General features: G+C 52.8%; 4 protein-coding genes across 11 annotated transcripts; 3 read left to right on the plus strand and 1 right to left on the minus strand.

Moving 5' to 3' along the window:
* The first annotated feature begins 1,492 nt into the window (after positions 1-1,492).
* KANK3 (KN motif and ankyrin repeat domains 3) lies at positions 1,493-22,816 on the plus strand. Of its 7 annotated transcripts, none has more exons than XM_073017006.1 (13): positions 1,493-1,565; positions 5,162-5,298; positions 6,099-6,327; positions 7,403-7,464; positions 9,174-10,451; positions 10,532-10,631; positions 10,836-11,042; positions 11,144-11,228; positions 11,716-11,932; positions 19,806-19,951; positions 20,076-20,276; positions 20,360-20,458; positions 22,481-22,816. In XM_073017006.1, exons 4-13 carry the CDS (start codon positions 7,431-7,433, stop codon positions 22,562-22,564), a joined length of 2,451 nt encoding a protein of 816 aa, XP_072873107.1. In that variant the 5' UTR covers positions 1,493-1,565; positions 5,162-5,298; positions 6,099-6,327; positions 7,403-7,430; the 3' UTR covers positions 22,565-22,816. The 7 variants fall into 7 exon arrangements, with proteins under 7 accessions (XP_072873107.1, XP_037848333.2, XP_007993313.3 ...); XM_073017007.1 differs by having other exon boundaries at positions 1,533-1,565; positions 5,157-5,298; XM_073017005.1 differs by having other exon boundaries at positions 1,533-1,565; positions 5,181-5,298.
* Positions 22,817-23,005: 189 nt separating this feature from the next.
* RPS28 (ribosomal protein S28) lies at positions 23,006-23,926 on the minus strand. Its single transcript, XM_007995117.3, has 4 exons — positions 23,820-23,926; positions 23,686-23,733; positions 23,307-23,445; positions 23,006-23,132 (listed from the first exon to the last, which is right to left on the minus strand). The coding sequence occupies exons 1-3, from the start codon at positions 23,856-23,858 to the stop codon at positions 23,323-23,325; spliced, it is 210 nt and encodes a 69-aa protein (XP_007993308.1). The 5' UTR covers positions 23,859-23,926; the 3' UTR covers positions 23,006-23,132; positions 23,307-23,322.
* Positions 23,927-23,957: 31 nt separating this feature from the next.
* Positions 23,958-34,084, plus strand: NDUFA7 (NADH:ubiquinone oxidoreductase subunit A7). 2 transcript variants are annotated; one of them, XR_497503.3, is made up of 5 exons: positions 23,958-24,081; positions 24,483-24,532; positions 29,358-29,507; positions 33,048-33,195; positions 33,854-34,084. XR_497503.3 is itself a non-coding variant. In XM_007995118.3 (4 exons), the coding sequence occupies exons 1-4, from the start codon at positions 24,031-24,033 to the stop codon at positions 33,942-33,944; spliced, it is 342 nt and encodes a 113-aa protein (XP_007993309.2). In that variant the 5' UTR covers positions 23,958-24,030; the 3' UTR covers positions 33,945-34,084. The 2 variants fall into 2 exon arrangements, 1 of the variants encoding a protein (XP_007993309.2); XM_007995118.3 differs by lacking the exon at positions 33,048-33,195.
* A 1,857-nt stretch (positions 34,085-35,941) lies between these two features.
* On the plus strand, positions 35,942-43,870 carry CD320 (CD320 molecule). The gene is made up of 6 exons (XM_073015759.1): positions 35,942-36,062; positions 37,049-37,306; positions 40,589-40,714; positions 41,959-42,192; positions 43,068-43,220; positions 43,392-43,870. The coding sequence occupies exons 1-6, from the start codon at positions 35,942-35,944 to the stop codon at positions 43,532-43,534; spliced, it is 1,035 nt and encodes a 344-aa protein (XP_072871860.1). The 3' UTR covers positions 43,535-43,870.
* The last annotated feature ends 23,829 nt before the right edge of the window (positions 43,871-67,699 follow it).

Below are 67,699 nucleotides of genomic sequence, written 5' to 3' on the forward strand. Positions count from 1 at the left end.
CCAGGCTGGTCTTGAACTCCTGGGCTCAAATGGTCCTCCCACCTCAGCCTCAGGAAGTGCTAGGATTACAGGCATGAGCCACCCCACCCGGCCTTGGTGCGGATACTTTAGTGAGATAGCAAGCAGATAAACCAGTAAATAACCAGCCAGGCACAGTGGCTCACGCCTGTAATCCCAGCACTTTGGGAGGCTGAGGCAGGCAGGTCACCTGAGGTCAGGAGTTCGAGACCAGCTTGGGCAATATGGTGAAACCCTGTCTCTACTAAAAATACAAAAATTAGCTGGGCGTGGTGGTGTGCGCCTGTAATCCCAGCTACTCAGAAGACTGAGGCAGGAGAATTGCTTGAACCCTGAGAGGCAGAGGTTGCAGTGAGCCGAGATCGCGCCACTGCACTCCAGCCTGGGACAGAGGGAGACTCTTGTCTCAAAAAAATAAAATTAAATTAAAAAATAAACCAAATAAATAACGGAATGTTTTATGGTTTTTTGTTTTGTTGTTTTGTTTTGTTTTGAGAACTAGGTCTTGCTATGTTGCCCAGGCTGGTCTCAATTCCTGGCTCAAGCTATCCTCCCATCTATGCCTCCCTAAATACTGGGATTACAGGCGTGAGTCACTGTGCCTGGCAATAACAGAGTCTGCTTTTGTTTTTCAGATAGTAAAAGTAGCTATTAGGTTAATAAAATAGAGTGATGAGAAAAATACGAAGTGGGGAGGGGCTGTGTCAGGCATTTAGCGGGTAGCAACACAAAAGCTGAACCTCAGAAAGTAGTGAAGGCCGGGCGCGGTGGCTCACACCTGTAATCTCAACACTTTGGGAAGTTGAGGCAGGCGGATCACTTGAGGTCAGGAGTTCCAGGCCAGCATAGCCAACATGGTGAAACCCCATCTCTGCTAAAAATACAAAAATTAGCTGGGCGTGGTGGTATATGTCTGTAATCCCAGCTACTTGGGAGGCTGAGGCAGGAGAATAGCTTGAACCCGGGAGGCAGAGGTTGCAGTGAGTGCCACTGCACTCCAGCCTGGGACTCCGTCTCAAAAAACAAAAACAAAACAAAACAAAAAACAGTAGGGGAGCCTCAAAAAGTACCTACGTGTACAGGTGCAAGGAAAAGCACTTCAGGTAGGTGGAACCGCATGTGCAGAGGCCCTGCGATGGGGAAGATCCGGGTCCTGGTACTTCACCCAGGCACTACAAAATAAATGCCAGTTACAGAAATCCCACTGGGTTACTCTTCTACTCATAGTTCTCCCATGGCTCCCTCGTGCTTGTGGATCAAATCCAAGCTCCTTGGCCCGGCGCTGGGCAGGGACTTGACCTCTGCTGGGGCAGAAATGCCACCAGCCCGCGCTCGGCGACCGTCACTCCAGGTCCCGCCCCCAGTCACGCCCTACATTCAAGGCCCCGCCTGCCTGTCCCACCCCACCGTCCCATTGGATGGCGTGGAGGGCCTCAGGTGCTGGTTGGCTGGCATAGCCGTCAGTTAGGGCGAGGGCCTTGATAATCAGTCCCCGGACTTCTAGGGGGCGGGCTCGGGTGCGGGCGCGGCTGGGGCTGCGGCTTCAGGTAAATCGCCAGCTTGCGGGGACACGGATGGGGGATCCCTGGGGGGTTGGATTTGGGAACGCACCGGGACCCGGCGCTGCGCTGCGTTTCCAGCCCCACTGCGGACTCTGCCCGCTGCGACGGGGCGGGCGCCGTGTCCTCGGGCCGGGACCCCTCCCACATTGGGAGACCCAGGTGGGTAGCGAGCAGAGTGGGGAGGCGTGGGCTCGCCCCCCTCTCGCCCTTCGGGAGCTCACTGCGGGGCTTGCTCGCTTCCTAATGCCACAACCGGCTCTGGGACCCTTTGCCGGGACGGCTTGGGGACCCCAGCCAGCCCCTCGCGCTGGGCTGGGTATGGGAGCGTGACACGGAAACGGTGTTTTGGGGAGGGACGCACGGCCCCCGGACCCGCAGACAATGGGTAGCGGATGGGACCGCCCGGCGGCGCTTCCTGTAGGAAACTGCTCTGTCTCTGTGCGGCTAGGAAGACCTGGGGGTGGACGGGTGATGATGACTTTAGCACCCCCCTTCCTGCCGTCACCACCCCCCCCCCACCTCAAGAGTTTGAGAGTCCCAGCAAATATCAGGGGCTGCCAGTACTCAGGGCCTCCTGGAAGGCGCCCTCTCCCCAGGACTGGGATCCTCACTGGCCTGCTGTGGCCCCCACCACTCCGGTTTGGTGATCACAGCTCTGCGTCCCAAAATAGTCCCTGGGGCGGGAGAAGGGGCGTATGGCGTCGGCTCTGACGGCCTAATGAGGGGGTCTCAGGCAGAGAATCCGGATCTAGCCGTGACAGCCAGGGCAGGGAGCGGAGGAGAGGGAAGGCAGCTCCACGCCCCACTCCAGTCCACCCCCAATCAGGGACACCCACAGAGTCTGACACAGGTGTAGGCTGGGAGGGACAAGCTCCCTAAGGCTCCCTGCTCTTGCTGGTAAGGGGAAGGGGCTGTTTCTAGAAAGCATTCAAGTCCAGCCTTGGTGGTTCATGACTGTTATCCCAGCACTTGGGGAGGTCGAGTAGGGCTCATCTCTCGAGGTCAGGAGTTTGAGACCAGACTGACCAACATGATGAAACCCCGTCTCTACTAAAAATTCAAAAATTAGCCGGGTGTGGTGGCAGGTGCCTGTAATCCCAGCTACTCGGGAGGCTAAGGCAGGAGAGTCGCTTGAACCCTGGGCTCAGAGGTTGCAGTGAGCTGAGATCCCACCACTGCACTCCAGCCTGGGTGACAGAGACTCCGTCTCAAAAATAAAAATAAAAAAAAAGAAAGCATTCAAGTGTAGTGGCCAAAGCAGGGACTCTGGAAGACCTGCCTGGGTTTAAATCCTGCCTCTCCCTATTTGTGACAGGACACAGGCAGAACACTAAGCTGTTCTGTGTCTCCGTTTATCCATCTCTACAACAGGGGAAGGGACAATGGTCATAGGAAATCCAACCTCAGTGGATTTAGCTAGGATTTTAAAAAAATAAGTCAAGGTCAGGTGCAGTAGCTCACGCCTGTAATCCTAGCACTCTGGGAGGCTGAACTGGGGAGATTGCCTGAGCCCAGGAGCTGGAGGCCAGCCTGGGCAACATAGCAAGACACCTGTATCTACAAAAAATAAAATTAGGCCGAGCATGGCTCACGCCTGGTTTGAGACCAGCCTGGCCAACATGGTGAAACCCTGTCTCTACTAAAAATACAAAAATTAGCCAGGCATGGTGGTGCACACCTGTAGTCCCAGCTACTTGGGAGGCTGAGGCAGGAGAATCACCTGAACCTGGGAGGTGGAGGTTGCAGTGAGCCAAGATCGCACCACTGCACTCCAGCCTGGGCAACAGAGCATGACTCCATCTAAAACAAACAAACAAAAAATTTAAAATATTAGCCAGAATTAGCCAGGTGTAGATGTCCATTCCTGTAGTCTCAGCTATTTGGGAGGCTGAGGCAGGCAGGAGGATCACTTGAGCTCAGGGGTTCAAGGGCACGGTGAGCTATGATGGAGCCACTGACTCCAGCCTGGGTGACACAGCGAGTGAGACCTTGCCTCTTAAAAAAAAAAAGTAAATATCCATAAATTCCTTAGACAAGAGGCTGGCCCATAGTAAATGTCAAAAGTGTTGTTATTATTTGACATTCTGGAGGAATCCATTCCTTTCTTAGCCTCTGGATCCAACTGCTTCAGCTAGTTTAAGTCTTAGGAATGACCCACAGCTGTCTTCTGAGATCCCAGGGCCTGGGATTTGGGTGTGACCAGGTCACCGGAGGAGGACGCTGACCCCATTGCGTCATACAGCCAGCTGTGTGAGAAGCAGACCCAGACCCCCCAACCCTTGATCTGGACTCTTTCCACAACCCAGTTCTTCCCTGGCAATTTCCTGAAAACAAGTGATGAACGGCATTGGCTGTCCTCTGCGATGACCCGCTGGCCTGTTGACCCACCCCTTGCAGCCGGTGTGAAGGGACAGGAAACAGCTGCTTGGGGACTGGAAAGGGCCCCCTGCCTGGCCTTGGAGTGGGAAGGGAGAGGTCAGGGACCTCGGCCAGACAGAAGTGGGAGGTGGGGTGAGGGTTTCCCCAGCAGCGGAGTAGGGTAATGAGTCAGGAGGGCTGGTGGGTGCTCAATGCTTGGTAGTATCAGGCACACAGGTGGTCACCAGGGATTTGAGAAGCCAGAAGAGGTGGCTGGGAGTGTTGCCATGCGGTTAGCCCAGATGGGCAGTGGCCCAGGGACAGGATGAACTGGGTCTGGCAGACACCTGTCAGTGGAGGACTGGACAGGTAAGGGGCAGTGAGAAACTGTGGCAGGGACCTGCTGGCAAGGGATCTGCAGAAGATAGGCAGAGCCCAGTCTGAGGGTGCTTCCCACAGGCAACTGATTTAATTGTTCTGTGCCTCAGTTTCTCCATCTGCAAAATATGAATAATAATACTACTTTGCAGTATGCAAAGTGTTGTATGGGGGCCATATATATATATGTGTATATATATGTATACACACTTTTTTTTTTTTTTTGAGACGGAGTCTCGCTGTGTTGCCCAGGCTGGAGTGCAGTGGCGCGATCTCGGCTCACTGCAAGTTCCACCTCCCGGGTTCACACCATTCTCCCGCCTCAGCCTCCGAGTAGCTGGGACTACAGGCGCCCGCCACCACGCCCAGCTAGTTTTTTGAATTTTTAGTAGAGACGGGGTTTCACCATGTTAGTCAGGATGGTCTCGATCTCCTGACCTCGTGAGCCACCCGCCTCAGCCTCCCAAAGTGCTGGGATTACAGGCTTGAGCCACTGTGCCCGGCCCTTTTTTTTTTTTTTTTTTTTTTTGAGACAGAGTCTGGCTCTGTCCCCTAGGCTGGAGAGCAATTGCACAATCTCAGCTCACTGCAACCTCTGCCTCCCGGGTTCAAGCGATTCTCCTGCCTCAGCCTCCTGAGTAGCTGGGATTACAGGCATGCACCATTGTGTCCAGCTATGGGGATTACATGTAATCAGGCAGGACACACCATAGGCACTTTCCCCTCCCTGAAGGTTGTCCATATGGGCTTTACAAAGCCCATCTTTCCCATTCTGTGCTCCCGTGCTTTATTTTTCTTTCTTTTTTTTTTTTTCTTTTCTTTTTTTTTTTTTTTTTTGAGACAAGGTCTTGCTCTGTCACCCAGGCTGGAATGCAGTGGCATGATCATAGCTCACTGCAGCCTGCATCTCCTGGACTCAAGAGATACTCCTGCCTCAGCTTCTTGAGTAGCTGGGACTACAGGTGCATGCCAACACATCCAGGTAATTTGTGTGTTTTTGTAGAGATGGGGTTTTGCCATTTCTTTTATTTATTTATTTATTTATTTATTTATTTATTTATTTATTTTGAGACAGAGCTTCGCTCTGTTGCCCAGGCTGGAGTGCAATGACTCGATCTCGGCTCACCACAACCTCTGCCTCTCAGGTTCAAGCGATTCTTCTGCCTCAGCCTCCCGGGTAGCTGGGATTACAGGCATGCACCACCACGCCCAGCTAATTTTGTATTTTTAGTAGAGATGAGGCTTCTCTATGTTGGCCAGGCTGCTCTTGAACTCCTGACCTCAGGTGATCCACCCACCTCAGCCTCCCAAAATGCTGGGATTACAGGCATGAGCCACTGTGCCGGTGGTTTCGCTATTAAAAAAAAAAAAAAAAAAAAAAAAAAAAAGTAGATGATGAAACCCTGTATCTACTAAAAATAAAAAAAAAAATTAGCCGGGTGTAGTAGCAGCGGCTGTAATCCCAGCTACTTGAGAGGCTAAGGCAGAAGAATCGCTTGAACCTGGGAGGTGGAGGTTGTGGTGAGCCAAGATCGAGCCATTGCACTCCAGCCTGGGCAACAAGAGGGAAATTCTGTCTCGAAAAAAAAAAAAAGGGGTAGGGTCTCACTATGTTGTCCAGGTGGGTCTTGACTCCTAGGCTCAAGCGATCCTTCTGCTTTGGCTTCCCAGAGTGCTGAGATTTCACCCTGTGCATTTTGAACCAAAGTTCTGGATTCAATGTTTGTCCTTGTTAAATACCACATTATTATATGTGGCCCAATCTTCCTCACTCTCTTACAGCCTCCATCATGTCATCTAAACAGTCACGTTCCCAGACAGCCTCATGAATAATCACAGCTCTGACAACCCAGGTGTCTGTGTTTGCATTACAAACTTACGAGCCAAGGATCAAACCTGTGACACTCCACTCGTGACATTCCAGGAAGACAAGTATCCGTGGATTTGGATCTTTGGTGCATCCAGCCCGCAATTCCCCATCATTCCTGCAAGAGTTTCACAACTGACCTTGGTAAAACTTTGGATGCACAGTTACATCTTTTTTTTTTTTTTTTTTGAGACGGAATCTTGCTCTGTTGCCAGGCTGGAGTGTAGTGGCGTGATCTCAGCTCACTGCAACCTCCGCCTCCTGGGTTCAAGCGATTCTCCTGCCTCGGCCTCCTGAGTAGCTGGGACTTCAGATGCACGCCACCACACCTGGCTAACTTCTGTATCTTTAGTAGAGACGGGGTTTCACCATGTTGACCAGGCTGGTCTTGAACTCCTGACTTCGGGTGATCTGCCCCTCTCGGCCTCCCAAAGCGCTGGGATTATAGGCATAAGCCAGGGTGCCTGGTTCCAGATGAGTTTTTAATGATCCTGTGAAGGGCTTCCAACTCTGGTCTTCCTTTCCTAAAGGCTCATACTCCACTACATAGAGCATCCATTTCTAATTTTCCCCAGAGATTATCAGAAAATTCAGCAGGTCTGGAACCCCTCCCCGACTGCCAGCTACCCTTGTTTTCTTGGTCATCTTCTTCTTTTTGCTTGATGTCTTTCCTGCTTCCTCCTGCCCAGCAGGCTGATGTCTGACACCTGGGGATCATTCATTCCATCCAAAGTTTCAAGGTCAGCTAGGCACAGTGGCTCATGCCTGTAATCCCAGTACTTTGGGAGGCTGAGGCAGGCGGATAGCTTGAGGTCAGGAGTTCGAGACCAGCCTGGCCAACATGGTGAAACCTCATCTTTACTAAAAATACAAAAATTAGCCAGGCGTGGTGGTGGGCACCTGTAATCTTAACCACTCAGGAGGCTGAGGCAGGAGAATCACTTGAACCCGGGAGGTGGAGGCTGCAATGAGCCGAGACTGCAGCATTGCACTCCAGCCTGGGTGACAGAGCGAGACTCTGTCTCAAAAAAAAATAAAAATAAAAAAAGTTTCAAGGTCTCTTGAGGGAAGAGGAAAGAGAAGGCATGTGTGGAGGGAGGTTGGTGGGTGGAGGAGAGCTCTTGGGTCCTGTTTACTTAGACTCAAAGGCAGGCCCCAGAGGCCCCAGAGGCTCCAGTCAGAGGGACAGCACCCAGCCCCACCCTCACCCCTTTTGCAGGGTGCCTCTGACAGCTGCTGCAGGAAACATGGCCAAGTTTGCCCTGAATCAGAACCTGCCTGGTGAGTGTGCAAAAAGAGATATGTGTGTGCACGCATGCACAGAGAAATGCTTGATGCCTGTGTGTGTGGACACAGCCCTCCAGTGGCCAGAGGGTCCTCTCCAATGTCATGAGCCTGCTTTAAACCACCTATGGTATCAATCACGGCCGGGTGCGGTGGCTCATGCATGTAATCCCAGCACTTTGGGAGGCCTTGGTGGGGGGATCACTTGAGATCAGGAGTTCGAGACCAGCCTGAGCAACATGGTGAAACCCTGTCTCTACTAAAAATACAAAAATCAGTCAGGCATGGTGGCACGTGCCTGAGTCTCAGCTACTTAGGAGGCTGAGGCAGGAGAATTCCTTGAACCTGAGAGGCAGAGGCTGCAATGAGCTGAGATGGCACTACAGCACTCCAGTCTAGGCAACAGAGCAAGACTCTGTCTCAAACAAAGAAAAAATCAAAACAAAAAAACTCCCACCTATGGCACTAATCACAAGTGGACTACAACCCCCCTGCCCAGGTAGCCCTCAAACCAGGAAAGTGTGGCCCCTGTGCCTCCATTCCTCTTCCCTCTGCCTTCCTTTACTCTGTTCGGGACACCCTGGTCTCCACCTGGCTGACTCCAGCTGACCCTCCTCCCTCCTACCCCAGGGTATTTCCATAGGCTGTTTTCTTCTAGAAACCTTTTCCCAGCTGCTTCCTCCTCATCCTGCAGGGCTTCCCCCAGGCCAACCTTTTTTTTTTTTTTTTTTTTTTTTGGAGACAGGGTCTCACTCTGTCACCCAGTTTGGAGTGCAGTGGTACGATCTCGGCTCACTGCAACCTCTGCCTCCCCGGCTCAAGTGATCCTCCCACCTCAGCCTCCTGAGTAGCTGAGACTGCAGACGCTCACCATTATGCACAGCTATTTCTTTTTCTTTTTTTTTTTTTTTGGAGATGAGGTCTCACTTTGTTGCCCAGGTTTGTCTCGAACTCCTAAGCTCTAGCAATCCACCCGCCTCGGCCTCCCAAAATGTTAAAATGTTGAGATTACAGGCGTGAGCCACCACGTCGGGCCAGGGCTCGTTTTTTTGTTTTTTGTTTTCCTTTTGAGAGGGTCTCCTCTGTCGCCCAGGCTGGAGTGCAGTGGTGCGATCTCCGCTCACCGCAAACTCCGCCTACCAGAATCAAGTGATACTCCTGCTTCAGCTTCCGGAGTAGCTGGGATTATAGGCGCGCTACCGCCCCGCTAATTTTCTTATTTTTATCCCAGACTGGGTTTCACCATGTTGGCCAGGCTGGTCTGAAACCCCTGACCTCAGGTGATCCGCCTGTGTCGGCCTCCCAAAATGCTGTGACTACAGGCGCGAACCACCACGCCGGGCCAGGGCTCCCCTCCACAGGAAAGTCCCCTACACAGGAAAGCTTCCCTGGCAACCAGAGGCTAAGTAGCGCCTCCTCCGTTTATTCCATTATTATTATCATTGCCTTAGGTATCGTTTAGAAGGATGCTTATCTGCTTTCTACAGGTGGACAGGGATGTTTGTCTAGCTCACTGCTGTGTCCCCAGGGCCTAGAAACGTGCTTAGCACACAGTAGGCGCTCATTAAACGTGCGATTGAGTGAAAACTTGGGTACAGATAGGTGTGAAGCGTGGGCATGGGTGGGGGACACGCTCGGTTTGTTTAGTATCTCCCGGGTCTCCTTGTTCTGATGCCCCCCCCACCGTGTCCCCGTCGTGCCTCCAGACCTGGGCGGCCCCCGCCTGTGCCCGGTCCCCGCCACCGGGGGCGCCCGCAGCCCGAGCTCGCCCTACTTGGTGGAGACGCCCTATGGCTTCCACCTGGACCTGGACTTCCTCAAGTATATAGAGGAGCTGGAGCGTGGCCCCGCCGCCCGCCGCGTCCCTGGACCCCTGCCCGCGCGTCGTCCCCGCGCGCCCCGGCCCGGCCTCGCGGGCGCACGTAGCCCAGGCGCCTGGACATCCAGCGAGTCCCTGGCCAGTGACGACGGTGGAGCACCGGGCGTACTCTCCCCGGGCGCGCCCTCGGAGCCCCTGATGTCGCCGCGCGCGCCCGTGTGCAACCCGCGCGTCGAGCACACGCTTCGGGAGACCAGCCGGCGGCTGGAGCTGGCGCAGGCACAAGAGCGCGCGCCCAGCCCCGGCCGCGGGGTCCCTCGCAGCCCACGAGTGTCCGGCCGCAGCAGCCCCGCCCCTAACCTTGCCCCTGTCTCGCCCGGCCCTGCCCAACTGCAGCTGGTACGCGAGCAGATGGCCGCGGCGCTGAGGCGCCTGCGCGAGCTCGAGGACCAGGCGCGAGCGCTGCCCGAGCTGCAGGAGCAGGTGCGCACGCTGCGCGCTGAGAAGGCGCGGCTGCTGGCCGGGCGCGCGCAGTCCGAGCCAGACTGGGAGGCCGAGACGCGCCCGGACAAGCTCGCCCAGCTGCGGCGGCTCACCGAGCGCCTGGCCACCTCTGAGCGCGGCGTCCGTGCCAGGGCCAGCCCCCGGGCTGACGGCCCAGACGGCCTGGCTGCAGGGCGCAGCGAGGGCTCGCTCCAGGTCCTCGACGGGGCGGTCGGGAGTCTCGATGGGACGCCCCAGACCCGGGAGGTGGCCGTCGAGGCCGTGCGCGCGACCCGAGAAACGGGTGCCCAGGCCGTGCCGGAGACCCGGGAGGCCGGCGCGGAGGCCGCCCCCGAGACCGTTGAGGCGGATGCGTGGGTGACCGAGGCACTGCTGGGGCTGCCTGCGGCCGCCGAGCGTGAGCTGGACCTGCTGCGAGCCAGCCTGGAGCACCAGCGCGGGGTGAGTGAACTTCTGCGGGGCCGGCTGCGGGAGCTGGAGGAGGCCCGCGAGGCTGCGGAGGAGGCAGAGGCAGGGGCCCAGCTGCGCGAGGCCGCCACTCAGACCCTGTGGAGCTGTGCGGAAAAGGCCGCGCAGACCGAGCCCCCGGCGGAGGTGCCCTCCCTGATTCAGGAGAGCTCGCCCGGATCCACGGACAGAGACAGGGCCGTGGCGCACGCGGGTGAGTCCCGACCCCGTCGCTGGGCCCTGGCTTGCTGGGCGCCGGACTCGAACTCAGTGCCCTCATCCCATCCCCGCCAGGCATCCTCAAATCCATCATGAAGAAGAGAGACGGCACCGCTGGTGCCCAACCCAGCTCAGGACCCAAGAACCTGCAGTTTGTTGGGGTCCTCAACGGAGAGTGAGCGCCTTTCCCCTCCCGTGGCATCTTCTGCCGGGACATAGACTGGGGTTGGAACCCCAGCTCTGCCCCTCTGCTGGCAGCGTAGTCTGGGAAATCCTCAGTTTCCTCATCTATAAAATGGGAATGGCCACACCCACGTCGCAGGTCTCCAGAACGAGCCCACAGGGTAGGTTTAGCAGACGCCTCCCACCCTGCCCCCAGGTACGAGAGCTCCTCCAGCGAGGACGCCAGCGACAGCGATGGTGACAGCGACAACGGTGGCGCCGAGCCCCCGGGTAGCTCCTCGGGCTCCGGGGATGACAGCGGTGGGGAATCCGACTCGGGCACCCCTGGCCCTCCCAGCGGCGGGGACATCCGGAACCCTGACCCCGAGGCGGAGGCAGAGCCTCAGCCGGTGGCACAGGGGAGGTGAGCGGCTCTCGCTAGGAGTTTGGAGAGGAGGCAGCTGCTCCCCTCCTGGTCGGCGCTGCCCCCGATCCATCCTGAGCCTTTCCTGGCCTTCTCCGCAGGTGTGAGTTGAGCCCGCGTCTAAGGGAGGCGTGCGCAGCGCTGCAGCGGCAGCTGAGCCGGCCCCGCGGAGTAGCCCGCGACGGCGTGAGTGCCCCGGGAGCCCAGCACCAGGGAGTGGCGCGGGCGCCTCCAGGGACCTCTGACGCTCACTTAGGGGAGCGTACCGGGTTCCATCCCTTCCCGCCAGGCACCTCGCCTTACCCCGGGTTCTCCGAAGGGATCTCCTTCCCAGGACAGCGCCGATCTTTCCTTGGTTTCCCCAAAGAGGCCCGGCCCCGGCCCAACTCCCGGACTCCCCAGGAGCAAGCGCTCATTGCCTTTCCCCATTCCAGTTTCTCCCGCAAATTCTTCCCTAGAAGGAAAGGACCCCCTCCCCGCATGTTTGCCCTCCGACAGGGGTGTGGCCCCGACGCTCCATCTGGGTCCGCATGGCTCCCCACCGGGACGAGGAGTGACCTTCCTTCCCTGCCTGGAAACGCCAAAGGGGTCTCTTCCCAGTACCCCCGCAACTCCCCCACCACGGCGCCGCCGTGGACCATCGCTGATGTCATCTTCGCCCCTATCCCGGCAGGGCGCAGTGCGCCTCGTGGCCCAGGAGTGGTTTCGAGTGTCCAGCCAGCGGCGCTCTCAGGCGGAGCCCGTGGCCAGGATGCTGGAAGGGGTGAGGCACGTGGGACCCGAGCTGCTGGCGCACGTGGTGAACCTGACGGATGGCAACGGAAACACGGCCCTCCACTACAGTGTGTCCCACGGGAACCTGGCCATCGCAAGCCTGCTCCTGAATACGGGTCAGAGCCAAGGGAGGGTGGGTGGGACACCAGGAAATAGGGGAGGAGAGGGCAGGGGGCTGACCTAGGCTCAAAGACTCAAGATGAAAGCAGAGAATGGCTGTCCAGCACAGGGCACCACTCCTCCTCGAGTTGAGTTATGTTATGTTATGTTATGTTATGTTATGTTATGTTATGTTATGTTATTTTTGAGACAGAGTCTCACACTGTCGCCAGGCTGGAGCGCAGTAGCACGATCTTGACAACCTCCGCCTCCCAGGTACAAGCGATTCTCCTGCCTTAGCCTCCCGAGTAGCTGGGACTACAGACTTGGGCCACCACACCCAGCTAATTTTTGTATTTTTAGTGGAGACAGGGTTTCACCATGTTGACCAGGATGGTCTTGATCTCCTGACCTCGTGATCTGCCTGCCTCAGCCTCCCAAAGTGCTGGGATTACAGGCATGAGTCACTGCACCCAGTCAACCTCCTCAGGTTTTAAACCTTTTTGTGTCTGGGTTCTGAAAGGCCTTCTGCCCTCTGGGCCAGGCACCGTGGCTCATGCCTGTAACCCCAGCACTTTGGGAGGCCAAGGTGGGCAGATCGCTTGAGGTCAGGAGTTCGAGACCAGCCTGGCCAACATGGCAAAACCCCATCTCTACTAAAAATATAAAAATTAGTCGGGTGTGGTGGCACATGCCTGTAATTCCAACTAATCAGGAGGTTGAGGCAGGAGAATAGCTTGAACCTGGGAGGCAAAGGTTGCAGTGAGCTGAGATTGTGCTACTGTACTCCAGCCTGTGCGACAGAGTGAGACTCAGACTCAAAAACAAAAACAAAACAAAAAAAACTTGCTGGGCGTGGTGGTGGGAACCTGCAATCCCAGTTATTAGGGAGGCTGAGGTGCGAGGAGCTCTTGAACCCAGGAGGCGGAGGTTGCAGTAAGCCAAGAGTGAGCACCACTGCACTTCAGCCTGGGCCACAAAGCAAGACTCCGTCTCAAAAAAAAAAAAAAGAAAAAGAGGCCTTTTGGCCCCACCATACATCTAGTTCTGCCCTGAGGCTCCTTCCACTTTGCAACTGGAGGGAATAAACAGCTCTGGGCTTAGGTAAACCTCAGTTTAGGGGCATTATTTAATCTTGCTTGTGAAATGGGGTTGGCAAGGCCTCCCTCCCTGGGTAGCTATGATAATACAGGTGGTAGGAGATCAGTAAATGGCCACCATGTGCTCTGTCCCTGAATCTCCAGCCGGAGCACTCACCGAGTACCTGAGCCCCAGTGTCCAGCCTGGAGGGAAGGAACTCACCAGGCAGGGCTCTGACTCCCTCCTGGTATGGGGCACTGTGCCCCACCCGCCTCCAGCTGCTTGCCCCGATAAACTGGGCACAAAGGGTCTGGTGGGCGGTAAACAAACTGCCCCCTCCCTCCAGGTGCCCTCCTGCAGGTTCAGAAACCTCTGAGTCAGCCTTTGGGCACCTCTGGCACTAACTGCAGGCTGAGGCGGGTCCCACTGCCTGCCCCAAACCCCCTAAACACACAAATCCCTCCCATCCCTGCAGATCTTTATGACCTAGGAAAGGATACAGCTGCTCTGGAAGCTGGGACATTGTAGAAGACAGAGGACAGTGAATGAATCTAAATGAATTTCTTGGGCATCTCATGCCTTAAAGGGGGCTGGGGCTGTGGCAGGGGAGTTGGCATCATTGGTCACCACAAGAGGCCCCAGGCTCCTTGGCCCCCTTATCTCCTGCATTCGAATCCCTACTTGTTTTGTTGTTGTTGTTTATTTTTTTGTTTTTGAGATGGAGTCTCGCTCTGTTGCCCAGGCTGGAGTGCAGTGGCACGATCTCTCTGCTCATTGCAACCTCCGCCTTCCAGTTTCAAGCGTTTCTCCTCCCTCAGCCTCGCGAGCAGCTGGGACTACAGGCGCCCGCCGCCATGCCCAGCTAATTTTTGTACTTTTATTAGAGATGGGGTTTCAACATGTTGGCCAGGCTGGTCTCAAACTCCTGACCTCAACTGATCCGCCTGCCTCGGCCTCCCAAAGTGCTGGGATTACAAGCGTTAGCCACTGTGCCCGGCCTTGTTTGTTTATTTGAACAAAGTCTCGCTCTGTCGCCCAGGCTGGAGTGCAGTGGTGCATTCTCAGCTCACTGCAAACTTCACCTCCCAGGTTCAAGTGATTCTTGTGTCTCAGCCTCCTGAGTAGCTGGGATTACGGGCGTGCATACCACACCTGGCTAATTTTTTTTTTTTGAGACGGAGTTTCGCTTTTGTTGCCCAGGCTCCAATGCAATGGCACAATCTTGGCTCACTGCAACCTCTGCCTCCCAGATTCAAGCTATTCTCCTGCCTCAGGCTCCCGAGTAGCTGGGATTATAGGCATGCACCACCACACACGGCTAATTTTGTATTTTTAGTAGAGACAGGGTTTCTCCATGTTGGTTAGGCTGGTCTCGAACTCCCGACCTCAGGTGATCTGCCCGCCTTGGCCTCCCAAAGTGCTGGGATTACAGGTGTGAGCTACCGCACCCGGCCAATTTTTATATTTTTAGTACAGACGGGTTTCACCATGTTGGCCAGGCTGGTCTTGAACTCCTGACCTCAAGTGATCCTCCTGCCTAGGCCTCCCAATGTGCTGGTATTACAGGTGTGAGCCAGTGTGCCCAGCCTCTAATTCCCATTTGGCTCTGTCTCTCCAGACCCTCTCCTGGTTCTCACCCATCTCTGCTCTGCCTATACTTGCTTGCTGTCATATACACTGATGCCCCTGCATTCAGGAGCTGTTTCCTCTTTCATCCCCTGGAATCCAGGGCCTGGAGGTACCTGGGTGTGCCCTTTGCTCTTGCTCTCCACTTCCAGACCTTTACCCCTCTTCCTTCTCAAACCCTACCTTGGAGCATCTTGTCACTAACTAGAACCCTCCCCACTCTGCCTCTCTGGCTTCTACCTCTGACCTCAAGTAGCTCCTTGTTTCTTGAACCTTAGCTCCTGGCCAGTTCTCCCTCTCTCCCTCCAGCCTAATCCTTGCTGCAAAGCAGGTCCACTGTGCACTGGTTACCCCTTCAGCCCATTGCACCTTGGAATGTGCTTTTCCTACCTGCCCGAGTCTGGTAAGGTAGAATACTCATTCACATAACGAGTTACATGAAGCAGGTTCCTTATTTACAGATAGGTAGCAAGGGACAGCAGAAGCCTAAGACTGACAGTGAGCGATCCCCCAAGGCTCAGGAAGGCTGCCCAAGATGGATGGAATCTGGTCTGCAGGTGCCCCACTTGTACTGCAGGTGAGGGACCCTGGAAAGCAGCCCACTCTAGGTTTTATACCCTGGGGAACAGGAATTGCTGGGCGAACACATTAAAGGACAACCTGTTTCTAGATGGGGACAGGAACAGAGCCTAGGCTGTTCCAGCCAGTTCCTCCTTATCTCAAGATTGCATTTCCAGAGCATTGAGACGGAGTTTCGCTCTTCCCAGGCTATAGTGCAATGGCACAATCTCGGCTCACTGCAACCTCCGCCTCCCAGATTCTCCTGCCTCAGCCTCCTGAGTAGCGGGGATTATAGGCATGATTTTTTTTTTTTTTTTTTTTTTTTTTGAGACGGAGTCTCGCTCTGTCACCCAGACTGGAGTGCAGTGGCCGGATCTCAGCTCACTGCAAGCTCCGCCTCCCGGGTTTACGCCATTCTCCTGCCTCAGCCTCCCAAGTAGCTGGGACTACAGGCGCCCGCCACCTCGCCTGGCTAGTTTTTTTGTATTTTTTTTAGTAGAGGCGGGGTTTCACTGTGTTCGCCAGGATGGTCTCGATCTCCTGACCTCGTGATCTGCCCGTGTCGGCCTCCCAAAGTGCTGGGATTACAGGCTTGAGCCACCACGCCCGGCCAATTTTGTATTTTTAGTAGAGACAGAGTTTCTCCATGTTGGTCAGGCTCCACATAGGTTAAAGCATTCTATAGTCGTTTTTGTTTTTTTGAGGCCGAGTCTCGCTCTGTTGCCAGGCTGGAGTGCAGTGGCGTGATCTTGGCTCACTGCAACCTCCGTCTCCCGGGTTCAAGTGATTCTCCTGCCTCAGCCTCCCAAGTAGCTGGGACTTTAGGCGCCCGCCACCACGCCCGGCTAATTTGTATTTTTAGTAGAGATGGGGTTTTACCATGTTGACCAGAATGGTCTCTATCTCTTGACCTCATGATCTGCCCGCCTCAGCTGCCCAAAGTGCTGGGATTACAGGAGTGAGCCACTGTGCCCGGCCTATAGTTATTATCGAGAACTACAAGTGAGAAAGTGGGGAGAACTGTGGTGTGCTTGTCAATTTCTTTTTTTGTTGTTGTTGTTCCTTTTTTGAGACGGAGTCTTGCTCTGTTGCCCAGGCTAGAGTGCATTGGTGTGATCTCTGCTCACTGCAACCTCTGCCTGATGGGTTCAAGTGATTCTCCTGCCTCAGCCTCCTGAGTAGCTGGGATTACTGGCAAGTGCCATCATGCCCGGCTAATTTTTGTATTTTCAGTAGAGATGGGGGTTTCACCATGTTGGCCAGGCTGGTCTTGAACTCCTGACCTCAGGTGATCTGCCCGCTTCAGCCTCCCAAAGTACTGGGATTACAGGAGTGAGCAACCCCACCCAGCCGACACTTGTCAATTTCAGTATCCTCCCCCATGATCCCTCCAACCTCCTGACTGCTCTCCTTCCTTGCCCTTGACTCTGCCCCACATCAGCTTTACAGGTGTAACATCAGCCCCAGACCTTGATGTCACTAATAGTTGTGCCCCTTACAGAATCGCAGTTCCCAGCTCCCCACTTCCCGACCCTCACCTCCCAGCTTCTCAGCTCACAGGCTCCCATTCCCAACTCCAGTTATCCTTGGACCTTACAGAGACAGTTACCCCCTGTGCCCTCTCCGTTTCACAGCCCCCACCCCTTGTCTCTTTGCCTCTGTCATCCTCCTTCAGCCTGTCGTGAACTCTTCTCCATACCCCTCTCACCCGACCCTACCTGCCTGCCTGACAGACCCACAGCAAACCATCAAGTGTGTGTTGAATAAATGCCTGCTCCCCCAGAACTTTCAGGAACGTGTAGCTTTGAGAGAGTGTGTGTGTGTGTGTGTGTGTGGTGGGGGTGGTGAGCCAAGAGTGTAGAGCGAGGATTATCAAGTACAAACACAAATGATTTCAAATGGTAGTAAGGGCCATAGCAGAAGACAACCAGGGGATGAAGTCAACAAAGAGGGTGATTCTTTTTAAATTTTTTTTGTAGGTACGGGGTTTCACCATGTTGCTCAGGCTGGTCTCCAACTCCCGGGCCCAAGTGATCCTCCCACCTCAGTCTCCCAAGTAGCGGGGATTACAGGTGTTGTCCACTACACCTGGCTAATTTTTGTATTTTTAGTAGAGATGAAGTCTTGCTCTGTTGCCCAGGCTGTTCTTGAACTCCAGAGCTCAAGTGATCCTCCTGCCTCGGCCTCCAATGTTCTGGAATTCCAGGCGTAAGCCACTGTGCCTGGCCTGGGTGATTCTTTAGTTAAGCAAGGACAAGGGTAAGCTGCAAGAGAAAAGGGAGAGGGAGCAGGAAGATGGATGGGTCCCTGGGCTAGCCTGCAGGGACCGCACCCTGGTTATTTCTGTGTGCTCCCCCCTTACCACCTGACGCCTTATGCTGGTGTCTTAGTGGAAGGCATGGACACCCACACAGCATGCCACCCCAACAGGGAAGGTCCCCCAACCCCTTTTCATAGACAGCTTTGTTCCCAGGCTGGAGTGCAGTGGCGTGATGCAGCCTCAACCTCCCAGACTCAAGCGATCCTTCCACCTCAGCCTCCTGAGTATTTGGGACCACAGGCACGAGCCACCACACCCAGCTAATTTTTTTTTTTTTTTTTTTTTGGCGGGGGAATGGAGTCTCGCTCTGTCGCCAGGCTGGAATGCGGTGGCGTAATATTGGCTCACTGCAACCTCCACCTCCCATGTTCAAGCAATTCTCCTGCCTCAGCCTCTCGAGCAGCTAGGACTACAGGTGCACACCACCGATGCCCGGCTAATTTTTTGTATTTTTAGTAGAGACGGTGTTTCACCATGTTGACTCTTTATCTCTTGACCTCATGATCTGCCCGCCTCGGCCTTCCAAAGTGCTGGGATTACAGGCGTGAGCCACTGTGTCCGGCCACATTTTTTAAGAGATGGGGGTCTTACTATATTGCTCAGGCTGGCCTCAGACTCCTGGCCTCAAGCAATCTTCCTGCCTTGGCCTCCTTAACCGTTGGGTGTACAGTTGTGAGCCACCATGCCTGGCTGCCATTTTTGCTGTCATTTGACTTAACTCTTTACTCCCCAGTCCCTCATCTCAGCTCTCCTTCCTCACTAGGGTATCCATCTCATGACTCCGACCCCACTCCTTTCCCCAGGCTCCTCACTATATGCCCCTCCTGCCCATTCATTTCCTTAAACTACTTCAAATCTCAGAGCCTTCAGAATGGCAGGAGACAGGGATTAAAACAGCCACTCCGGGAAATGTCATCCAAACAGGCACTGGGAGGAACAGGGGCCAGGATGGTAACAGAACTGATCCCAGAGGAAACTGAGCTCACATTTTTATTTCATTCAGGACAGTCAGCGTTGACCAGGCTGTTTTGCTTACTAGGGCTGCCATCACAGTATCACTGTGACCTGCTTCAAACAACAGGTGGCCAGAAGTCTGAAATCAAGGTGTTGGCAGGTTTTTTTTTTTTGTTTTTTGAGACAGGGTGTCACTCTGTCGCCCAGGTTGGAGTGCAGTGGTGTGATCTTGGCTCACTGCAGCCTCCGCTTCCCAGGTTCAAGTGATTCTCCTGCCTCAGCCCCCCGAGTAGCTGGGATTACAGGTGCATGCCACCACTGCCCTGGCAACGAAATTCATTTTAAATTGTTGCTCCTGGCCAGGCGCGGTGGCTCATGCCTGTAATCCCAGCATTTTGGGAAGCCGAGGCAGGTGAACCACGAGGTCAGGAGTTTGACCAACATGGTGAAACCCTGTCTCTACTAAAAATACAAAAATTAGCTGGGTGTGGTGGCGTGCGCCTACTCAGGAGGCCAAGGCAGAAGAACCGCTTGAACCTGGGAGGCAGAGGTTGTAGTGAGCTGAGATTGTGCCACTGCACTCCAGTCTGGGCGACAGAGCCAGACTCCGTCTCTAAATAAACAAAATAGTTGCTCCTGGTTGCTGTGTGGAACCTGAAGTTGATTCAGGGTCAAGGGTGGAGGCTGGCACTGTTCTTTACAGGAGCAACGATGGTGGCTTGGCGGGCGGTGGTCATGAAAATAAACATATCCTTTTATTATTCAGTCAACAAATGTTTAACTGAGCATGTACTATGTGCCAGGTATCATTCTAAGTATTGAGGGATACAGCTGCACACAAAACCAAATCCCTGCCTGATTTGAAATAAGGAGATCCGGGCCAGTGGCTCATGCCTGTAATTCCAGCACTTTGGAAGGCCACGGTGGGTGGATCACTTGAGGTCAGGAGTTAGAGACCAGCCTGGCCAACATGGTGAAATCCTGTCTCTACTAAAAAATACAAAAATTAGCCAGGCGTGGTGGCACATGCTGTAGTTCCAGCTACTCGGGAGGCAGAGGTTGCAGTGAGCTGAGATCGTGCCGCTGCACTCCAGCCTGGGTGACAGAACGAGACTTACGTCTCCAAAAAAAAAAAAAAAAAAAAAAAAAAAAGAAATAGGAAGGTCCTTCACTGAGCAGGTATTTGAGCAACACCCTAATGAGGGAGGAACCACGTGGCTATTGTGGGGAGAACATTGAAGAGACCACCCCGTATGCAGGTGCCGTGCCCAAGGCTTGCAGGTAGCTGAGTGGACCAAGTCGGGCTGCGGTGTTGGCATCTCCGTGGATAGCCCCCTTTTCTCTCCCAGGGGTCTGCGAGGTCAACCGCCAGAACCGAGCCGGCTACTCAGCCCTCATGCTGGCTGCACTTACCTCTGTGGGGCGGGAGGAGGAGGACATGGCCGTGGTCCAGAGACTCTTCTGCATGGGCGACGTCAATGCCAAGGCCAGTCAGGTGCGTGGACGCCCCCACTGTGGCTCTCAGCCAGCAGTCACTTCCACTTTGGGAGTCAACCTGTCTGTCACCTCCCTTCCCTGAGCCTACCCCAGCCTGTCCCCTCTTCTTCCCCACTCCCCAGACGGGGCAGACAGCCCTCATGCTGGCCATCAGCCATGGCCGACAGGACATGGTGGCAGCCCTGCTGGCGTGTGGGGCTGACGTGAATGCGCAGGACGCAGATGGGGCCACAGCGCTGATGTGCGCCAGTGAGTATGGGCGCCTGGACACCGTGCGGCTGCTGCTCGCCCAGCCAGGCTGCGACCCTGCCATCCTGGACAATGTAAGAGCCCACAATGGGGCTGGCATCTTGGGAGGCTGCCCATGGCTTGGCTCAGGGATCTGACTGTCCCTAACGTTCAACAGGAGGGCACCAGTGCCCTGGCAATCGCCTTGGAGGCTGAGCAGGATGAGGTGGCCGCTCTGCTACATGCCCACCTGAGCTCCGGCCAGCCCGAAACCCAGGTGAGCACAGCTCTGGAGAAACAAACCTTCCCAGCTGCAAATTCAGTTTGCAGAGGATAGTAAATATGCCCCAGGCCTCCCTTTCTGCTCCCTAAAGGTGGCACCAGGGGTGCAGAACCAGTGTCTAGAATCTCCTATGTGGCCCTTTTTTCTTTTTTTTTTTTTTGGAGACAGGGTCTCACTCTGTAACCTGGGTTGGGGTGTAGTGGCGTGATCAGAGCTCACTGCAGCCTCAAACTCCTGAGCTCAAGGGATCCTTCTGCCTCAGCATCCTCAAGTGCTGGGATTACAGGTGTGAAACCAGAGCGCCTGGCAGGGGCTGGGATTTGATGTGAAAGCAGCAAAACCCCAGTGAGGCTGACACTACCCCAGGTCATGAGACTGAGGCCTCAAAGCGGGAAGCAACTTAAGGTCACAGAGACCTAGCTAAGACCTTTCATGCATGCCTGGGCTCCTGCTACCTACTGCCAGGCAGGCTCTTATCAAAGGAAAAAGGGGCCCGGTGTGGTGGCTCACGCCTGTAATCCCAGCACTCTGGGAGGCAGGCAGAGGCGGGTGGATCATGAAGTTAGGAGATCAAGACCATCCTGGCTAACACGGTGAGACCCCATCTCTACTACTAAAAATACAAAAATTAGCTGGGCATGGTGGCGCGTGCCTGTAATCCCAGCTACTTGGGAGGCTGAGGCAGGAAAATCACTTGAACACAGGAGGTGGAGGTTGTAGTGAGCCAAGACTGCGCCACTGCACTCCAGCCTGGCAACAGAGCGAGACTCTGTCTCAAAAAAAAAACCAAAAAACAAACAAAACAAAACAAAAAGAAAAAAAGGAAAAAGGAGCCCTTTGGCATCAGGCAGGGTGGGGAAGGGGGTCCAGAGCTTCCGAACTGGAGATGGGGTGAGTTTGCAGAACACATTGGCCCCCAACACCACTATACTCTGATGGCAAGTGCCAGGATATTTCAGCACTTTCATCATCAAAGTATTAGCCCACCCATCCTGTACAGGTTGACCCCAATTTACCATGGCCCCACTAACAATTTTTTTATTTAGTTATTTTTGAGACGGAGTCTTGCTCTGTCACCCAGGCTGGAGTGCAGTGGGGCGACTGCAGCTCACTGCAACCTCCACCTCCGGGGTTCAAGCGATTCTTCTGCCTCAGCCTCTCAAGTAGCTGGAACTACTGGCACGTGCCACTATGCCCAGCTAATTTTTTTTTCCTTTGGAGACAAGAGTCTCGCTCTGTCACCCAGGCTGGAGTGCAGTGGCACAATCTCAGTTCACTGCAACCTCCACCTCTCAGGTTCAAGTGGTCCTTGTGCCTCAGCCTCCTGAGTAGCTGGGATTACAGGCATATGCCACCACGCCCAGCTCATTTTTGTATTTTTTTTTTTTTTTTTTTGAGACAGAGTTGCTTTGTTGCCCAGGCAGGAGTGCAATGGCACGATCTCGGCTCACTGCAACCTCCATCTCCCAGGTTCCAGAAATACGCCTGCCTCAGCCTCCCAAGTAGCTGGGATTACAGGTGTGAGCAATTGCGCCTGGTACCACTTACAATTTTTTGACTTCATGATAGTGTGAAAGCGATGTGTACTTAGCAGAAACCACACTTTGGCAGAGTATTCAATAAATTATATGAGACATTCGACACTTCATTAAAACAGGCTTTGTGTTAAACGTGTTTCCCCAACTATAGGCTAAGGCGTTCTGAACAGGCTAAAGATGGACCATGCTAAACTGTGGTGTTTGGTAGATTAGGTGTATTAAATACTTTTCAACTTGCAATACTTTCAACCTATGATGTACTCACCGGGATGTAACCCATTGTAAATTGAGGAACACCTATACTTGCCCCACTGGAAGAGATGTGGGAGGAAGGTCAAGCGCCTCTTCCAGGTCAGAAGGGGCCGAGGTAGGATACAAACCAGGCAGCCTGGCTCCACTAGGTGAGGCTGGTGCTGAATCCCACGTTTCCTGCCTTAAGGAGATTGCAGCAGGCCCCCCTGTTTTCCCCTCTCTCCAGAGCGAGTCACCCCCTGGCTCCCAGACAGCCACACCTGGTGAAGGAGAATGCAGCGACAATGGAGAGAACCCCCAGGTTCAGTGAGCTGCCCCGTCTGGCTCACTACACCTAGCTGTGGGGAGATCTCCTCCTCAGTCACCTCAGTGTTTGGCGCACAGAATGGTCCAGGGTCCTCTGCTCAGGCTAACACTGGCCGAAGAGACAGGCAATTTCAGTTGGGGTTACTGTGGCAGGAAGGGGCTCACCCTGGCCCCACCAAAGTGAGGTGGAGACCAAGGAGTGATATAGCCCTGTTTCACCCTCTGAAACTTCTTTGCTAATAAAACATTCCTACTACGCTTGTGTTTTGTTCGGGGTAGAGGGTGCACATATACAAACACGACCCCCCCGCCTCAAAAAAGAAAAGCTTCGTTTGGCAAGACCCCAAGGCCAGGATGTCCAGAGCGCGGAGGACCGGTGACCACCTGGGAGCCAATTAAGAAACTTAGAGAAACCCTAGTCGCATAACCCAGACAAGAACCCGAGTTAACTTGAAACACAAACGCTTTATTTAAAGGAGCATCTCAATTCCGCGTGGCGGGCAAAAAATAAAGGAGCACATTGTGACACACCAATCCCATCGGCCAAGTGGTCGAACCCAACATCCAAGACCCTGTAAACGGACACAAACATGAGATGCGGACAGGCCCTGCAGCAACTGGCAAACTCCCGCCTCCCTCTGGTCAGTCTCTGTAGACTCTGCTTCCCAAACCCTCTCACCCTGGGCTTAACGAAGCCTCCCTACCACCAACCAAGGTTCTATCAAAGGGGTGTCCTCTGCACCCACCAGCGAGCAGGCAAGCTCAGCGCAACCTCCGGGCTTCTCGCTCTGACTCCAACAGGGTGAGCACGTCGCCCTCGCGCACGGGGCCTTTTACATTGCGGATGATGGAGCGGCTCGTGTCGTCCATGAATTCCACGCGCACCTACGGGTCCCCACCAGGGAGGGGAGGAAGAAGTTAGGGCGAGCCGCGGAAAGGCACCGCGAAGTGGGAAGAAGATATGAATTCAGAGAACGTGTAGGGCCCAGAACACAGATCGTTAAAGGGAACCATCAGAACCCTGGGATGAAATGAGCATCGGTTCCCGGATTCCGGCTGGCAGGGATTAGAACAGGGTAGCAGTTTAGGTCCCCGGCAGTCGGCCAAATGCCCCCACCCGATTACCTGCGTGCACTGTCCCTGAGAGCCGGTCCTGCCCAGGACCTTAGTGACCTGGAGGAAAGAAGCTGGGTTCAGACCTGGCCCGTTCGGCTCCTCCACTCCCTTCCCCTGCCCCCAAATTCGGGCCCCCACCTCACCCTGGCGAGCTTGATAGGCTGCACACGACTGGTATCCATGATGGCGGCGCGGCGGCGGTCTGGCGGAGAGAAGTCACGTGCTTCGCAGAGAGACTTTATAGGACATCCTAGCCCCGCCCACTCCTGTATCGCGAGACCACACCGCGTCTTTCCCAGCAGCCCTCGCGGTGGAGACGTCACTGGCGGCGCCCTTCAGCATCTCGGACGGAAGATGGCGTCAGCTACCCGTCTCATCCAGCGGCTGCGGAACTGGGCATCTGGGGTGCGCGGGGCGGACAGGGCCGTACCATGGGGGGCTTCGGGCTCCGTGTTTCTTGACCCGCTCCTGCTCCTCACCTCCCTCCTAAACCGGGACGCTTCGCTCTCCTCGAATCTCCCTGGGAACCCCCAACTCGTGACCCCTTCAGCCCGGGACCCTCTCCTCTCCTGGGAACCACTCAGGCCTGGGATTTCCCCAGTCCCCGACCTTCTTAGCTTTGGATCTTGTGGGCCCGGACCCCGGCTTTCCTCTTCACCTGCAGGACCCACGTCCCTTTCCCCGGGTGTTCATCCCCTGCCTTCCCTCAAAATGCTCATCCCCGGGCCGTCCCTGGTCTCTCGCTCTGCCCTTTCCTTTCTATTGGGGTGCCTTGCAGGCCGACCTCCCCTCTCCTCGTCCCACAGCAAGACCTGCAGGGGAAGCTGCAGCTGCGCTACCAGGAGATCTCCAAGCGGTGAGCAGGCCCCGCTCGCTGCCCAGCCTCTGGCTCTGTCCTTTCTCCACCAAAAACAAAATCTGTGTTCCTTTAGACCCCTGAAACGCCGGACTGATATCCTGCCACCAGTCCCCTGCCAGGCTGTGGAGGCAGAGGTTTGCCTTTAACCTTGCTGAACTCCGGAGACAGCCCTCCTGGAACAGCGAGGCCGGGCGTGCATTCTGAGTGGGAATCAGGCTAGATTTGCAGTGCTCAGTGTGACCATGTTAGTCAGTGTTATCCCCAAGCTACAGATGAAAAAAGAGGTGCAGAGAAGCTAAATCATTTGCCTGAAGTCACTAAGAAGCTAGAAAGTGGCAGCGGGGACTTGAACCCAGAAGTGTCCTGATTTCAGACTCATTTATATTAAAATATTAGTTGATATTTACAAGCCCCTGTCATGTATGACCTCAGCCTTGGGTTTAACTTTGTGAACCAGGAAAGTTCTTATCCACATTCCTTTCTTGGACCCCACATCCTAGGGAGAAGCTTAGTAGGGAAACAAACACAGCAGGTAATATTGTTCTGGAATACTTTTTTTTTTTTTTTTTTTTTTTTGAGACGGAATCTGGCTCTGTCGCCCAGGCTGGAGTGCAGTGGCCGGATCTCAGCTCACTGCAAGCTCCGCCTCCCGGGTTTGCGCCATTCTCCTGCCTCAGCCTCCCGAGTAGCTGGGACTACAGGCGCCCGCCACCTCGCCCGGCTATTTTTTTGTATTTTTTAGTAGAGACGGGGTTTCACTGTGTTAGCCAGGATGGTCTCGATCTCCTGACCTCGTGATCCGCCCGTCTCGGCCTCCCAAAGTGCTGGGATTACAGGCTTGAGCCACCGCGCCTGGCCTGTTCTGGAATACTTTGAGGACAAAACAAAATGAGTGGAAGCTGGAGGGTGGCCACGTAAAGTCAGATGATTGGGAAAGATCTTTCTTCGGGAATGACAGTTGAGTCACCTGAATGATGGGATGGACCCATTCAAAGAATAATTATTAAAAAAGCATTTTGGCCGGTTGCGGTGGCTCATGCCTATGATCCCAGCACTTTGGGAGGCCGAGGCAGGCAGATCACGAGGTCAGGAGTTTGAGATCAGCCTGGCTAACGCAGTGAAACATAGTAAAACCCCCTCTTCGGTAAAAATACAAAAGTTAGCCGGGCATGGTGGCGTGCCGGTAGTCCCAGCTACTTGGGAGGTTGAGGCAGGAGAATCGCTTGAACCCGGGAGGTGGAGGTTGCAGTGAGCTGAGAACGCCCTACTGCACTCCAGCCTGGGCGACAGAACAAAACTCTGTCTTAAAAAAATTAAGGCCGGGCGCGGTGGCTCAAGCCTGTAATCCCAGCACTTTGGGAGGCCGAGACGGGCGGATCACGAGGTCAGGAGATCGAGACCATCCTGGCTAACCCAGTGAAACCCCGTCTCTACTAAAAAATACAAAAAACTAGCCGGGCGAGGTGGCGGGCGCCTGTAGTCCCAGCTACTCGGGAGGCTGAGGCAGGAGAATGGCGTAAACCCGGGAGGCGGAGCTTGCAGTGAGCCGAGTTCGTGCCACTGCACTCCAGCCTGGGCGACAGAGCAAAGACTCCGTCTCAAAAAAAAAAAAAATTAAAAAAAAAAAAAAAGGCCGGGCGCGGTGGCTGAAGTCTGTAATCCCAGCACTTTGGGAGGCCGAGACGGGCGGATCACGAGGTCAGGAGATCGAGACCATCCTGGCTAACACAGTGAAACCCCGTCTCTACTAAAAAAATACAAAAAACTAGCCGGGCGTGGTGGCGGACGCCTGTAGTCCCAGCAACTCCGGAGGCTGAGGCAGGAGAATGGCGTGAACCCGCGAGGCGGAGCTTGCAGTGAGCTGAGATCCGGCCACTGCACTCCAGCCTGGGCGACAGAGCGAGACTCCGTCTCAAAAAAAAAAAAAAAAAAAAAAAACATTCTGAGCAGAGGGAACAGGAAGGGCTAAGACTGTCAGGCTGGACAGAGCCTGAGTAGGAAGGAGGCCAGTATGGATGGAACCCATTGAGGGAAAGGGATAATAGTATAGTCTGTGAAGTCAAAGGGATAGGCAGAGGTAAGGCAGTCATTGAGGATTATAATGAAAGGAAGAAAAATAGCATTAAAATAACCAAATTTATGTGAATGCCTACATGTTGTGACTAATTCCAAATATTAGAAGTATCAAATTTTTTTTGTTTTCAACTTTAATGTTAAGTTCTGGGGTACATTTGCATTTTCGTTACAAAGGTAAACATGTGCCATGGTAGTTTGCTGCAAAGATCAACCCATCACTTAGGTATTAAGCCCAGCATCCATTAGCTATTCTTCCTGATGCTCTCCCCGCCGCCCCCAAAATCCCCCAGTTGGTTTTCTATCAGGGTAGTCATGGGCCAGTTGAGGAAATGGCTTTGTAAAAGTTTCGACTTTTTTAGGATTACGGCGCCCTCTAGTGATTCATCTGGATGGTTTTATTTTTTTATTTTATTTTATTATTATTATTTTTTTTGAGATTGAGTCTCTGTCACCCAGGCTGGAGTGCAGCAGCACAATCATAGCTCACTGCAGCCTCGAACTTCCAGGCATACGTGATCCTCCTGTTCCAGCCTCTCAAGTAGCTGAGACTACAGGCACATGTTACCGTACCTGGCTAATTTTTAAAATTTTTTATAGAGAAGGTCTTACCATGTTGCCCAATCTGGTCTTAAACTCCTGGCCTCTGGCCAGGCACGGTGGCTCACGCCTATAATCCCAGCACTTTGGGAGGCTGAGGCAGGCGGATCACAAGGTCAGGAGTTTGAGAACAGCCTGGCCAACATAGCAAAACCCTGTCTCTATTAAAAATACAAAAATTAAGACGGGCACGGTGGCTCACGCCTGTAATCCCAGCACTTTGGGAGGCCGAGGCGGGCGGATCACGAGGTCAGGAGATCGAGATCATCCTGACTAACACAGTGAAACCCCGTCTCTACTAAAAACACAAAAAATTAGCCAGGCGTGGTGGCGGGCGCCTGTAGTCCCAGCTATTCAGGAGGCTGAGGCAGGAGAATGGCGTGAACCCGGGAGGTGGAGCTTGCAGTGAGCCGAGATCACGCCACTGCATTCCAGCCTGGGCGACGGAGCGAGACTCCATCTCAAAACAAAAACAAAAACAAAAATTAGCTGTCATGGTGGCGCTTGCCTGTAGTCCCAGCTACTTGGGAGGTTGAGGCAGGAGAATCGCTTGAACTTGGGAGACAGAGGTTGCAGTGAGCAGAGATTGCACCACTGTACTCCAGCCTCGCGACAGAGCAAGACTCCATCTCAAAACAAAACAAACAAAAAAAACCACTCCTGGCCTCAAGCAATCCTTCTACCTTGGCCTCCCAAGGTATGAGCCACCACATCCAGCCTCCTTAAGCAAAGTCTTTCACGTAATATATTGCTTTTAATATTAAACATTTTTTACTTTATGTTTCTTATTTTTAAAAAATGCAATGAGTGGTGGCTCATGCCTGTAATCCCAGCACTTTGGGAGGCCAAGGTGAGAGGATAACTTAAGGCCAGGAATTTAACATCAACCTGGGCAACATAGCAAGACCCCCTACTCCACAAAAACAATAGAAAAATTAGCCAGATATGGTAGTGTGTACCTGTAGTTCCAGCTACTTGAGAAAAATGAGCTGGATGTGGTGGTGTGCGCTTGTAGTTCCAGCTGCTTGAGAGGCTGAGGCAGGGGCATTGCTTGAGCCCAGGAGATTGAGGCTGCACTGAGCTATGATCACACCTCAAGTGGTCATATGATTGCATATATCATCCAGGCTGCAGTGCATATGATCACTGCCTCAGAAAAATATTTAATTCTGGCAAAACAGTTCCAGACAAAAAAGTAATTTAGAAACATGGCTAAGTGGAAACAGATCAGTTTACGGTTTTTGCTCTTCTCTGCCCTCCTCTCTCTGGAAAGCCCCTCTTTTGTTTTGAGCTTTTTTCTTTTTTTTGAGATGGAGTCTTGCTCTGTCGCCCAGGCTGGAGTGTAGTGGTGTGATCTCAGCTCACTGCAACCTCTGCCTGCTACCACCATGCTTGGCTAATTTTTGTATTTTAGTAGAGATGGGGTTTGCAATGTTGGCCAGGCTGGTTTCGAACTCCTGACCTCAAGTGATCCACCCACCTTGGCCTCCCAAAGTGCTGGGATTACAGGCATGAGCCACCGTGCCCATCCTTGTTTTGAGCATTTCTTTTAAGGCCTCAGGCTTCCAGGTAAATCCAGCCCAGGGTTTAGTTCAAGCCAAAACTGAGCTCTGTTCACTCCTCTCTGGGCTCCAGAGAGGAGTTGCCTGGCCACATGGTGGCAGGAAATGTAGAGACCTGGACAGGTTCCAAGGCCAAGGTGTTCTTTGAGTAATGGGCCTTGATCCTAGCAGGGTTCTTCAGAGACTTCCTGAGATAACAGGAAACGCAGGGCGTCCAGAGCCTGGCCTTAGGGGAAAAAGCCACTCAGTGGGCTAAATCAGGTGAGGCTGGCTGCCAAGCTCAGCCGTGGGAACATGTCCTGGGCCTTGGGAACCTCAGAAAAGGTCCTCTGTACCCATCACGTTCGGGACTGGTGGGGTCCCTGGCATCGTCACATCCAGAGCAGGGGCTGCCATCTGCTTCTGGCCCCAGGACCCCTCCCCAGGCATATGTCCCTGCCAGTGTACCAAGGGACACCCCCAGCCTGTGGCCTATCCCAGTGGCTGGCTGTAGATCCTACATTTGGTGACCGAGGTGACAGGGACCCACAGCAGGGCCATGACAGTGACTGTCCCTTTGCTTCAATGCTGCTGTTTTCTCCCCTCAGAACTCAGCCTCCTCCCAAGCTCCCTGTGGGTCCCAACCACAAGCTCTCCAGCAATTACTACTGCACTCGCGATGGCCGCCGGGAGTCTGTGCCCCCTTCCATCATCATGTCCTCGCAGAAGGCGCTGGTGTCAGGCAAGCCAGCAGAGAGGTGAGGATCTCCAGCGTTAGCTCACCACAGCCCCCACGGCCCCCTCCTGCAACCCACTCTGTCTCCCCAACTTGTGGAAAGGGTGCTTGTCAAGATCCTACTCAGTAAGCATCAATTGCATCAGGAACGGTGCTGCTGGGAGCTTTTTGTCCGAGAGCTCATTTGCTTGTTTTTAGAGACAGAGTCTTGCTCTGTCGCCCAGGATGAAGTGCAATGGCGCGATCATTGCTCACTGCAGCCTTGAACTCCTGGGCTGAAGTGATCCTCCCCTCCTTCCTCGGCCTCCCTGGTAATTGGTATTACAGATTAATGCCACCATGCTGGGTTTTTTTTTTTTTTTTTTTTTTTTTTTTTTTTTGAGACGGAGTCTCGCTCTGTCGCCCAGGCTGGAGTGCAGTGGCCGGATCTCAGCTCACTGCAAGCTCCGCCTCCCGGGTTTACGCCATTCTCCTGCCTCAGCCTCCCGAGTAGCTGGGACTACAGGCGCCCGCCACCTCGCCCGGCTAGTTTTTTGTATTTTTTAGTAGAGACGGGGTTTCACCGTGTTAGCCAGGATGGTCTCGATCTCCTGACCTCGTGATCCGCCCGTCTTGGCCTCCCAAAGTGCTGGGATTACAGGCTTGAGCCACCGCGCCCGGCCCGCTGGGTTGTTTTTTTTGGGTAATTGGTGTTACAGATTAATGCCACCATGCTGGGTTAATTTTTTTTTTTTGAGACAGAGTCTCTCTCTGTTGCCTAGGCTGGAGTGCAGTAGCGTGATCTTGGCTCATTGCAGCCTCCGCTTCCCAGGATCAAGTGATTCTCCTGCCTCAGCCTCCCGAGTAGCTGGGATTACAGGTGCCCACCACCATGCCCAGCTAATTTTTGTATTTTCAGTGGGGATGGGGTTTCACCATCTTGGCCAGCCTGGTCTTGAACTTCTGACCTCATGATCCACCCAAATTGGCCTCCCAGAGTGCTGGGATTACAGGCGTGAGCCACCATGCCTGGCCTGTTTCTTTCTTTCTTTTTTTTTTTTTTTTTTTGAGACGGAGTCTTGCCATGTTGCTCAGGCTGGAGTGCAGTGGCATGATCTCGGCTCACTGCAAGCTCTGCCTCCCAGGTTGACGCCATTCTCCTGCCTCAGCCTCCCAAGTAGCTGGGACTACAGTTGCCCACCACCACGCCTGGCTAAGTTTTTGTATTTTTAGTAGAGATGGGGTTTCACCATGTTAGCCAGGATGGTCTCAATCTCCTGACCTCGTGATCCGCCTGCCTCGACTTCCCAAAGTGCTGGAATTACAAGTGTGAGCCACTGTGCCCAGCCTCCATGCTGGGTTAATTTTTAAATGTTTTGTAGAGATGGGGTCTTGCTCTGTTGCCCAGGCTGTTCTCAAACTCCTGGGCTCAAGCGATCCTCCTGCCTTGGCCTCCCCCCGAGTAGCTGGGACTACAGGTGAGAGTCACCATGCTCAGGAAGAGCTCATTTAGTCTAACCCAGTGGAGGGTAGAAGTTAGCACCTCAGCCAGGACTGGGCATCCTACAAAACATGAAGTTCCGGGGTCCCTCCAAGGGCCCTGTGAAAAGCTGAGACATTACCGTTTATGTAAGTATAAATTCTTATTTTATTTATTTATTTTGAAACAGTATCACACTCTTGTTGCACAGGCTGGAATGCAGTGGCGCGATTTCGGCTTGCTGCAACCTCCATCTCCTAGGATCAAGCAATTCTGCCTCAGCCTCCCAAGTAGCTGGGATTACAGGCGCATGCCACCACGCTGGGCTAATTTTGTATTTTTAGTAGAGTTGGGGTTTCACCATGTTGGTCAGGCTGGTCTTGAACTCCTGACCTCATGTGATCTCCTGGTCTTGGCCTCCCAAAGTGCTGGAATTACAAGCGTTAGCCACTGCGCCTGGCCATGTATTCTTCTTAGAGAGGGAGTTGTATAAACCTTGGATTCCTCTCCAAAACTAGTTTGGTCCCTGGTTTCAGGTGCCTTCTCTTAATTAAATGGGGACTCTAATAGTATCTACTTCAGAAAGCTGTTATGAGGGTTAGTCCTCATAATTAATATTTGTAAACTCTTAGAAGGGAGCCTGGCACAGAGTCAGTGTCCTGCCTACCTCCTAATGACTCCACCAGTTAGATGGTGATGGCCCCTCTTGCAGAAGAGGAAATCGAGGCTCACAGAAACCAAGTGACTGGCCTGGGTCGCACAGGCAGCGGTAAGCAGAAGCAGGATTTCTTTTCTTTTTTTTTTTTTTGAGACAGAGTCTCACGCTGTTGCCCAGGCTGGAGTGCAGTGGCGCGATCTCAGCTCACTGCAAGCTCCGCCACCTGGGTTCACGCCATTCTCCTGCCTCAGCCTCCCGAGTAGCTGGGATACAGGCACCCTCTGCCGCATCCGGCTAATTTTTTATTTTTAGTAGAGATGGGGTTTTACCATGGAATCGATCTCCTGACCTCATGATCCGCCCGCCTCAGCCTCCCAAAGTGCTGGGATTACAGGTGTGAGCCACCGCGCCCGGCAGCAGAAGCAGGATTTCAAACCAGTTTGCCTGGACTCCCACTAGGGTCTGGGTTCTACAGACGACTCACGGTGTGGGCAGTCTCCGCCTTCTTGAGCCTTGGTTTCTTCCTGTGTAAAATAGGGATGCTAGACTTGCAGTGTGCTGAGCTCTGAGAGGTGATGAGGCCAGGCAGGGCCTGCTGGGTACTTAGAACTCTGTGAATAGGCCAGGCGCGCGTGGTGTGTACCTGTAATCCCAGTGATTCGGGAAGCTGAGGTGTGAGGATTGCTTGAGTTCTAGACCTGTTTGAGTAACACAGCGAGACCCTGTCTCTATTAAAAAATTTTTAGGCTGGGTATGGTAGCTCACGCCTGTAATCCCAGCACTTTGGGAGGCCGAGGTGAGCAGAACACTAGGGGTCAGGAGATCAAGACCAGCCTGGCCAACGTGGCGAAACCCTGCTTCTACTGAAATACAAAAGTTAGGGGCGCTTTGGCTCTTGCCTGTAATCCCAGCACTTTGGGAGGCCGAGGTGGGTGTATTGTTTGAGCCCAGAAGTTCAAGACCAGCCTGAGCAGCATGGTGAAACCCCATCTCTACAAAAAAATACAAAAATTAGCCAGGTGTGGTGGCGTGTGCCCGTAGTCCCAGCTACTCGAAGGGCTGAGGCAGAAGGATCTCTTGAACCTGCGAGGTCAAGGAAGCTTCATTAAGTTGAGATCGCACCAGTGCACTCCAGCCTGGGTGACAGAGACCCTGTCTCATAAATAATAAACAAGAAAGAAAATACAAAAATTAGCCGGGAGTGATGGTGCACACCTGTAATCCCAGCTACTTGGGAGGCTGAAGCAAGAGAATCACTCAAGCTTGGGAGGCAGAGGTTGCAGTGAACTGAGATTGTGCCACTGCCTACCAGCCTGGGCGATAGAGCAAGACCGTGTCTCAAAAAGCAAGAACTCTGAATAGTCAGTGGAGTGGTCCTTGTTGTCACCTTCTGATTCACTGGAGTCCAGCAGTGGAGTGTGGCAAGCTACCTTGTTCCCACGCAGCCCCTTGCCATACCCCCAGAGATGTCTGCATTTCCCAGGGAGGCCACTTCCGCCTCTTCCACTTCCTTGAGGCTCCTGGGAGGTCCTGTGCCTCCACCCCTGGGGCACCTCCTCCATCTCCTGCTTCGTTTCTTGCTTAGGCTGTGAGGTGAGTCTCTCCAGCCCTAGGCCCCACAGGCTCAGGTGGGTGGGGTGAGAGGGGAGGGTGCTGGTCTTGGACTTGTCAGCACAGGGTCTCCTGGGGGCTCCCTTTTGGCCAGCTCTGTGCCAGAAATGCGTTTTGCAGTTGCCATTTGCGTATGGATCCTCAGCCCCACCAGCCTGAGTCTTCCTGAGGGCGGTGCCTCATCTTCCTGGCTCTGTGCCCACACCGTTGCGCCTGCCATGCGGTTCTTGCCCAGTCCCTGAGGCCAGTGTCACTTGATTGCTTGGCCCTTTTGCCAGCAACCTGTTTTGAGGGGCAGCAGGAATGGGGGTGGGGGCCTTGTATACACTGGAGACCAGAAGTGGGAAGGGAGGAGCCTGGGGGCCACGGCAGGGGGTTCACCCAGGGCTCGAGGGAGAGAGGGGGCTTGCCAGCTCCCACCTGGCGTCGGCTGACCCTCTGAGGGGCCGCGTTGGAGGGGCTGGCATTCTGGAACCCCCTGCTGTCTGTCCTGCTGTCTGTCTTGCAGTCTGTCCTGCTGTCCGCCCTGCAGGTCCAGAAAGTCCCTGTGGGTGTGTTTGTACTGGGGCAGGTGTGGGCGCCCTCAGATATTTCCACACTGTTCTTCGGAAACCCTCACTGAAGTCTTTCCCTCCTCCAGCTCTGCTGTAGCAGCCACTGAGAAGAAGGCGGTGACTCCAGCTCCTCCCATAAAGAGGTGGGAGCTGTCCTCGGACCAGCCTTACCTGTGACACCGCGCCCTCAGGGCCACCTGACTACTTTGCCTCCTTGTTTTCCCTCCAGGGAGAATGTGACCTAATTTATGATGAATACATAGAGCGCGGGTATCACTTCTAGTTTTACTTTAAAAAATAAAAAAATAGAGACAGAGTCTCACCGTGTTTCCTAGGCTGAGCTTGAACTCCTGGCATCAAGCGATCCTCCTGCCTTGACCTCCCAAAGTGCTGGGATTACCGGCATGAGTCACCGCGCCTGGCCCTGATTTTATTTTTATTTTTTAGACCTTCCTGCTGAGGCCCCTGCTTGACCTTGGGCACCCTGCAGCTCAGCAGGGAAGGCAAAGGACAGTGAGGGCTGCTCACAGGAAGGCAGACCTAGGGCAGAGCAGGAAAGGCCTCCTTGAGCCCAAAACCATTGTGCTGGGGCTGTGGGATGGGAATGAGTTCGCTCCAGAAGGAAGGCAGCTGGTTCCTGCGGAGGAGACGGAAATCTGGCTGCCGGAGCCGGAGTTCTGTGCTTGTCGCCCAGGCTGGAGTGCAATGGTGTGATCTCGGGTCACTGCACCCTCCGCCTCCCGGGGTCAAGCAATTCTCCTGCCTCATCCTCCCGGGTAGCTGGGACTACAGGTGTGCACCACCATAACCGGCTATTTTTTTTTTTTTTTGTAGAGATGGCCAGGCTGGTCTCAAATTCCTGACCTCAGGTGATCCACCCGCCTTCGCCTCTCAAAGTGCTTGGATTACAGGTGTGAGCCACCACACCTGGCCCCTGATTTTAAGCAATACCCAGCTAAATTGGATTTTGGGGTGAAGTCAGTGCCGAGTCTCCCAACTCTGTTGGCACTCCAGGGGTGGGAGAGACACCGTCTCTGGGTGCAGAGACCCTGGAGTCAGAACTGCCCTTTCCCCCAAAGGCCAGGCTCTGACCTTGAGAGTGGTGGGGATGGGTGATCCTTGTGGGAGGTTGGACTCCAGGATCACTGCCTGTTGAGGAGCATTGATCGTGAAGACTAGTCGGGTGGGGGAAGGGGTATATGTGTGGGTGCTCAGTAGTCCAGCCACAGACTTCCCACTTTCATCTTTTTTTTTTTTTTTTTGAGATGGAGTTTCGCTCTTGTTGCCCAGGCTGGAGTGCAATGGCATGATCACGGCTCACTGTAACCTCTGCCTCCTGGTTTCAAGTGATTCTCCTGCCTCAGCCTCCCAAGTAGCTGGGATTACAGGCGCCTGCCACCAAGCCCAGCTAATCTTTTGTATTTTTAGTAGAGACGGGGTTTCACTATGTTGGCCAGGCTGGTCTTGAACTCCTGACCTCAGGTGATCCACCTGCCTCGGCCTCCCAAAGTGCTGAGATTACAGGTGTGAACCACCGCGTCTGGCCTTCCATCTCTTTTTAATTTCTGTTGGAGACAGAGTCTTGCTCTGTCACCCAGGTTGAGTGCAGTGGCGTGATCTTGGCTCACTGCAACCTCCATCTCCTGGGTTCAAGTGATTCTCTTGCTTTAGCCTCCCAAGTAGCTGGGACTACGGGTGTGTGCAACCATGCCCAGCTAATTTTTGTATTTTTAGTAGAGACAGGGCTTCGCCATGTTGGCCAGGCTGGTCTCAAACTCCTGATCTCAAGTGATCTGCCCGCCTCTGCCTCCCAAAGTGTTGGGATTACAGGCATGAACCACCGCGCCCGGCCTAACTTCCATCTCTTGAGGGCTCCCCCAGCCACTTCTCACATGAACCTTCCTCAGCACCTTCCACTGAGGCTGCTGCTTGACCTTGGTCACCCTGCAGCTCAATGGGGAAGGCAAAGGACAGTGAGGGCTGCTCACAGCAAACCTAGGGCAGAGCAGGAAAGGCCTCCCTTAGCCAGAAACCATTACGTTGGGACTGTGGGATGAGAATGAGTTCGCCCCAGAAGGAAGGCAGCTGGTTCCTGGGTAGGAGACAGAAATCTGCAAAGGGAGGGTGGCCAAGTCTGGCTGCAGGAGCCACCCAGTGACCCTAAGGGGAGCGTCATGGCTTCCCCAGGGCACAGCCCCGACCCTTCAGCAGCTAGAAAAGATCAGCTGTGGATCGAGAGGGTGCTGAGCCGGCCCTGCCCTCTGGAAGGGGAAAGGCCACGGCTGCAGGCAGCAGGTACAAGTGTCCCAGAGTGGGTCCTACAAAGGCTAACAGCCCAAAGCTTCCTGGAGGAGGAGGGATTCTGCTTGGGGCAAAAGGATGAATCAGATTCAGAAAGGTCAGGAGGGAGACCAGGCAGGGTGTGCAGAGGCCACAAGGAGGGCAAGACACTAGGCAAGGCATGCCACTAACGGCGTCTGAACCAAGTTTTATGAACACGACTTTTTTTTTTTGAGATGAAGTCTGTGTCACCAAGGCTGGAGTTCAATAATGTGGTCTCAGCTCACTGCCTCCTGAATAGCTGGGACTACAAGTTAGAGCCACCATGTCCAGCTAATTTTCTTTTTTCTTGAGGCGGGCGGGGACTTGCTCTGTTGCCCAGGCTAATCTCCAACTCCTGGGCTCAAGCGATATGCCCGCCTCCGCTTCCCCAAGTGCTGGGATTACACGCGTGACCCATCGCGCCCGGCCTTTATTATTTAATTTAATTAATTAATTGATTTCCTTTCCTTTTTTTCCCCCAAGCAACCCGACTCCGAGAATGGACGTTTCATTTATTCATTTACTCACCAAATTACTAAGAGCCTACTGTGAGTGAGGCACTATGTGTCAGGCCCTGAGAATAAAGCAGTGAGCAATAGAAGATCCCTGCCTTCCAGTAGCTGGCATTCTATGGGGACTCGGGCAATAAACCAGAATAAGTAAATAAAATAAATTAACTGTCGGCGCCACAAAAGCAGTGAGATGAGGGAGGAAATGGGGAGTGCCTGAGGGGCGTGGCTGCCATATTAAAGAGGATCACGAGGCAGTAACGTTTGCAGCAGTCCTCATATGGAACGAGAAATAATGCAAATGAACACCAGCAAATTCCTTTCCATCCCCAGAAGTTTCTGACTTCAAGCGGCCTCCATACCTTTCGACTGATCTCGTCACTGGAGAAAGTGGGGGACGGGCCTGTAATTCTCTTTTTCCTCCTATTCTGACATTTACGGTACTCGTAGCCGCGGGCGCAGCGGGATTCGGGGGCTTGGGCCCCGCCTCCGCCCCGCGCGTGCGCGTGCGCAGGGATAAGAGCGAGGTCTGGACGGCGCGTGGCCGGCGCAGCTGCGGGGACAGCTCGACCAGCGGTTGGATGGCGCGGGCTGGAGCGCAGCGAACAGGGGCTCTAGGCCTGGCGCTGCGGCTGCTGCTCGGCCTCGGACTAGGCCTGGAGGCCGCCGCCACCCCGCTTTCCACCCGGACCTCTGCCCAGGCCTCAGGTGAGTGACCCCCGGCAGCGCGGGCTCCCACCCTTCGCGAGGCTTCGCACCGCCCCCCGCGCTCCGATAACGCGTCGCCATTGGCTGCACCGCACGTCCGTCCATGACACTCCCCCAGCACGTGGACTTGGACTTCATCGCTTGCGGGAAGGCGCGCGCTGGAGCTAGGGCGACCCCATGCTGGGGGAGGGGGAGAGGGTGCCTCCACTTGCCTTTAACGGTTTTGCCCCGGCACTGCGCACCCTCTCCACACCTGCTCTGCTCTGTCGTGCCCCATTGTCACCTCCAAGCCGCCCTTCATGCCAGCGTGGTCAGGAAAGCTCTTAGCAGGTTCAGATTGTCCGACCGCTAATCACGCAGGGCGGGTCACCTGGTGCCTCTCGCACCTTTGCCTTCCAAACCCTCGCGCCCAGGCCTTGTGACCGTTCCGCGACCGTCTCTCCTCCTTTGTCCTCCATCCTTGGAGAACGCGAGGTCTCTCCCCCCATGCTAATCCAGGCCCTCGCAGAGACTGGGGTCACAAGTTCAGTATACCCCCCGTGGGCATGTTCGCCCTGGCCTAAGTGGTATTGGTGGTGGCCAGTAGGGACGGGCTCCCTCTCTGATACTCCTAGAGGCAGCTGGGAGGGTTGAAGTCGCCTCCCTGTGCACACAGGCACTCCCAACTTGCAGCTCTGGGCTCAAGCTCACACACTTTCCCAGCTCCTTTGTGCATTCTGCACTTTATAGGTCCCTGGACTCATCCCAAAGTCCCTGACATTCACGCTAAATGTTCCTGGTTTTTGTTTTTGTTTTGTTTTTTGTTTTTTAAAGGAGGCAGGGTTCACATTAACCAAGTACAGCCGGGCGCGGTGGCTCAAGCCTGTAATCCCAGCACTTTGGGAGGCCGAGACGGGTGGATCACTAGGTCAGGAGATCGAGACCATCCTGGCTAACACAGTGAAACCCCGTCTCTACTAAAAAGTACAAAAAAAAACTAGCCGGGTGAGGTGGCGGGCGCCTGTAGTCCCAGCTACTCGGGAGGCTGAGGCAGGAGAATGGCGTAAACCCGGGAGGCGGAGCTTGCAGTGAGCTGAGATCCGGCTACTGCACTCCAGCCTGGGCGACAGAGCCAGACTCCGTCTCAAAAAAAAAAAAAAAAAAGTTTTTTTTGTTGTTTTTTTGTTTTTTGTTTTTTTTTTGAGACGGAGTCTCGCTCTGTTGCCGAGGCTGGAGTGCAGTGGCGCAATCTCCACTCACTGCAAGCTCCGCCCGCCGGGTTCATGCCATTCTCCTGCCTCAGCCTCCCGAGTAGCTGGGACTACAGGCACCACCACCATGCCTGGCTAATTTTTGTATTTTTAGTAGAGATGGGGTTTCACCATGTTGGCCAGGCTGGTCTCGAACTCCTGACCTCAAGTATTCCGCCTGCCTCAGCCTCCCAAAGTGCTGGGATTACAGGACAAAACTCTATACACAGTCTCTTTGTCCTCAGGATGTTGAGGTAGGGATTCCCAGCATACCCCTTTTACATGTGAGAAAACTGAGGCCAGGAGGGAAAGTCCCTGGTCACTCTAACTCCAGTCAGGCTTACCACCCTATGAGGCGGGGACTGCTGTGCTCTGCTGTCCACTTTGCAGAGGGACACACACTCCAGCAGGCCAGTGAAGGGAGGTCAGAAGTGTCAGGGCTGTGGAAGTCTGGGCCTGGGTGGAGAGCCACACCTGGAGGCTGCCAGACCCCTTGGGGGCAGGGAAGGAAGCTGGCTCTGGTTTGTCCACAGCTCTTCTGGGCTCCACAGAGCTCAGGGACCGTGTGGCAAGCAGGTGCAATTGGGCCTGATGGCTGGGGAGGGGCTGACTCTGGGCAGTGGGGGGTTGGAGGCTCATGGCTGGTGGGTAAAGGTGGAAGAGGTTAAACGCCCTGGCAGAGTGAAGCCAAGCCGGGTGGCAGAATTGCCACCTCCCCTGGCCACACCCAGGAGGAAGCCTTGAAGGCCACTCCCTTCCTCTGTTCCTTGACCCAGGTTCCAGGCCCCTCTGTGCCCCTCCAGGTCGGCAAACAGCTGAGCTTCCCTGCTCAGAATCTAGGACAGCCTGGATCTTCTCTGGACCCAGCTTGAACCCTTATGTGACCTGTGTCCACTTATGATCAGGCACTGCCCTGGGTTTAGGCAGCCAGGTCACAGCCCTGACCTCCACGGAATGTCCAGTCTGTGGGTGGACAGGCATGACCAGGGCTTTGAGGACAGTTGTTAGACGTGGGAGGCAGTGCTTCCTAGGTCTCCGAGAGGGACTTGAGAACCGTCCCAGGAAATCAGCTGAGATCTGAAAATTGAGGGGAAAACACAGGGTGTAGAGAGGAGAGTGGGAAGGGCAGCTCTCTGGTGTCCTAATGGACCTTGGGGCCTGGGGCTCTGGTGAGGAGCTGACACATTTAGGATGGGGAAAGTGATAGGTCTGGGAGGAATTCAGGAGGCGAGGCAACAGGACTTGGTGACTGAGCAGGTTTTCTACCCAGTGCCTCAGTTTCCCTTTTGCTACCTAGAGGAGATACACCCTCCCTGCTAACCTGAGCCCGTGAGCTTGACCCAGGCATGTGGAAAAATGGCCTGTCCCCCAGTCTCTTTAAACACTGAGTTTGGAGGTCTCCCGGGTAGATCATCTCGCTATGAGGAGCCTGGTGAAAACTCTGGGATCAGTGAGACCTGAGTTCGAACCCCAACTCCAGCACCAGCTCTTTTTTGTGTGTGTGGCAATGGAGTCTCACTCTGTCGCCCAGGCTGGAGTGCAGCGGTATCATTTCAGCTCATTGCAACCTGTATCTCCCAGGTTTAAGCAATTCTCATGCTTCAGCCTCCCGAGTAGCTGGCATTACAGTGCACGCACCACCACGCCCAGCTAATTTTTGTATTTTTAATAGAGATGGGGTTTCACCATGTAGGCCAGGCTGGTCTCAGCGACCTCAAGTGATCCACCTGCTTCGGCCTCCCAAAGGGTTGAGATTACAGGCATGAGCCACCGCACCCAGCCTCTGCCACCAGCTCTGTAGCCTCCTCTTAGTTGCTTTCTCTGTAACCTGGGGAGTGCAGTAGCACCTGCCCAGTGGGGCTCTTGGTGAGCCCAGGAACTGTTACACTCTGAACCGCACTTGTACTAGGGGCTCAGTAACAAGCAGCCGCCAGTGTGGTTCTACATCCCAGGACTTCACCCGTCTCCTGCGGGTCACAGCCAGTGGCTGCTGTGCTCTTGGAGGAAAGTCCAGCCTCCAGCTTCCCAGGCTTCATTTGCATCCCTCTCGCAGGCCCCAGCTCAGGCTCGTGCCCACCCACCAAGTTCCAGTGCCGCACCAGTGGCTTATGCGTGCCCCTCACCTGGCGCTGCGACAGGGACTTCGACTGCAGCGATGGCAGCGATGAGGAGGAGTGCAGTGAGTGGCCACGCCCCAGGGCGGGGCTTACAGGGGGCAGGCATGAGGGTGGGCTGTTAGGGGCCAGGCTCGCGGAGGTGGAGCTTGTGGGAGAGGCAGTGCCACAGGGATGGGTGCGACTTGAGTCTGTGGGTCATAAGAAGAAGCGGGGTCTAAGATGGGCTTCGGCTGGGCGCAATGGCTCATGCCTGTAATCCCAGCACTTTGGGAGGCTAGGGTGGGAGGATCGATCACTTGATCCTGGGAGGTTGAGGCTGCAGTGAGCTAGGATTGTGCCAGTGCACTCCAGCCTGGGCGACAGAGTAAGACTCTGTCTCAGGAAAAAAAAGAAAGAAAAAAAAAAAGGAAAGAAAGGAAGAAAGAAGGAAAGAGGGAGGGAGAGAAGGGAGAGAGGGAGGGAGCCAGGTGCGGTGACTGACGCATGTAATCCCAGCACTTTGGGAGGCCGAGGCAGGCGGATCACTTGAGGTCAGGAGTTCGAGACCAGGCTGGCCAACACAGTGAAACCATCTCTACTAAAAATACAAAAGTTAGCCGGATGTGGTGCAGGCCTCTGTAATCCCAGCTAGTCAGGAGGCTGAGGCAGGAGAATCACTTGACCCTGGGAGGCGGAGGTTGCAGTGAGCCGAGATTGCGTCACTGCACTGCAGCCTGGGTGGTAAAGGGAGACTCCATCTCAAAAAAAAAAAAAAAAAAAAAAAAGCCGGGCGCGGTGGCTCAAGCCTGTAATCCCAGCACTTTGGGAGGCTGAGACGGGCAGATCACAAGGTCAGGAGCTTGAGACCATCCTGGCTAACACGGTGAAACCCCATCTCTACTAAAAAATACAAAAAACTAGCCGGGCAAGGTAGCGAGTGCCTGTAGTCCCAGCTACTCAGGAGGCTGAGACAGGAGAATGGCGTAAACCCTGGAGGCGGAGCTTGCAGTGAGCTGAGATCCGGCCACTGCACTCCAGCCTGGGCGACAGAGGGAGACTCCGTCTCAAAAGAAAAAAACAAACAAACAAAAAGAATAAAGTGGGCTTGTAGGAAGGTAGAGCTAGTGGTGTCTTGGGGGAAGAACTTGCAGGGAGGCCTGTCCTTAGAAGGTGGAGTTAACAGTTGCAGGGGGCGGAGCCTTAGGAAGGGAGCATTTTTTTGGGCTCAGCTGTTCCTAGAGGGTGGGGCTCGCAGGGGACGGGGTTGCAGGGAGTACCTGGGCCTTCTTGGGTGGGCATTTGGGACCTGACCAACCCTGTGCCCCAGGGATTGAGCCGTGTACCCAGAACGGGCAATGCCCACCGCCCCCTGGCCTCCCCTGTCCCTGCACGGGCGTCAGCGACTGCTCCGGGAGAACCGACAAGAAACTGCGCAACTGCAGCCGCCCGGCCTGCCCAGCAGGCGAGCTCCGTTGCACGCTGAGCGATGACTGCATTCCACTCACGTGGCGCTGCGATGGCCACCCAGACTGTCCCGACTCCAGCGATGAGCTCGGCTGTGGTACGCACCTGCGGGGGTGGGGTGGACTGGTAGGTAGATGGGAACACCCACTGCCTGCTGGGGCGTGGCCAGGCTGGGGGCGTGGACACATGCCTTTGCCTGTGCCTGCATCCCTGTAGGGGCGGCAAGACATCATTAGGGGCAGGGCGCGGTGGCTCACGCCTGTAATCCCAGCACTCTGGGAGGCCAAGGCAGGCAGATCATTTGAGGTCAGGATTTTGAGATCAGCCTGGCCAACATTGTGACACCCCATCTCTACTAAAAATACAAAAAAATTAGCTGGGTGTGGTGGCACACACCTGTAATTCAAGCTACTCAGGAGGCTGAGGCAGGAGAATCACTTGAATCTGGGAGGCAGAGGTTGCAGTGAGCTGAGATTGTGCTACTGCACACCAGTCTGGGTGACAGCAAAACTCCATCTCAAAAAAAAAAAAAAGGCTGGGCGCGGTGGCTCACGCCTGTAATCCCAGCACTTTGGGAGGCCGAGGCAGGCGGATCACCTGAGGTGAGGTGTTTGAGACCACTCTGGCCAACATGACGAACTCCCATCTCTGCTAAAAATACAAGTTAGCCAGACGTGGTGACACGCGCCTGTAATCCCAGCTACTGGGGAGGCTGAGACAGGAGAATCATTTGAACTCAGGAGGCGGAGGTTGCAGTGAGCAGATACTGTGCCGCTGCACTCCAGCCTGGGTGACAGAGCCAGACTCCCTCTCCAAACAAAACAAAACAAAAAGACATGATTATAGGCAGCAGTCAGCTTCACCCAGCCTGCGTTGGTTGGAGGATAAACCCCAAGGGCTCCGCTAGGCACCTGGCCCCCTCATGCCTTCAGTGCTCTCTCCTCAGCTACTGAACGCCTGGGCTTATTGCAGGAACCAACGAGACCCTCCTGAAAGGGGATGCCACAACCACGGGGCCCCCTGTGACCCCAGAGAGTGTCACCTCTGTCGGGAATAATGTCACGTCCTCCTCTGCTGGGGACCAGTCTGGAAGCCCAGGTGTCTATGGGGTTATTGCAGCTGCTGGTAAGATGGACTTACCCTCCCATGCTGGGGGCTTAGAGCTCCCGGGATTCAGGAGAGGTGGGTGGGGAGGGATGAGCTGCAGAACTCCCATCCCCGTGTGTGCGGAGCTTGGTGGGTGTGGGGGCTCTTGCCTTCCCCCTTCCTATACCTCTGTCCATCTGTTCCCCACAGCGGTGCTCAGTACAAGCCTGGTCGCCGCCACCCTCCTCCTTTTGTCCTGGCTCCGAGCCCAGGAGCGCCTCCGCCCGCTGGGGCTACTGGTGGCCATGAAGGAGTCCCTGCTGCTGTCAGAACGGAAGACCTCGCTGCCCTGAGGACAAGCACTTGCCACCACTGTCACCCAGCCCTGGGCACAGCCGGGCAGGAGGAGAGCAGTGATGCGGATGGGTACGCAGGCACACCAGCCCTCAGAGACCTGAGCTCTTCTGGCCACGTGGAACCTCGAACCTGAGCTCCTGCAGAAGTGACCCTGGAGACTGAGGGTCCCTGGACACTCCCTATGGAGACCTGGGGAGCCAGGATGGGGAACATGCTACAGCCAGAACCGAGGGGCTGGCCCCAGGCAGCTCCCAGCGGGTGGAATGGCCCTGTGCTTGAGACACTCCTGCTGCCCTGTCTGAGGGTGGCGATTAAAGTTGCTTCACATCCTCCACCTGCCTCTGAGTGTCTATCTCTCTCAGCCTGGGCAGCCCGGGGTCTCTGCTGCAGCTCCTCCTCCATGAGAGCCCAGCCCAGAGAAGGTGGGATGTGGAGACCCAGCCCTGGGTGTAGCTAATGTGCTTCTTGCTTTTTGGGAGCAGGGGCAGCAAGGCTGGGGTGGGGAATCTGCGTTAACATCAGGATTCTTGGAAGAAGAGCAGAGCTTGGGCAGTGCCTTCCCATTGCCAGGTCTAGGGACCCCCACCCACTGTGGCTTCCTCCTCAGTGCAGTGGAAGCCAGGTATCCTGGGATGGTCTCGGATTCTCCCTGTTTTAATTATTTTTTAATTATGTTTTTAGAGACTGCGTCTTGGCTGGGCACAGTGACTCACACCTGTAATCCCAGCACTTTGGGAGGCTGAGAGGCGGGTGGATCACCTGAGGTCAGGAGTTCGAGACCAGCCTAGCCAACATGGTAAAACCCTGTCTGTAGTAAAAATATAAAAAATTGTCTGGGGCCGGGCGCGGTGGCTCAAGCCTGTAATCCCAGCACTTTGGGAGGCCGAGACAGGCGGATCACGAGGTCAGGAGATCGAGACCATCCTGGCTAACACTGTGAAACCCTATCTCTACTAAGAAATACAAAAAACTAGCCGGGTGAGGTGGCGGGTGCCTGTAGTCCCAGCTACTCCGGAGGCTGAGGCAGGAGAATGGCGTAAACCCAGGAGGTGGAGCTTGCAGTGAGCTGAGATCCGGCCACTGCACTCCAGCCTGGGTGACAGAGCGAGACTCCGCCTCAGAAAAAAAAAAAAAAAAAAAATTGTCTGGGTGTGGTGGCAGGTGCTTGTAATCCCAGCTACTCAGGAGGCTGAGACAGGAGAATAGCTTGAACCCAGGAGGCAGAGGTTGCAGTGAGCCAAGACTGCACCACTGCACTCCAGCCTGGGGAACAAAAAAAGAAAAAGAAACAGGGTCTCACTCTTTTGCCCAGGCTGGAGTGCAGTGGGTGATCATAGCTCACTGCAGCTTCGACTTCCCAGGCTCTAAGCAATCCTCCCACCTCAGACTCCCGAGTTGCTGGGAGTATGGGCCTGCTCCACTGAGTCTAATTTAAAAAAAAATTATTTTTGTAAGGCTGGGCGTGGTGGCTCGCACCTGTAATCCCAGCACTTTAGGAGGCTGAGGTGGGTGGATCATCTTAGGTCAGGAGTTTGAGACCAGCCTGGCCAACATAGTGAAACCCCGTCTCTACTAAAAATACAAAAAATGAGCGAAGTGTGGTACCACATGCCTGTAATTCTGGCTATTTGGGAGGCTGAGACAGGAGAATCGCTTGAACCCGGGAAGCAGAGGTTGCAGTGAGCTGAGATTGTGCCATTGCACTCCAGCCTGGACGACAGAATGAGACGTTGTCTCAAAAAATAAATAAATAAATACATAAATTTTGTAGAGACAAGGTGTCATTATGTTGCCCAGTCTGGTTTTGAACATCTAGGCTCCAGTCATCCTCCCTCCCTGGCTTCCCAAAGTGCTGGGTTTGCAGGCATGAAGCACCAAGCCTGGCTTGTACTTCATTTTATTTTATTTATTTTTTTGATACCGGGGTCTTGCTGTGTTGCCCAGGTTGGAGTGCAGTGGCATGATCCCAAGTCACTGTAACCTTGACTTCCTGGTTCAAGAGAGAGGCTCAGCCAGGTGTGGCTCACGCCTGTAATCCCAGCACTTTGGGAGGCTGAGGCAGGCAGATCACCTGAGGTCAGGAGTTCTAGACCAGCCTGGCCAACATGGTGAAACCCTGTCTCTACTAAAAATACAAAAATTAGCCAGTTGGGGGCAGGAGTGGGACTCTGTCTCAAAAAAAAAAAAAAACAAAAAAACAGGTTTTATTATTCATCCTGGGCATCATAGGGATCTCTACAATTTTTTCTTTTTTTTTTTGAGACAGAGTTTCGCTCTTGTTGCTGGGATTACAGGCATGTGCTACCCCGCCCAGCTAATTTTGTATTTTTAGTAGAGACGGGGTTTCTCCATGTTGGTCAGGCTGGTCTTGAACTCCTGACCTCAGGTGATCTGCCTGCCTCGGCCTCCCAAAGTGCTGGGATTACAGGCGTGAGCCACTGTGTCCGGCCTATACATTATTTTTTTTTTTAATTAGCTATGGGCAGTGGTGTGCACTTGTAGTCTCAGCTACGTGGGAGGCTGAAGTAGGAGGATTGCTTGAGCTCAGGAGGTCCAGTTTGCAGTGAGCCATGATCAGGCCACTACACTCCAGCCTGGATGACAGAATGAGACTGTCTCAAAAAACAAACAAACAAAAACAATTAATGCTCTTGAATCATCCCAAAACCATCCCCACCCCCAGTCCGTGGAAAAATTGTCTTCCATGAAACCGGTCCCTGGTGCCGAAAAGGTTGGTGACCGCTGAAGTTAATTCATACCCTGACTTCTGGGTGACAGGGCGAAGTTCCTCCCTGGTCCTCTGCTTCCAAATCTCTGAATGGGATGTTGGGGGCCATGGTAGCCTCCTTGCAGGGGAGTGACCTCCCTGGGACCCTCAGAGATGGACTCAGGGTTTTAGGTCTCCAACACCTGGCAGGCAGTCAGCTGGTCTCCGAGATGCTGGATGGGAAGAGAGGGAGCGTGTGTATCAGGAAGGCTTCCTGGAGGTGGTGGATCTTGGCTTTGGGACGCTGTCCCCCATGGGAAAAGGTTAGCAGGGACAAACTGTGTAAGGGATAAAAATTCCTTCCCTCCTTTGTTCACGTGTGGTCTCGCCATCGTTCCATCTGCAATGAGCACCCTTGCTGAGAGAATTAAATTTATGTTTAAATACTATTTATTTGCAGCACCAGGAACATTCTAAGTAAACATTTTTACATGTAACAAGGCTGCAGCAAGGATCGGGGGCGGGTCTTGATCAACAGTGGAGGATTCTGGGGTCCAGTGCTTTCCCTCGGCTCTGGGGACAGGGACCCAGGTCTCTTAACGGAGCCCCCCAGCTCAGCCTGCCAGGTGCTCCCCATGCTGGCGTGAGCCATTCTGTCACAGAAGAACCATGGTGGCTTTCTTCCAGTTGGTAGGAAAAAGCTATACCAGAGTAGGATTTTATTGTTTTTAGGCTTTTCTCCTTTATTCTATGTTTTTAGAGACAGGGTCTCACTCTGTTGCACAGGTTGGAGTGCAGTGGTGTGATCACAGCTCGCTGCAGCCTTGAACTCCTGGGATCAAGAGATCCTCCTGGGCTGGGCGCAGTGGCTCACGCCTGTAATCCCAGCAATTTGGGAGGCAGAGGTGGGCGGATCGCCGGAAGTGAGGAGTTCGAGACCAGCCTAGCCAACATGGTGAAACCCCATCTCTACTTTTCTATTTTTCTAAAATAGAAAAATTAGCCGGCTGTGGTGGCAGGCGCCTGTAATCCCAGCTACTCGGGAGGCTGAGGCAAGAGAATTGCTTAAACCCGGGAGGCAGAGGTCGCAGTGAGCAGAGATCCTGCCATTGCACTCCAGCCTGGGTGACAAGAGGGAGACTCCATCTCAAAAAAAAAAAAAAATTCCTCCTGCCTCAGTCTCCCGAGTTTTGGGATTACAGCCACATGTATCACACCCAGCTAATTTTTTAATTTTGTAAAGTCAGGGTCTGGCTGTGTTGCTCAGACCGGCCTCCAACTCCTGACCTCAAGGAATCCTCCGACCTCGGCCTCCCACAGCGTCGGGATTACGGGTGTGAGTCACTGCATCCAACCAGGTTTTTCCTCTAACGTTTTCTCTGTCACGAGTCAGCCTCGGCGGATAACAGGGTATGTCGGGGATGTGTGTGCCCGGCTGTGAGGCTGGTCGCGTGCCACCTAAGTGGACCTCTAGGCTCTGGACCTTCCTGACTGTCATGTATTCTTGTTCTCAGTGCAGCAAACCACCCCATGCCCGCTGGCTCCAAACACCTATTGTCGCATCCTGTCGCCTGGCTCTAGGCTGACTAGGCTCACCGGGGGCTCATTTGTTCCATGCGATGGTGGCTGCCATCGTCTGGGGGCCGGCTGGCTGGATGTCCCATCCAGAAGGTCTGTCATGTCTGGGATAGCTGACCTCTCCACGTGGCCTCTCCACGTGGACTCCTGAGCAAGGTGGCCACACTCCTCCCACGGTGACTTGGGGTTTCCCCAACATACAAAGCAGAGAGACTGCTGGGTCAGTGTCGCTGCTGCCATATTCTGTGGGTTCACTGGAATCCAGGTCAGCCCAGATCCTGTGTGCTTGTGTGTGTGTGTGTGTGTGTGTGTGTGGGAGGGGAACAACATAAGGACCTGAACACCCTTTTGAAACTGTCTCAAAAAATTATTTATTTATGTATTTATGTATGTATGTATTTATTTATTTATTTTTGAGACGGAGCCTCGCTCTGTCTCCCAGGCTGGAGTGCAAGGTACAATCTCAGTTCACTGCAACATCTGCCTCCTGGGTTCAAGCCATCCTCCCGTCTCAGCCTCCTGAGTACCTGGGACTCCAGGTCTGCACTACCATGCCAGGCTAATTTTTTGTATTTGTAGTAGAGACAGGGTTTCACCATGTTGGCCAGACTGGTCTCGAACTCCTGACCTCAGGCAATCCGCTCACCTCGGCCTCCCAAAGTGCTGGGATTACAGGCCTAAGCCACTGTGCTCGGCCAAAAAAACCTTTTTTATTTTAATTTTTCTTTTCTTTTTTTTAAGTCTTCCATCCTCCCCCACAACTTTTTTTTTTTTGAGGCGGAGTTTTGCTCTTGTTGCCCGGGCTGGAGTGCAATGGCTCGATCTCGGCTCACAGCAAACTTCGCCTCCTATGTTCAAGTGATTCTCCTGCCTCAGCCTCCTGAGTAGCTGGGATTACAGGGATGCGCCGTCGTGCCTGGCTAATTTTTTGTATTTTTAGTAGAGACGGGGCTTCTGCGTGTTGGTCAGGCTGGTCTCGAGCTCCCGACCTCAGGTGATTCACCCGCCTTGGCCTCCAAAAGTGCAGGGAATTACAGGTGTGAGCCACCATGCCTGCTCCCCTCCCCTCTTCCCTTTTTTTTTTTTTTTAGAGATGAGGTCTTTCTATGTTGCCCAGGCTGGTCTCAAACTCCTCAGCTGAAATGATCCTCCCGTCCTAGCCTCCCAAAGCCCTGGGATCACAGGTGTGAGCCATGGTGTCCGCTGTTACCCACTCTTAAGGGGATTGTTTGAGACTAATGAGTCCTTTCTCTGCGGGTTACCATTTGCACCAATAGAACAAGACCAGGTTCAGTAAAGCAAGATAGAAACTTTATTCGTCAATCAATGAATGGAGAAAGGGAGGAACTCCCGTTCAAAGTGCCTTCGGCCTGCAGGTGTGATGAGAGGGAGTTTCAAAGTTTCCTAGGGTGTGTAGGTGCAGACTGGGGGCGGGGATTCCTGGAAAGAGGTAGGGCTTTCTAGGGGGAGCTGAAGTGTTCAGCCTTTCTTTTCTTTTGTACCTGGCATTATATATGCTTAGCAAGGTGTGCCTCTCCCCACTGCCGACTTTTTTTTTTTTTTTGAGACAGAGTCTCAGTCACCCAGGCTGGAGTGCAGTGGGGCGATCTCAGCTCACTGCCACCTCTGCCTCCCAGGTTCAAGCAATTCTCCTGCCTCAGCCTCCTGAGTAGATAGGATTACAGGTGTGCACCACCACACCCAGCTAAGTTTTGTATTTTTAGTAGAGACAGGGTTTCGCCATGTTGGCCAGGCTGGTCTCAAACTCCTGACCTCGTGATCTGCCCACCTTGGCCTCCTGAAGTGCTGGGATTACAGGCCAAGAGAGGGTCTCACCATGTTGCCCAGGCTGGTCTTGAACTTTGGCTTAAGCAATCCTCCCTCCTTAGACTCTCAAAATGCTGGGATGACAGCTGGAAGCCACTATGCCCTGGCTGTGATTTTACGATGCCCGTGGAGTGAGGATTCAGGCAGATGGAGCACTGCTGAGGTCAGCGCTCATCCTGTGGCTCAGTTGTGGTTAATGGCATCTGGCCTTCATTCCTGTAAGCTAGCACAGCTGTGAGCAGAGGTTAATTTCTCTTTTTTTGAGATGGAGTCTCTCCCTGTTGCCCAGACTGGAGTACAATGGCATGATCTCGGCTCACTGCAACCTCTGCCTCCCGGGTTCAAGCAATTCTCCTGCCTCAGCCTCCTGAATAGCTAGGATTACAGGCACCCACCACCATGCCCGGATACTTTTTTGTATCTTTAGAAGAGACCAGGTTTCACCATGTTGGCCAGGCTGGTCTCGAGCTCCTGACCTTGTGATCCACCCGCCTCAGCCTCCGAAAGTGCTGGGATTACAGGCATGAGCCACCACGCCCGGCCAGAGCAGAGATTAATTTCACAGGTTCTGAGGCTCCCTAAAAGAATGGATGTTGGCCGGGCGCGGTGGCTCAAGCCTGTAATCCCAGCACTTTGGGAGGCCGAGACGGGCGGATCACCTGAGGTCAAGAAGTCAAGACTGGCCTGGTCAACAAAGTGAAACTATGCCGAGATTGCGCTGAGACTACGCCATTGCACTCCAGCCTGGGCAACAAGAGAGAAACTCCGTCTCAAAAAAAAAAAAAAAAAAAAGAAAGAAAAGAAAAGAAAAAAATTTTTACATTAGCAGCACATGGTGGTGTGCACCTGTGGTCCCAGCTACTCAGGAGGCTGAGGTGGGAAGATTGCTTGATTTTAGGAGGCTGCAGTGAGCTATAATTCTATAATTGTACCACTGCAGTCCAGCCTGGGAGACAGAGTGAGACCCTGTCTCAAAAAAAAAAGAGGTGGTTTAGTTAACACAAAAAAATGAAGCTGCTATATCGAGTCCTCATCCAATCTGCCTGGTGTCCTTACAAGAAGAAAAAGTATGGACACAAAGAAATACAAATGATGCACACAGAGAAAAGAGCACGTGAGGGCACACAGGAGGCGGCTGTCTGCAAGCCAAAGCAAGAGGGCTCAAGAGAAACCAGTCCTGGGCCAGGTGCGGTGGCTCATGCCTATAATCCCAGCACTTTGGGAGGCCGAGGGGGGCGGATCAGTTGAGGTCAGGAGTTGAAAAGCATCCTGGAAACATGGCAAAACCCCATCTCTACTAAAAATACAAAAATTAGCCAGGTGTGGTGGCAGGTGCCTGTAATTCGAGCTACTCGGGATGCTGAGGCATGAGAATTGCTTGAACCTGGGACTACTCCGGAAGCTGAGGCATGAGAATTGCTTAAATCTGGGAGGCGGAGATTGCAGTGTGCCTATTGCTGCACTGCACTCCAGCCTAGGTAGCAGAGCAAGACTCCGTTTCACAAACAAACAAAAAAAACCCAGAAACCAACCCTGATGACTTCTTAATTTTGGACGTCAGCCTCCAGAAATGTAAGTTTCTGTTTTTAACCCACCCAAGCTGTGGTATTTTGTTATGGCAGTCCTAGCGAACTGAAGCTAGTATGATAACTCAGAAGTTCTCTTTTCTTTTCTTTTCTTCTTTCTTTCTTTCTTTCTTTCTTTTTTTAGAGACAGGGTCTTGCTCTGTCTCCCAGGTTGGAGTGCAGTGGTACAATTATAGAATTATAGCTCACTGTAGCCTCAACCCTCCAGGCTCAAGGGATCTTCCCGCCTCAGCCTCCTGATTAGCTGGGACTACAGGTCTACACCACTGTGCCCAGCTAATTTAAAACAAAAAAAGATTGTTTCATATAGATGGGGTCTGGCCATGTTGACCAGACTGGCAAAAGCTGGTTTAAAAAGATATTTGTTGGCCGGGCGCGGTGGCTCACGCCTGTAATCCCAGCACTTTGAGAGGCCGAGACAGGCGGATCACGAGGTCAGGAGATTGAGACCATTCTGGCTAACACGGTGAAACCCCGTCTCTACTAAAAAATACAAAAATAACTAGCTGGGCGAGGTGGCGGGTCCCTGTAGTCCCAGCTACTCAGGAGGCTGAGGCAGGAGAATGGCGTAAACCCATGAGGTGGAGCTTGCAGTGAGCTGAGGTCCGGCCACTGCACTCCAGCCTGGGTGACAGAGCGAGACTCTGTCTTAAAAAAACAAACTAAAAAACAAAAAAAACAAAAACAAAAAACTGGTGATGGTCAGGTGCAGCGACTCATGCCTGGTATCCAAGCACTTTGGGAGGCTGAGGCATGAGGCTTGTTAGAGCACAGGTGTTGGAGATCAGCTTGTGCAATATAGTGAGATCTCATCACTACTACAAAATGAAAAAATATTAGCTGGGCATGGTGGCACATATCTGTAGTTTCTGTAGTTCTGGCTATTTAGGAGGCTGAGGTGGGAGGATTGTTTAAGCCTGGGAGATTGAGGCTACAGTGAGCTATGATCACCCACTGCACTCCAGCCTGGGCAAGGCAGCAAGATCCTGTCTCTAAAAACAGTAACAAAGTATATTTGTTGAATGCTACTATGTATCACTCCTGCTTCTAGCCATGAACAAACTCACCCTGAAAAAATTGGGCCAGGCCTGATGGCTCACGTTCATAATCTCAGGACTTTGGGAGATCAAGGCAGGTGGATCCCCTGAGGGCTGGAATTGGAGACCAGTCTGGCCAACGTGGCAAAATCCCGTCTCTACTAAAAACATAAAAATTAGCAGCTGGGCGAACTGGTTCATGACCGTAGTCCCAGCACTTTGGGAGGCTAAGGTGGGCAGATCACCTGAGGTCAGGAGTTCTAGACCAGCCTGACCAACATGGTGAAACCCTATCTCTACTAAAAATACAAAAATTAGCCAGGTGTGGTGGCAGGTGCCTGTAATCCCAGCTACTCGGGAGGCTGAGGCATGAGAATTGCTTGAACCTGGGACTGCTCCGGAAGCTGAGGCACGAGAATTGCTTAAATCTGGGAGGCGGAGGTTGCAGTGAGCCTAGATTGCTCCATTGCACTCCAGCCTAGGTAGCAGAGCAAGACTTCGTTTCACAAACAAACAAAAAGAACCAGAAACCAACCCTGATGACATCTTAATCTTGGACGTCAGCCTCCAGAAATGTAAGTTTCTGTTTTTAACCCACCCAACCTATGGTATTATGTTATGGCAGTCCTAGCGAACTGAAGCTAGTATAACTCAGAAGTTCTTTTTTCTTTTCTTCTTCTTTCTTTTTTTTAGAGACAGGGTCTTGCTCTGTCTTCCAGGCTGTTGTGCAGTGGTACAATTATAGAATTATAGCTCACTGTAGCCTCAACTCTCCAGGCTCAAGGGATCTTCCCACCTCAGCCTCCTGATTAGCTGGGACTACAGGTCTACGCCACTGCGCCCAGCTAATTTAAAACAAAAAAAGATTGTTTCATATAGATGGGGTCTGGCCATGTTGACCAGACTGGCAAAAGCTGGTTTAAAAAGATATTTGTTGGCCGGGCGCGGTGGCTCACGCCTGTAATCCCAGCACTTTGAGAGGCCGAGACAGGCGGATCACGAGGTCAGGAGATTGAGACCATTCTGGCTAACACGGTGAAACCCCGTCTCTACTAAAAAATACAAAAATAACTAGCTGGGCGAGGTGGCGGGTCCCTGTAGTACCAGCTACTCAGGAGGCTGGGGCAGGAGAATGGCGTAAACCCATGAGGTGGAGCTTGAGTGAGCTGAGGTCCGGCCACTGCACTCCAGCCTGGGTGACAGAGCGAGACTCTGTCTTAAAAAGCAAAAAACAAAAAAACAAAAAAAACAAAAAACTGGTGATGGTCAGGTGCAGCGACTCATGCCTGGTATCCAAGCACTTTGGGAGGCTGAGGCATGAGGATTGTTAGAGCACAGGTGTTGGAGATCAGCCTGGGCAATATAGTGAGATCTCATCTCTACTACGAAATGAAAAAATATTAGCTGGGCATGGTGGCACATATCTGTAGTTTCTGCAGTTCTGGCTATTTAGGAGGCTGAGGTGGGAGGATTGTTTGAGCCTGGGAGATTGAGGCTACAGTGAGCTATGATCACCCACTGCACTCCAGCCTGGGCAAGGCAGCAAGATCCTGTCTCTAAAAACAGTAACAAAGTATATTTGTTGAATGCTACTATGTATCATTCCTGGTTGGAATGCTACTATGTATCACTCCTGCTTCTAGCCATGAACAAACTCACCCTGAAAAAATAGGGCCAGGCCTGATGGCTCACATTCATAATCTCAGGACTTTGGGAGATCAAGGCAGGTGGATCCCCTGAGGGCTGGAGTTGGAGACCAGTCTGGCCAACATGGCAAAATCCCGTCTCTACTAAAGACATAAAAATTAGCAGCTGGGCGAACTGGTTCATGCCCGTAGTCCCAGCACTTTGGGAGGCTAAGGTGGGCAGATCACCTGAGGTCAGGAGTTCTAGACCAGCCTGGCCAACATGGTGAAACCCTGTCTCTACTAAAAATACAAAAATTAGCCGGGCGTGGTGGCAGGTGCCTGTAATCTCAGCTACTTGAGAGATTGACGCTGGAGAATCGCTTGAACCCAGGAGGTGGAGGTTGCAGTGCGCTGAGATCACGTCATTGTACTCTAGCCTGGGCAATAAGAGCGAAACTTAAAAAAAAAAAAAAAAAAAAAAAGCTGGATGTGGTAGCAGATGCCTGTAATCCCAGCTACTCAGGAGGCTGAGGCAGAAGAATCACTTGAACCTTGGAGGCAGAGGCTGCAGTGAGCTGAGATCTGCCAATGCACTCCAGCCTGGGTGACAGCAAGATCCTGTCTCAAAAGAAAAAGCCAGGCGTGGTGGTTCACCCCTGTAATCCCAGCACTTTCAGAGGTTGAGACCAACCTGGCCAACATGGTGAAACCCTGTCTCTACAAAAAACACAAAATTAGCCAGGCATGGTGGTGCAGGCCTGTAATTCCAGCTGCTTGAGAGGCTGAGGCAGGAGAATCGCTTGAACCTGTGAGGCAGAGGCTACAGTGAGCCGAAATCATGCCATTGTACTCCAGCCAGGGCGACAGAGGGAGACTCAGTCTCAAATGAAAACAAAAGAGTTGGGCGTGGTGGCTCACGCCTGTAATCCCAGCACTTTAGGAGGCTGAGGCGGGTGGATCACCTGAGGTCAGGAGTTCAAGACCAGCCTGACCAACATGGTGAAACCCTGTCTCTAGTAAAAATGCAAAAAATTAGCCAGGCGTAGTGGCGCATGCCTGTCATCCCAGTTACTAGGGAGGCTGAGGCAGGAGAATCGTTTGAACCCGGGAGGCGGAGGTTGCAATGAGCGGAGATTGCACCATTGAACTCCAGCCTAGGCAACAAGAGCAAAACTGTCTCAAAAAAAAAAAAAAAAAAAAAAAAAGGGAAGGTGTTTCTGGCTGCAGTGGGGAGAAGGGAGCCTGCAGGGAGCAGGGAGTGGACAACTGCACTAATCCCCGGAAGTCAGGAAGGGGCTGGACCCAGCTGGCAAGTGCAGGTGGGAGTAATGGATTCTGGGTCTGTTTTGAAGGAAAAGGTAATGGGGGCTGCAGGATTGTTGGACTCATTGGATGCAGGTGGGAGGAGGCGCGGATGCCTCAGAACTGTCAGAGCCTGGAAAGATGGTGCTAACTGGGAGAGGGAGGACGATGGGACAAGGCTTGGATGGGAGACCTCTAGGGGTCCAGATTGGGATCTGCATCACTGGAGCGGCCTGCGAGGCCCCCTTGTGGCAGAGGCCGAGAAGGCACAGGTCCCTAGGGTTTGGGCTGGAATGATGAATTGTCCCAGTTGGGCGTCTGTGGGTTGGAGAGGAGTGAATGCAGCCAAACCCTCCATGTTTTGAAAAGAGACTGAAGGTTGGGTGCGGTGGCTCACGCCTGTAATCCCAACACTTTGGGAGGCCGAGGAGGGCAGATCCCTTGAGATCAGGAGTTCAAGACCAGCCTGGCTAACATGGTGAAACCCAGTCTCTACTAAAAATGCAGAATTTAGCTGGATGTGGTGGTGGGTACCTGTAATCCCAGCTACACGGGTGGCTGAGGCAGGAGAATCGCTTGAACCCAGGAGGTGAAGGTTGCAGTGAGCAGAGATCGCACCACTGCCCTCCAACCTGGGCAACAGCAATACTCTGTCTTTAAAAAAAAAAAAAAAAAAAGGAAAAGAGATGGAAGCTGGGCATGCTGGCTCACATGTTTAATCCTAATTGGGAGGCTGAGATGGGAGGATTGCTTGAGTCCCAGAGGTCAAGGCTGGAGTGAGTTGTTATTGCACCACTGTACTCCAGTCAGGGCAACGGAGTGAGACTCTGCTGTACCTTAAAGAAAAAAGAAAAAGAGAGGGCTGGGCATGATGGCTCACACCTGTAATCCCAGAACTTTGAGAGGCCAAGGTGGATGGATGACTTAAGGCCAGAAATTTGAGATCAGCCTGGGCAACATAGTGAGACCCCATCTCTACAAGAAATACAAAAATTATTTGGGTGTGGTGGTGCCTGCCTGTAGACCCAGCTACTCAGGAGGCTGAACAAAAATTAGCTAGGTGTGGTGGCAGGTATCTGTAATCCCGGCTACTCAGGAGGCTGAGGCAGGAGGATTGCTTGAAGCCAGGAAGCAGAGGTTGGGGTGAGCCGAGATCACGCCACTGCACTCCAGCCTGGGCAACAAGAAGAGATGTCCATCTCAAAAAAAAAAAAAAAGGGCCAGGCACGGCATGGTGGCGCGCACCTGTAATCCCAGCACTTTGGGAGGCCGAGGCAGGCAAATCATGAGGTCAGAAGTTCTAGACCAGCCTGGCCAACATGGTGAAACCCCATCTCTACTAAAAATACAGAAAATTAGCTAGGTATGGTGGCTGGTGCCTCCCAGCTACTTGGGAGGCTGAGGCAGAAGAATCGCTTGAACCCGGGAGGAGGAGGTTGCAGTGAGCTGAGATCGTGCCACTGTGTTCCAGCCTGGGTGACAGAGTGAGACTCTGTCTCAGAAAACAAAACAAAACAAAACAGGTTAACAGGAGAGAAGGATACAGATTTACTTAATAGAAGTTTTGCATGGAATAGGAGCTCTCAGAAGAAAATGAATTTGAGAGGTCAGGGCAGGAGGATCCCTTGAGGCCAGGAGTTCAAGACCAGCCTAGGCAACATAGCAAGACCCTGTCTCTACCAATACAAAAATTAGCAGAATGGCCGGGCGCGGTGGCTCAAGCCTGTAATCCCAGCACTTTGGGAGGCCGAGGCGGGTGGATCATGAGGTCAGGAGATCGAGACCATCCTGGCTAACATGGTGAAACCCCGTCTCTACTAAAAAATACAAAAAACTAGCCAGACGAGGTGGCGGGCGCCTGTAGTCCCAGCTACTCAGGAGGCTGAGGCAGGAGAATGGCGTGAACCCGGGAGGCGGAGCTTGCAGTGAGCTGAGATCCAGCCACTGCACTCCAGCCTGGGCGACAGAGCGAGACTCCGTCTCAAAAAAAAAAAAAAAAAAAAGCAGAGTGGGGTGGCATGTGCCTGTAGTCCTAGCAACTCAGGAGGCTGGGGCAGGCAGTGCAGGTTGTGGTAAGTTGAGATCTAGTCACTACACTCCAGCCTGGGTGACAGACAAATACCCTGTGTCTGTCTGTCTCTGTCTCTGTCTGTCTGTCTGTCTGTCTGTCTCTCTCTCTCTCTCTCTCTCTCTCTCTCTCTCTCTCAAAAAAGAAGGGGCTGGGCATGGTGGCTCACACCTGTAATCCCAGCACTTTGGGAAGCTGAGGCAGGTGGATCACTTGAGGTCAGGAGTTCGAGACCAGCCTGGCCTACATGACGAAACCCTGTCTCTACTAAAAATACAAAAATTGGCCAGGTGTGGTGGCACAAGCCTGTGGTCCCAGCTACTTGGGAGGCTGAGGCAGGAGAATTGCTTGAACCCGAGAGGCAGAGGTTGCAGTGAGCTGAGATCGTGCCACTATGTTCCAGCCTGGGTGACACAGAGAGACTGTCTCAAAATAAGTAAATAAAAGTTTTAAAAAATTCAAAAAGGGAGTGAAGACCGAAAGAAGCATTTAGAATCGGTTACTTATGTACTCAATTGAGCAAAGAATAGTAAGTTGTGAAGAAGCAACAAAATTATGTGAGAGGCTTAAAAAGATAAGTTATTTTATCAAAGGCTATTCATAATTCAGTGCCAAGTTCCCATCCTTGATGATAAGATGTGTAGGGAGAACATCTTTCACTTGGGAAATTTCAGGTCTTGGTTTGAAGAAAGGGCCTGGGCTGGGCGCAGGGCCTTACGCTTGTAACCCCAGCACTTTGGGAGGCCGAGGCGGGCGGATCACCTAAGGTCAGGAGTTCGAGACCAACTGGGCCAATATGGTGAAAACTTGTCTCTACTAAAAATACAAAAATCAGCCGGACATGGTGGCACACGCCTATAATCCCAGCTACTCGGGAGGCTGAGACAGGAGAATCACTTGAACCTGGGAGGCTGAGGTTACAGGGAGCCCAGATCATACCACTGTACTCCAGCCTGGGTGACAGAGCAAGAGTCTCAAAACAAACAAAAAAATGCCGGGCACAGGGGCTCATGCCTGTAATCCCAGCACTTTGGGAGGCCAAGGTGGGCGGATCACCTGTGGCTGGGAGTTCGAGAGCAGCCTGACCAACATGAAGGAACCCTGTCTCTATTAAAAATACAAAATCAGCTGGGCACGGTGGCTCATGCCTGCAATCCCAGCTACTCAGGAGGCTGAGGCAGGAGAATGGCTTGAACCCGGGAGGCAGAGGTTATGGAAGGCCTGACATCAGTCAAGCGCCCCCGCTCTCGCAGCCATCCGGAGGCCTAACCGTCTCCCTGCGATGCTGTGCTTCAGCGGTCGCGCTCCTAGTCCGCTTTCATGTCGCATCCTGTACACCTGGCTCCGCCTTCTAGATAACATGCCATTGCACTCCAGCCTGGGTGACAGAGCGATACTTTGTCTCAGAAAACAAAAAACAAAAAAAGAGCCTGCAGATCAGAGTGATCGTTTTGCATGTGGTGTTTTGCAAATACCTTTGACTTAACTGGTTTGTAGGCCAGACTGGCATATTTTGGGGGGCGTGTCCTAAAGTGTGTTACACCATGATTGACAACCACCAAAAGGTGGAAACAAACCGCATGTCCATCAGTGCGTGAAGACATCAACAAAATGTGCTCTGTCCATACAATGAAATATTATTCAGCCAAAAAAAAAAAGAAAAGTGGGCCGGGTGTGGTGGCTCACGCCTGTATTCCCAGCACTTTGGGGGGCAGAGGCGGGCGGATCACTTGAGGTCAGGAGTTCAAGAACAGCCTGGCTACCATGGTGAAATCCTATCTCTACTAAAAATACAAAAAGCAGGTGGGCGACGTGGTGTGCACCTGTAATCCCAGCTACTCGGGAGACTGAGGCAGGAGAATTGCTTGAACCCGGGAGGCGGAGGTTGCAGTGAGCCGGGATCGTGCCACTGCACTCCAGCCTGGGCAATAGAGCGAGACTCTGTCTCAAAAAAAAAAAAAAGTTATGCCTTGTGAATTTCACCTTAATGATAAAAACAAAGGAGGGAAAATGCATCAACTTATTTGTGTGCTGATAGAAATGCTCCAGGGGTAGGGGGAGCATTGTTGGGGTAGGTGCTTGCCTAGGCCAATGAAGGGGTGGAGGAGTTGGTGGAGAAGGGGGACTGGTTTGCTGTATCCAGGGCAAATTGATTCTCACAGGGCAAGAGGAAGAGCCACTGCATCTGGATCCCGATGCAGGTCTGCAGGTTGATGGAGGGCGGTGGCTCTAGAAGGTCTCTCCCCCTGATTTCTATTTTCTCAGAGATGTCACCTGGTCTGCGACAAAGATTGGTAAACAGGGAGATGATGTCAGTACTAAGAGGAAATAACAGGCTGGGCGCGGTGGCTGATGTCTGTAATTCTAGCACTTTGGGAGGCCGAGGCCATAGGATCACTTGATCACAGGAGCTAGAGACCAGCCTGACCAACATGGTGAAACCCCGTCTCTACTAAAAATACAAAAATTAGCCAGACGTGGTGGCATGTGCCTGTAATCCCAGTTTCTTGGGAGGCTGGGACAGGAGGAGGGCTTGAACCCGGGAAGCGGGTGTTGCAGTGAGCCGAGATCGGCCATTGCACTCCAGCTTGGGAGACAGAGTGAGACTCTGTCTCGAAAAAAAAAAAAAAGGAATAATAGCGGGGGAGTTCCTACTAATGCTTGTTTTTCCAAGTTCCAGAAAGAACACAGCGGCAGAGGGCAAGTTGCCACTAGGTGGCGCTCGCTCCCCATGCCCGACACCCAATCAGCCTCTGACTTAACTCCAGGCTCATTGACAACGTGCTTATCTGACAGTTCGCCTGGGTCTTCATGCATTTTACTTTGGCTTCGACCTTTTCTCTGTTTCTGATCCAGTGAGCTTCAGCATTTTTTTTTTTTCTGTTAAAGATACATAAAAATACATAAGTAAATCAAAAACTATGTAAGTATTGTACCTAAAAATACCATAAAATTAACGACTTTAACAATTTTAAAGTGGACTTCAGAAGTATTCAGTACTTTTACATTGTTGTGGACTCATCACCACCACCCATCTCTAGAACTGTTTTTGTTTCTTGTTTTTTGTTTTTGAGACAGAGTCTCGCTCTGTTACCCAGTGCAGTGCTGCTATGATCTCGGCTCACTGCAACCTCTGCCTCCTGGGTTTGAGTGATTCTCCTGCCTTAGCCTCCCAAGTAGCTGGGATTACAGGCACACGCCACCAAGTCCAGCTAATTTTTTGTATCTTTAGAGTAGAGATGGGGTTTCACTATGTTGGCTAGGCTGGTCTTGAACTCCTGACCTTGTGATCCACCTGCCTCAGCCTCTCAAAATGATGGGATTACAGGCGTGAGCCACCGTGCCCGGCCAAGAAACCTTTCTTGTTTGTTGAGATGGGATCTCGTTATGTTGCCCAGGCTGGTCTCAAACTCTTGGCCTCAAGTCATCCACCCGCCTTGGCCTCCCAAAGGGCTGAGATGATAGGAGGCCAGACACCGTGGCCACGGTGTCTGGCCTCTTTTTTTTTTTTTTTTTTTTTTTTTTTTTTTTTTGAGACGGTGTCATGCTCTGTCACTCAGCCTGGAGTGCTGGAGCGCAGTGGTGTGATCTTGGCTCACTGCAACCTCCACCTCCCAGGTTCAAGCAATTCTTTTGTCTCAGCCTCGCACGTAGCTGGGACAACAGGTGCATGCCACCAAGCCGGGCTAATTTTTGTATTTTGAGTAGAGATTAGAGATGGGGTTTCACCGTATTGGTCAGGCTGGTCTCAAACTCCTGACCTCAGGTGATCCACTGGTCTCAGCCTCTCAAAGTGCTGGGATTACAGGCGTGAGCCATGGTGCCCGGCCACATCTGTTTTTATCCAAGTTAAATTCACATAACATAAAATTAACGATTGTGAAGTGAACGGTTTGGTGGAATTCAGTACATTCACAGTGCAGTGCAAGCATATCTATCTACTGCCAGAATATTTTCCCGATCCCAAAAGGAAGCCCTGTGCTCATTTTGGTGACTCACACAAGTAATCCTACTGCTTGGGAGGCCGAGGTGGGAGGATGGTTTGAGGCTGGGAGATTCAGATCATCCTGGACAACAGAACAAGGCCTCATCTCTACCCAAAATAAAAAAATGTGCTGGGTGTGGTTGTGTGCGCCTGTCGTCCTAGCTACTGAGAAGACTGAGGCGGGAGGTTTGCTTGAGCCCGGGTGTTGGAGGCTGCATTGATGTGTGATCGCACCACTGCACTCCAGCCTGGGCGACAGAGCAAAATCCTGTCTCTAAAAACAAAAAATTAAAAATAAACTGGATATTCTCCCCTTTTCCCTCTTTTTTTTTTCCTTTTTCTCTTCTTGGTATCAGCCTGAATTGGATGAGAAATAACTGTTACTTGAAATGTTGGTAAAACTTGATTGAGGCCGGGCGTGGTGGCTCACGCCTGTAATCCCAGCACTTTGGAGGCCAAGGCGGGCAGATCACGAAGTCAGGAGATGGAGACCATTCTGACTAATATGGTGAAACCCCATCTCTACTAAAAATACAAAAAAATTAACCAGGTGTGGTGGTGGACGCCTGTAGTTCCAGCTACTCGGGAGGCTGAGGCAGGAGAATGGCGTGAACCTGGGAGGCGGAGTTTGCAGTGATCCGAGATGGCGCCACTACACTCCAGCCTGGGCGACAGTGAGACTCCATCTCAAAAAAACACAAACAAAAAAAACTTGATTGGAAAATCCTCTGGGTTTGACCTTTAGGGGAAGGTACTTTATTTCTTCCCTTCCTCTTCCCCTCCCTTCCTCTCTTCCTCTCATTTTTTCTTTCTTTCAACAGGGTCTTCCTCTGTCACCCAGGCTGGAGTGCAGTGGCACCATCACGGCTCGCTGTAGCCTTGACCTCCTGGGTTCAAGCGATCCTCCAGCCTCAGCCTGTGAAGTAGTGGGTACTACAGGCATGCACCACCATATCTAGCTAATTAAGAAAATTTTTTTTGTAGAGACCAGGTTTTGCCATATTGCCCAGATGGGTCTCAATCTCCCAGGTTCAAGTGATCTGTCTACCTCAGCCTCCCAAAGTGTTGGCATCACAGGCATCAGCCACATTGTTTGCTCCCTCCCCAAAGTTATTTCAATTTCATGAATATTTATGGATTTAGTAAAGTTTTTTGGTGCCTCTTGGTGCAATGTTTGCGTTTTCTATTTTTCCGTAAAGGTATTATTTTCATCTTCATTTTCTTTTTTTTTTTTTTTTGAGACGGAGTTTCACTCATGTTGCCCAGAACGGAGTGCAACGGTGCAATCTCAGCTCACTGCAACCTCCACCTCCTGGGTTCCGGTGATTCTCCTGCCTCAGCCTCCCAAGTAGCTGGGACTACAGGCAGGCACCAGCAGGCCTGGCTAATTTTTGTATTTTTAGTAGAGTTGGGGTTTTGCCATGTTGGCCAGGCTGATCTCGAACTCCTGGGCTCAAGTGATCCACCTGCCCTAGCCTCCCAAAGTGCTGGGATTGCAGGCGTGAGTCACTGTGCCTGGTATATACCCACTTTTAATCATATGCAGATTAAGGGGCGGTTTATGTAGAAATTTTTAGGGCAGGGGTACTAATCATTGGGGCATTACCATGGAAAGAGGCAGGCCAGGCGCGGTGCCTCACGCCTGTAACCCCAGCACTTTGGGAGGCCGAGACGGGTGGATCATGAGGTCAGGAGATCGAGACCATCCTGGGTAACACGGTGAAACCCCGTCTCTACTAAAAAAAATACAAAAAACTAGCCGGGCGTGGTGGCGGGCGCCTGTAGTCCCAGCTACACGGGAGGCTGAGGCAGGAGAATGGCGTGAACCCGGGAGGCGGAACTTGCAGTGAGCCGAGATCACGCCACTGCACTCCAGCCTGAGCGACAGAGCGAGACTCCATCTCAAAAAAAAAAAGAGGCAGTAATTCCTGGATGTCAGTATGGTAATGTGAAATTGACATGGCACACTGGTGGGCATGTCTTATTGAAAGCTGCTTCCCGCTCCCTTTTTCTTCACCTGTTTTAGCTAGTCCTCAATCTGGCCTGGTGTCTGAGCCCCACCTCTGAAGTCAAATCCTATCTTCTACCTCACCAGGACTTGCCTAGGGGTTGCAGGGATGGTAGCCTAGACTGCCTTTCAAGTTTACTTAGAGACCCACAGCCCTTTAGCCCACGGTGGGTGGCAAAGTTTGCAGGAACTCAAATTCCCCTGGGATCCATGATTTCCCTCTTGTTAGGGCTGGTTTAAATGCCCCCTCTGTAGGTACCAGCCCTTCAGGGCCTGTGGGTTTTTCTCCTCATGTGTGGAGGTGAGAAATTGTAGAAATAAAGACACAAGCCAAAGAGAAGAAAAGACAGCCGGGCCCAGGGGACCACTATCACCAAGACGGGGAGACCGGTAGTGGCCTCGAATGCCAGGCTGCGCTGTTATTTATTGGATAGAAGGCAAGGGGGCAGGGTAAGGAGTGTGAGCCATCTCCAATGATAGGTAAGGTCATGTGAGCTACGTGTCCACCGGACAGGGGCCCTTCCCTGTTTGGTAGCTGAGGGAGGGAGAGGGAGAGAGAGAGAGAGAGAAGGGACAGCTTATGTCATTATTTTTTATATGTGTTTCTTGAAGAGATCAACGGCTTAATACTTTCACGAATTCTGCTACTGCAGTTTATCTAGAAGGCAGAGCCAGGTGTACAGGATGGAACATGAAAGCGGACTAGGAGCGTGACCACTGAAGCACAGCATCACAGGGAGACGTTTAGGCCTCTGGATGGCTGTGGCGCGGCTTGACTGATGTCAGGCCTTCCACAAGAGGTGGTGGAGCAGAGTCTTCTCTAACTCCCCCAGGGAAAGGGAGACTCCCTTTCCTGGTCTGCTAAGTAACGAGTGCCTTCCCCAGGCACTGACGCTACCCCAGACCAAGGTCTGCTAAGTAACGCTAGACCAGGGTCTGCTAAGTAAGGGGTGCCTTCCCAGGCGCTGGCATTACCGCTAGACCAGGGTGTGGTAAGTTAAGGGGTGCCTTCCCAGGCACTGGCATTATCGCTAGACCATGGAGCCCTCTAGTGGCCCTGTCTGGGAGTAACAGAGGGCTCACACTCTTGTCTCCTGGTCACTTCTCACCGTGTCCCTTCAGCTCCTATCTCTGTATGGCCTGGTTTTTCCTAGGTTATAATTGTAGAACAAAGACTATTATAATATTGAAATAAAGAGTAATGGCTGGGCGCGGTGGCTCACACCTGTAATCCCAGCACATTTTGGGAGGCCGAGACGGGCGGATCGTGAGGTCAGGAGATCGAGACCATCCTGGCTAACAAGGTGAAAAACCGTCTCTACTAAAGTACAAAAAAAAATTAGCCGGGCATGGTGGCGGGTACCTGTAGTCCCAGCTACTCAGGAGGCTGAGGCAGGAGAATGGCGTGAACCCAGGAGGCGGAGCTTGCAGTGAGCCGAGATCGCACCACTGAGCTCCAGCCTGGGCAGCTGAACGAGACACCATCTCAAAAAAAAAAAAAGAGTAATGCTACAAACTAATGATTAATAATATTTATATGTAATATCTATATTCTATTTTTAGTGTAACCATTTTTATTTTATATATATATTTTGTAATACTGGAACAACTTGTGCCCTCAGTCTCTTGCCTTGGCACCTGGGCGGCTTGCCGCCCACACCCTCTATGGGTGGGCATCAACTGAGTTTGGTCGGGTTTTTCTTTCTGCTCTAATAGGGCAGCGCTGACTTCCATGCCTCACAATTGCTGCACCCTCCCTGTCTCCAACACACAGAAGCACTCTCCATACCATGCTGCCGGGGGTGGAGGAGAGGCGGCGTTAGAGATTCAGGACTGTTTTTTCTACCTCTTCAGTGCGTCTTTCAGTGATATAAAGTTAAAACTGGGTACTGGGAGTGCTCAACTGGTTTTTGGTTTATTTTATTTTTTTGGAGACACAGTCTCGCTCTGTCGCCCAGGCTGGAGTGCAGTGGCGCAATCTCAGCTCACTGCAACCTCTGCCTCCCAGGTTCCAAGTGATTCTTCTGCCTCAGCCTCCTGAGTAGCTGGGACTACAGGCGTGAGCCACTGCGCCCAGCTGGGATTTTTGGTTCTTGGGAAAGTGCTTTTTTGTGTGTAGTTGTTAAATTGGTGTCCTTGTTGGAGGGATGGGTGGTGGAGCCTTCTACGTCCTGGGCTTTTTATGTAGATATGTCATAGACAAGTAATGGACTGTTTTATTCTCATTCTAATATTTATATCTTTTTTTTGTTTTATTGTGTTATCTAGAACTCCCAGAATAATTTTGAATAAGTGTGGCCATAGCAGCTATTGTCTTATTTCTTACCTTAAGGGTTATGTGCTCAACAAATATCACATTAAATGTAACATTTGACATGTATGATACTTTATTTTTGTTTTTTAGTGTTGGGGCCTTCCACTATTGCTCAGGTTGGAGTGCAGTGGCAAGATCACGGCTCACTGCAGCCTTGAACTCCTGGTTCAAGTGATCCTCCTGCCTTGACCTCCTGAGTAGCTGGGACTACAGGCACATATCACCATGCCTAATTTTCAAATTTTGTGTAGAGATGGGGGTCTTGCCTTGTTGCCAGGCTGATCTTGAACTCCTGGGCTCAAGTGATCCTCTGTCTTGGTCTCCAAAAGTACTGGGATTACAGGTGGGAGCTACCACACCTGGCCTGTCTTTATTTTTTTTTTTTCTGTGACTTATTTTTCTTTATTAATCTTGCCAGATATTTGTCTATTAGTCATTCAAATAACTAACTTTTAGGTTTGATGATCCTTTCTAATTTTCACACTTACCCTGTGTTTTTTCTTCTGAGCTTATTTTACTGTTCTTTAAAAGTTTCTTAAATGCTTAACTAATTACTTTTGAGCTTTTCCTCCTTTCCTTTTGTTTCCTCTTCTTTCCTCTTCTTTCCTCTTCTTTCCTCTTCTTTCCTCTTCTTTCCTCTTCTTTCCTCTTCTTTCCTCTTCTTTCCTCTTCTTTCCTCTTCTTTCCTCTTCTTTCCTCTTCTTTCCTTTTCCTTTTCCTTTCCTTTTATTTTCCTTTTCTTTTCTTTCTTGAGATAGAGTCTCGCCCTATTGCTCAGGCTGGAGTGCAATGGCATGATCTCAGCTTACTGCAACCTCCGCCTTGCGGGTTCAAGCGATTCTCCTGCCTCAGCCTCCTGAGTAGCTGGGATTACAGTTGCCCACAACCACTGCTGGCTAATTGGTTTTTTTTTTTTGGTATCTTTAGTAGAGATGGCATTTTACCATGATGGCCAGGCTGGTCTCAAACTCCTGACCCTTGATCCAGCCCCTTTGGCCTCCCAAAGTGCTGGGATTACAGGCGTGAGCCACCGTGCTGGCTGCTTTTTTTTTTCCTCTTTTCTAATATAAGCCTACAAGGCTACAAATTTCCAACAAAGGTTTTTTTAAGCTACACTCTACAAGCGTTGACATGTAATATTTTTGCTATTCATCTATTTTTTTTCTTTTTTTTTTTTTTTGAGACAGTCTTGCTCTGTCGCCAGGCTGGAGTGCAGTGGCGCGATCTCGGCTCACTGCCACCTTCATCTCCTGGGTTGGAGTGACTCTGATGCCTCAGCCTCCTGAGTAGTTGGGATTACAGGCATGCGCCACCACACCAAGCTAATTTTTGTATTTTTAGTAGAGATGGGGTTTTATCATGTTGGCCAGGATGGTCTCGATCTCCTGACCTCATGATCCACACACCTCGGCCTCCCAAAGTGTTGGGATTACAGGCGTGAGCCACCGCGCCCGGCCCATACCTACACTTGAGCTGGGTACGCGAGGCCCCCTGTCGCTTGTACTAAATGAGCAGAACACACATAAGCTCCCTGACTGGCCATTCATGAACCCCACCCAAGCGGGTACTTATGATCCCAGCTGCTTTCCTGGGGGGACTCCGACACCACCTCTCTACTCCTCAGACCCCCATCACCTCCCCCTCATCAGCAGGTGACCGCCTACTCACCTCAGAGGGGAGGGGCTTCATGTCTCAGGAAGGCAAGCGGTGGAGACTCACCTCCCAAGGAGTATAAAAGGGGAGGGGCCTCACCTCCAGGAAGGCGCAGAGGGTGGGGCCTCATCTCCCAGGTAGCGAGACAGGGGCGGGGCTTTGTCTCCCAGGGAGGCTGGGAGGGGCGGGGCTTCATTTTCACTGTGCAACCCAAGCCAGTAGGAAAGAATGTTCCCCAGCACCGCTCCTCCCCTCAAACTCCTCCTTGCTTGTTGCCTGGGACACTGTCCTGGAGCCCAACTCCCACCACACCCTCTCTTCTCAAACTCAGCTCTGGTTCTTTTGTTGTTTTGAGGCGGAGTCTCACTCTGTCCCCCAAGGCTGGAGTGCAGTGGCGCGATCTCAGCTCACTGCAACCTCCGCTGCCCAGGTTCCAGCGATTCTCCTGCCTCAGCCTCTCAAGTAGCT

This window comes from Chlorocebus sabaeus, chromosome 6 (assembly GCF_047675955.1).
Source record: "Chlorocebus sabaeus isolate Y175 chromosome 6, mChlSab1.0.hap1, whole genome shotgun sequence".
In the NCBI taxonomy this organism is placed as follows: Eukaryota; Metazoa; Chordata; class Mammalia; order Primates; family Cercopithecidae; genus Chlorocebus; species Chlorocebus sabaeus.

Excerpts from the sequence above, each read along its gene's own strand:
- KANK3 (XM_073017006.1), top strand. The coding sequence starts at position 7,431 with ATGGCCAAGTTTGCCCTGAATCAGAACCTGCCTG. Across the intron at positions 11,043-11,143 it reads CAGCCGGTGGCACAGGGGAG|GTGTGAGTTGAGCCCGCGTC; the intron begins GTGAGCGGCTCT and ends CCTTCTCCGCAG. Across the intron at positions 19,952-20,075 it reads TCAATGCCAAGGCCAGTCAG|ACGGGGCAGACAGCCCTCAT; the intron begins GTGCGTGGACGC and ends CCCACTCCCCAG.
- RPS28 (XM_007995117.3), bottom strand. The coding sequence starts at position 23,858 with ATGGATACCAGTCGTGTGCAGCCTATCAAGCTCGCCAGG. Across the intron at positions 23,734-23,819 it reads AGCCTATCAAGCTCGCCAGG|GTCACTAAGGTCCTGGGCAG; the intron begins GTGAGGTGGGGG and ends TCTTTCCTCCAG. Across the intron at positions 23,446-23,685 it reads CTCAGGGACAGTGCACGCAG|GTGCGCGTGGAATTCATGGA; the intron begins GTAATCGGGTGG and ends GGGGACCCGTAG.
- NDUFA7 (XM_007995118.3), top strand. The coding sequence starts at position 24,031 with ATGGCGTCAGCTACCCGTCTCATCCAGCGGCTGCGGAACTGGGCATCT. Across the intron at positions 24,533-29,357 it reads TACCAGGAGATCTCCAAGCG|AACTCAGCCTCCTCCCAAGC; the intron begins GTGAGCAGGCCC and ends TTCTCCCCTCAG. Across the intron at positions 29,508-33,853 it reads TCAGGCAAGCCAGCAGAGAG|CTCTGCTGTAGCAGCCACTG; the intron begins GTGAGGATCTCC and ends TCCCTCCTCCAG.
- CD320 (XM_073015759.1), top strand. The coding sequence starts at position 35,942 with ATGGCTTCCCCAGGGCACAGCCCCGACCCTTCAGCAGCTAGAAAAGAT. Across the intron at positions 36,063-37,048 it reads GCCACGGCTGCAGGCAGCAG|CCGCGGGCGCAGCGGGATTC; the intron begins GTACAAGTGTCC and ends CGGTACTCGTAG. Across the intron at positions 40,715-41,958 it reads CAGCGATGAGGAGGAGTGCA|GGATTGAGCCGTGTACCCAG; the intron begins GTGAGTGGCCAC and ends CCTGTGCCCCAG.